This window comes from Leptonychotes weddellii, chromosome 4 (genome assembly GCF_054177405.1).
Source record: "Leptonychotes weddellii isolate Sample4059 chromosome 4, ASM5417740v2, whole genome shotgun sequence".
NCBI classification, from domain to species: Eukaryota; Metazoa; Chordata; class Mammalia; order Carnivora; family Phocidae; genus Leptonychotes; species Leptonychotes weddellii.
In genome coordinates this window covers 23,302,388-23,373,734 of record NC_138372.1, presented here as the reverse complement: position 1 = coordinate 23,373,734, position 71,347 = coordinate 23,302,388, and the positions used below count along the sequence as shown (strand labels likewise).

At 46.6% G+C, this 71,347-nt stretch overlaps 2 protein-coding genes across 6 annotated transcripts in view; one reads left to right on the top strand and one right to left on the bottom strand.

Annotated features, from left to right (window-relative positions):
• Positions 1-25,649, top strand: part of CSMD2 (CUB and Sushi multiple domains 2) — a 204,497-nt gene extending 178,848 nt beyond the window's left edge. The window contains exons 46-56 of the mRNA XM_081816844.1: positions 5,916-6,089; positions 6,366-6,439; positions 9,164-9,275; positions 9,842-10,021; positions 15,086-15,151; positions 15,847-16,008; positions 17,713-17,825; positions 19,012-19,099; positions 20,653-20,791; positions 21,025-21,237; positions 23,562-25,649. Coding sequence (XP_081672970.1) covers positions 5,916-6,089; positions 6,366-6,439; positions 9,164-9,275; positions 9,842-10,021; positions 15,086-15,151; positions 15,847-16,008; positions 17,713-17,825; positions 19,012-19,099; positions 20,653-20,791; positions 21,025-21,184 — 1,268 coding nt within the window. The 3' untranslated portion in view covers positions 21,185-21,237; positions 23,562-25,649. The remainder of the gene's footprint in view (positions 1-5,915; positions 6,090-6,365; positions 6,440-9,163; positions 9,276-9,841; positions 10,022-15,085; positions 15,152-15,846; positions 16,009-17,712; positions 17,826-19,011; positions 19,100-20,652; positions 20,792-21,024; positions 21,238-23,561) is intronic.
• Positions 25,650-44,378: 18,729 nt separating this feature from the next.
• ZSCAN20 (zinc finger and SCAN domain containing 20) lies at positions 44,379-65,401 on the bottom strand. 5 transcript variants are annotated; one of them, XM_031021541.2, is made up of 8 exons: positions 65,308-65,401; positions 58,758-59,284; positions 54,296-54,482; positions 53,762-53,838; positions 53,395-53,479; positions 51,345-52,031; positions 49,471-49,899; positions 44,379-48,895 (listed from the first exon to the last, which is right to left on the bottom strand). In XM_031021541.2, the coding sequence occupies exons 2-8, from the start codon at positions 59,172-59,174 to the stop codon at positions 47,640-47,642; spliced, it is 3,138 nt and encodes a 1,045-aa protein (XP_030877401.1). In that variant the 5' UTR covers positions 59,175-59,284; positions 65,308-65,401; the 3' UTR covers positions 44,379-47,639. The 5 variants fall into 5 exon arrangements, with proteins under 5 accessions (XP_030877401.1, XP_006750338.1, XP_030877402.1 ...); XM_006750275.3 differs by having other exon boundaries at positions 65,304-65,353; XM_031021542.2 differs by having other exon boundaries at positions 49,471-49,896; positions 65,304-65,353.
• Positions 65,402-71,347: the final 5,946 nt, after the last annotated feature.

Genomic DNA, 71,347 nt, shown 5'->3' with positions numbered 1-71,347 from the left:
GTGAGGTCATGTGATACATGTCTTTCTCTGTTTGACTCATTTCACTCAGCATAATACCCTCCAGTTCCATCCACATTGTTGCAAATGGCAAGATCTCATTCCTTTTGATGGCTGCATAATATTCCATTGTATATATATACCACATCTTCTTTATCCATTCATCTGTCGATGGACATCTTGGCTCTTTCCAGTTTGGCTATTGTGGACATTGCTGCTATAAACATCAGGGTGCACGTACCCTTTCAGATCCCTACCTTTGTATCTTTGGGGTAAATACCCAGTAGTGCAGTTGCTGGATTGTATGGTAGCTCTATCTTCAACTTTTTGAGGAACCTCCATACTGTTTTCCAGAGTGGCTGCACCAGCTTGCATTCCCACCAACAGTGTAGGAGGGTTCAAGGGAGGTGTTTCTTAACATGAAAGGTTGTTCACTAGATGGGATAGTTCCCAAAGATCTGGAAGGGCCCCATGCTGGAAATGTGCCTGTCTTTATGGAAAATAGCCTACAGAGAAAAGATTCCTGGAGCCTACATGATTTTTTGGTGAAAGACTTTATTTCTTACCCTCCTGGCCTAATTGTGTCCCCAAGAGCCCAATTCCATCCCAGAGCTCAGTTCCTCATTTATTCTTGTCACATAATTGGACTCTGGAAGATCTTCTCAGCACCCATGCTTTGGACAAATAGTAGACCTATTTTTTTTTTCTACTAGGCATTTATCTAATTCTGTAGAAAACCATCAACATACTCATGACATTGTTTGGATACCTCTGAAAACTTACTTCGATTTGGGAAATTTCAGCAGGAACTAGGACCAGCAGCTCAAAAGTGGATGCAGGAAAGGCAGCATCTGGTGCATGGTCAGCCCCTCAGGACTTCGCACACCCGCGAGGAAACATTAGGAAGGTAGCAATCTCAGCGTTGAGTCTGGGCTGAGAAACCCTACTTTTCTTCTTGAGAAATAGCTAAATTGCTTTTGAACAATGAATTATGGTCATCATAAAAAAATGTAAATGTATCTGAAAATACAAAGAAGAACATAACACTCTGGTTTCCCGAAAATAACCAGGGTTAAGCTCTTGACTGTGCTTCCACCCCGACCACAATGTTTTGGACATAGAGGTGTGCAATTTTCTGCAAACGGTATTAAATCATGCTGTGCAGACTAGTTTGTGACTTGTCTTCATTGATAGGCCATCACCACCTTTCTCCATCAATCCATACTGACCTACACATCATCATTTTTAATAGCTTAAAGAACTTCCTTACTGTAGCTACCGCAACTGGTTTAATCTTCTCCTACTGGTGAAGAATTTAGGTTTCTCCAGTTTAGTTACGTTAGAAGAAGTTCTGCAATAAATGTTCTTGAGGATAACATTTCTTTACTCTTCTAGGAAAGTCCTAGGAGAGAGAAAATGCTGAGCCAGTGGGCATGCACTCTATACATCTGAGACACGGTGCCAAACTGTCTTCTAGAAAGAGTCCCAACTCACACTCCCACCAACAGTTTATGAGAATATTTCTTGACTCACTTCCTCACTAACAATAGATTTTGCCAATATCTTTTAATATTTACCAGCCCAAGGGGCACCTGGGTGGCTCAGTTGGTTAAGCGACTGCCTTCGGCTCAGGTCATGATCCTGGAGTCCCGGGATCGAGTCCCGCATCGGACTCCCTGCTCGGCAGGGAGTCTGCTTCTCCCTCTGATCCTCCCCCCTCTCGTGCTCTCTCTCTCTCTCATTCTCTCTCTCAAATAAATAAATAAAATCTTTAAAATATATATATTTACCAGCCCAAGAAGTTTAAAAAGGTATCTCATTGTTTTAATTTGCATCATATTTCTTTTTCTTTTTTTTTAAAGATTTTATTTATTTATTTGAGAGAGAGAGAATGAGAGACAGAGAGCACGAGAGGAAGGAGGGTCAGAGGGAGAAGCAGACTCCCTGCCGAGCAGGAAGCCCGATGCGGGACTCGATCCCGGGACTCCAGGATCATGACCTGAGCCGAAGGCAGTCGCTTAACCAACTGAGCCACCCAGGCGCCCCGGCATCATATTTCTTATCAGCAAGATGGAGCTGCTCCTTCTTTGTCATCCATTTGTACTTCTTTTTCATGGAGCTGCCTCTTCCTAGATTTGGTGACTTCTGATCAAGTCAGCCTTTAACTGACTTCTGATTGGCTCGTCTAGACCCCCAGCTCCCATAGAGACTTCCACCAGCATAGGCTGCTGATCCTGCTTCCATTTTATTATTTTCTATTTCTTTAAGGGGCATCTTTTTTTTCAGACTTTTTAAAATTAGTTTCATAGGTAGAATTTAGTGATTCATCAGTCTTAGATTATACCCAGTGCTCATTACACCACATGCCGTCCTTAATGCCCATCACCCAGTTACCCCATCCTCCCACCCCCCCTCTAGCAACCCTCAGTTGTTTCCTATGATTAAAAGTCTCTTATGGTTTGCCTCCCTCTCAGTTCTCATCTTATTTTATTTTTCCTTCCCTTCCCCTATGTTCATCTGTTTTGTTTCTTAAATTCCACATATGGTATTTGTCTTTCTCTGACTGACTTATTTTGCTTAGCATAATACCCTCTAGTTCTATCCACATCATTGCAAATGGCAAGATTTCGTTTTTTGATGAATTCCATATATATGATGATGATTCCATTGTATATATATATACCACATCTTCTTATCCGTTCATTTGTTGCTGAACATCTGAGCTCTTTCCATAGTTTGGCCATTGTGGACATTTCTGCTAAAAACATTGGGGTGCATTTGTCTCTTCAAATTACTGTTTGTATCCTTTGGGTAAATACCTAGTAGTGCAATTGTTGGGTTATAGGCAGCTCTATTTTCAGCTTTTTGAGGAACCTCTATACTGTTTCCCAGAGTGGCTGCACCAACTTGCATTCCCACCAATAGGTTCCCCTTTTTCCGCATCCTCACCAACACCTGTTGTTTCCTGATGTTAATTTTAGGCATTCTGACCGGTGTGAGGTGGTATCTCACTGTGGTTTTGATTTGTATTTCCTTGATGCCGAGGGATATTGAGCATTTTTTCACGTGTCTGTTCTTTGGAGAAATGTCTGTTCATGTCTTCTGCCCATTTCCGGACTGGATTTTTTGTTTTCAGGTTTTGAGTCTGATAAGTTCTTTCTAGATTTTGGATACTAGCCTGCTTCCATTTTATTTTGTATATGATTATGAACCTCTTGGCTGTGTGCGCACACACACATTCACATCATAGCATGAAGGGTGTTCTTCATGCTTGAAGTGATGTCTTGGGGAACTATGACTCTGGTAGTCAGTTTCCTTGGAGCTTGCTGTAAAGAAGTCAAATATATTTATTTCTAACCAGCTGTGCTCCACAACATATTTTCCGTGGCCAAGCAGCTGACCACTTGAGATATGCAGTAACCTTTGGAATTCTTATCACTGTTTCCAAACTTTGCATCTGGGCCTTCCGCAGTTCTTGGTACTCCTGCTTCCCTCCTCCAGACTGCATCTCTTCCTCCATAGCCATGCTTCTCAGACCTAGTCACTTTCTTGCTGTATTACTGCAAACATATCCCTCATAACACCACTTCTTCCTCTTACATAACTCCCTAAACATGGGCAGGGATTTTGTCCCCACACAGTAGCACATCAGGATCAAGATCATTGTCAGCCTCACCCACTTCCTACATGCTTCCCCAGACCCACTCAGCCCTTTCCATGCCACCTCCCCATTTGGCTGGACAGCTCCCCTGTCTTCAGTAAAGAAGCTTCTGAAGTTGACTTCTCCCCACCGATCCCACCATTTCCGAATATACAACTTCTACTTCTTCTCCTGAGTCCCTGATGCACTTATGTACTTTCAGTAAATTTTGTTGATGCTCAAGCCATGTTATTTATCTGTATTTTTCACCTTTTATACCCTCCTGTGTTATCCAGCTTAGATTCTAAGATCTCAGAAGGCAGGGCTCATGTCTGCGGACTTATTCGGTGCCAGAAGCAGCAGAAAATCAGGAGCTGAAGATGTTTGTTAAATGCTGTTTGAAAATTAATGGAGAAGGAAGTGAATTTAATTCAAGGCAAAACGGATGTGAGGAAGAGGAGTCACACTGCGCCGTTAGCTTTGCTCTGATTACCCGCACGTGAACTCCTCCACTGGGAGGTCACAGAGTATCAGTCCATCCACAGAGATAACATTTTACATTTCACAGGCTTTGTGCTGCCTCCTCAGGGGATGTTTACACGCATGTCACATCTGATTCTCACAACGAGATATCCTGGGAGGCGGGCAGAAGTCCCTTCTCAGGTGGCTGGCAGGGAAGATGAGGCTCAGAAAAAGGACCTGACCTACTGTGTTAGTGACAAAGTCTAGTCTGAAAACAATCATTTCTCCAGACAATTTTCTCTAAAATTCTTACTCAAATTTACAGCCCGTGTTATCACCACTAGAACTTTTAAAATAGGAAAAAAGGATAGACATAAAATTTAATTTTGCATCTTAGAGTGCTTCAGTCAGTGGAACTCCAAAGCCACATATGATCGGCATGAGGCCCTTTCTCTTAGGTAGAGCACATTCACGGAGTGTGGGGGACCCATCCGGCTGCTCCCCACAGCAGCTAGTTTGTTCTGGGAGAACTGCTGCACAAGTGTTTATGGGAAATCAGTGCAAGCTCTGTGTGCTTTCCGACCAGCACAACCCAAGCATGCTGGTGGCCCTGTGGGCCTGCTCCTGCCACACCACACACCACTGGCTGTCTATTATGTGCCATCCCTGATCTTGAGATCTGTTTAAAAGTATATTGGTTCTAAGAATAAAAACACAGGTAGAATCCCTTTATGCTTATTTTCAAGGCATCAAAATCATATTTGCAGTCAGCCCCCTTAAAAACACAGACCTGTCTCTGCAATGTCCTAAGGAAGTAAACATTTTTAGTAAACCATGTGTGCAAACACTTAAGACACTGAGCAGAAGGGACAGAAGAGGGGCCTGTGTTTATTCTGTTTGCTGTCACATGATTTGAATTCAGTAATCATTCTTTAGGGAATCTCTCTGAGGATCTCAATGAAATGGGCACATTAATACCCACCGCAGTATAAATGCACACACTTTGGAAAGACATTTGGCTGTATACATCAAGAGCTGCAAACACGCTCAAACATACTAAGTCCACTCCTAGAGAATCCCTATAAGAAAACATTACCAAGGGCTGCCTGGGTGGCTCAGTCGTTAAGCGTCTGCCTTGGGCTCAGGTCATGATCCCAGGGTCCTGGGATCGAACCCCGCATCGGGCTCCCTGCTCAGCAGGAAGCCTGCTTCTCCCTCTCCCACTCCCCCTGTTTGTGTTCCCTCTCTCGTTGTCTCTCTCTCTGTCAAATAAATTAATAAAATCTTTAAAACAAAGAAAAAGAAAACATTACCAGGGAAAAAAGAGCCACATTTAATGGTATAATAATAGAAAATGCCTAATATAAAGTCTACGATAAACTGCAACTATGGTACAACCTCTCATGGCAAAATTATGTAGCCAGTAAATGATAATGGTGTCATAAACGTGGAAAATATTTACAGACTAGTAAGTGAACAAAGCAAGGTTTATAACACTGGGACATTGGGTTCACAGCCACACACAAGTTTACACACATGAAAATGGGGAAAAGTTTTGGGTAGTGAGTTGTAGTTTACTTTTTCTCAATTTAACTTCCTATAACGTTGCTTCATTACTTGGGTGATTATTAACAAGCATTTTGGAGTTGGGAAGGAGAGGACACACACAACAGCAGGTGTGTGAGGCGGGTATGACTATTGACCCAGGGCTGCCCCCGTTGGCAGAGTTCAAGTGGCACTGGGAAAGCCAGCCGGTGGTGGCCGATGGGGCTCTAGAAAGCAACTCGGACCTGCCTTCCTCCCTTCGTCTTCCCAGCCGTGTTCTGCGGAGATCCCGGCGTCCCAGCCCGCGGCAGGAGAGAGGACCGAGGCTTCTCCTACAGGTCGTCCGTCTCCTTCTCCTGCCAGCCCCCTCTGGTGCTGGTGGGCTCTCCACGGAGGTTTTGCCAGTCCGATGGGACGTGGAGTGGCACCCAGCCCAGCTGCATAGGTGAGAGGTGGTTTGGGGAAGAGCGTCCGAGCTGGTGGGCATCCTTCTTTCAGGCCCGAGCTTCTTAGAGCAGAGCATGAAATTGAAATAGCCAGAGTGAGCGTGCTGCCAGGAATCACATAGTCGGCCCAGGGGTATGACTCGGGTGGAGATATTAACAGGTCGGGGAGTAGGATGTGGCTTCCATTTTTCCCTCCTACACCTATCTCTCAGAGTGAGTGGAGGTGATGAAAGCTTCTCTGACCATGGGCTCTGTTTCTCTGTTTTGCAATCCAGACCCGACGCTGACCATGTGTGCAGACCCCGGCGTGCCACAGTTCGGGATACAGAACAGTTCCCAGGGATACCAGGTAATGAGGTCAGCCAGGATCAGGCCTTCCTGCCCCCTGTCCCTGTCTATCACTGTCAGCCTCAGAGGACTCAGGGCTCTTCCCAGGTACAGCACTGGGGGGAACAAGACCTTGGAAGCTGGAGACAGAAAGTGTTCTGCATCTTTGAACCACGCCACACTGGAGCACCTTGCAGAAACAGAGGCATGACAGCAAAATCCAAGAAACTGATGCGGAAGAGAGTCTCACGTAGTGACAGCAACACGCCCCAGCAGCCCCCTGTGGTTGGGGCGGGCAGTCGTGGAAAGACAGAAATGAGTGAGACAGGCAACCGTCTGTCCGCACGGCACCTACACGCTCCCTAGAGACCCAGGGTTCAAAGTGGCAGGCACGAGCAAGTGCCACACGGGAGGCAGGCTCCACGGACACATCTCAGAACGAACTTCAGAAAGAAGAAGGGATGCGGACAGCCTGGGATGGGACACTTGGAACAGAGAACAGGAAGCAGGAAAGTATGGGTGTGCTCAAGACAGGACAGTTAGCTGGAGCATGAGATGTGCCCAGGAGAAATGGCCCGTGGGGATCCAGCCAAAGAATGTGACTTATTCACTCCATCTGTATTCATGTAACAAATATTTACTGCCATAAACTTTCTAGGTGCTAGGAATGCAGTGGGAACAAGACAGGCTATGTGCCCACTCTTAAGAAGGTCTCCAGCTGGTGACAGTGAACAGGATAACTTCTGAGAGCAATAAGCCCTACCCACCATCTAGTACCAAGGGGTTGTGACAGGGTGGGCTGCTATTTTAGGAAGAGCCCTCCTGAAATTGAGCTGTGGCCTCCAGTTCAAAGGGGCACCAAGGCGGGGGAGCACTTAGCAGGTTGGAGGAGTGGAAAGCAGGGGGGCCAACGAGTCCAGAGCAGTGTGAGCCGAAGAGGAGATGTAGCCAGAGAGCTAGGCGAGGTTTGAAAACAACTGGGCACTGTCTTGTAAAGTTAAATATTCACACATTCTGCAACCCAAAAGCTCCATTCCTGGAAACGAACCCCAAAGATACCCTTGCACATGTTACCGAGATCTGAGAAAAATTTCAAAGTCACAGCAGTGAGAATGAATGCAGGACAGCTCTACACAATGTGGGTGAATCTTAGAAACATAGCATCAAATGATAAGGTGGGATGATGCTATTTCTATAAAGATTAAAACTAAGAAGGACATATGATTAGAGATATATGTGCATATGTGTGATAGAATTATCTTTTAACAAAGCAAGGAAATTAAAAAACACAAAATTCAAGATAGTGCTTACCACTGAGGAAGAGCCAAGGAAAGAGGAATGGGACAGGGGAGGAGGACGCAGAGAGTAACAATTGTGTTGCTAACATTCTAGCCCTGGAGTGCTGGGCTCAACTTAATGTGTCCAGTTTCTTTCCATATAGTCTTTTGCATGCATCAAATATTACATAATAATTTCTTAAAAGAGAAAGCCGTGGGCCAGGTCACCTAGGGCCCTTGAGGCCATGGTAAGCATTTTGGATTTTATTCTAAATGTCACAGGAAACCATTTGAAGGGGACTCTGATCCATCATTTGAACGCTGCAGAGAAAGTGAATAATGGGGGGTGAAGACGGAGGCACCCGGACAAGTAGGACACTGTTGTCATGGCTCGGGGGGAAGGGCGAGGTAGTGACAGTGACATGGAGAGAAGTGAAGGGGTCAAGATGGACTGTGGAGGCAGAACCAAGAGGACGCGCTGATGGATTGGAGGGAGGGGTTGAAGAAAAGGGAGGAATCAAGACTGGCTTGAAAGTTTTGATCTGCACACCTGGACGGACAGAGGGGCCGTTGCTGAATGAGAGGATGACATTCCAGACGAAGCAGAAGGGCCTGGAGGAAGGGAGTGGAAGTCAAGAGTTTCACTTGGTGTTGGAATTTTGCTTCCATAGGTAATAGGGACATGTGAGTGTTTTGAGCTGGGAAACAGGGACATCGGAGTTACAGCTTAGGAAGCTGCCATGCAGAGGGCGGAAGGAGAGATGGAGCTGGTGGTTGCAGGGGCGTCGCATGGGACAGTGAGGGCTGGTGGACGGCGGGCGGGGGAGACACAACTGAGCAGAGGCAGCGATGGCAGCAGGATAGTGATTCTGCCCAACAGATACTCATTAAGCAAGTGCCAGGTTCTATGGGGGAGCTGTCTATGAAGAAGACAAGTCTCCCTTCCTTAAGGAACCTGTAGACTCATAGAAGAGACACACCCAAGTAATACTTCTGTGTTGTGCAGTGCTTCCCGTTTTATAAAATGCTTTCAAATCCAGCACCGAGTTTGAGTGTCACGACACTGCACTGTAGGCGTGACCGGACTGGTGGTCCCACGCTCTGCACCAGAAGACTCAGGCGTCAAATTCCCGGCAGCCTGTCATTCCGTGAGCAAACGTCGAAGCCGGAACTCAGACCAGGGTCTTCTGATTCTGAGTCAGGCATCTGTCCCCCACAGCAGAGCGTACTACGTCCGAGAAGAGCATTGCTCTGGCCCCGGGGCTCGGGTAAGGGCTGAAGGAAGAGGCATAAGCCTGCCTCAAAGGGTAAATAATATTTAACCAGGCAGAGAAGTGGAAGAAGGATGTTGCAGGTGGAGGCAAGGGTGTGGGTAGGAACTGGGTGATGGGGAAGTAAGTAGTCAAGTAACAAGGTATGAAGCATCGCTGGATAGAAAGGGATGAAGGAAGCTTCTGTCCTCCCAACAGGTTGGAAGCACAGTGCTCTTCCGTTGTCAGAAAGGTTACCTGCTTCAGGGTTCCACCACCAGGACCTGCCTCCCCAACCTCACCTGGAGTGGAACCCCACCCGACTGTGTCCGTAAGTGCAGACTTCCCCTGCATCCCTAGACAGTTCCTCTTGGAAACACATTATCTCCCCCAGCTGGGCACCTGGGACATGCTCGAATGCTCTGACTGACAGGGAGCTCATGACTTCTCCCTGGGACCAATATCGCTTTCTTTGTAGTCCTTATCCCTTGGGGCCTCACAGAAGACATTTCCACACAAAAGCCTTGCTGATATTTGAAGGCAATTCCTATGCTTTAGCGAAAAAGAAAGAACTTTCCAGTGGCAGCCAAAACTCACAGCTACAAGGTCAGCCCTCAGGTTGAAAGATTTCAGGCTTTTGACCATAATTACTTCTCTTCCCCAGGAAGAGTGCTGCAGGCCCCCCAGGGGTGACTAAGCCTGGATCCACATCATCTCCATCGTGGCCATAGGTCTAGACATCAAGGCTGGGGTTAGAGGGGAGGTTTGGGGAGGGGATGCTGGACATGAAAGGGGCCTAGAAGGAAAGGGATGTTCCATGTAGGAACAGGAATAGTTAAAAGGCCTCCTGAAGACCCTATTCTCCCCAGGTCCAACACTGTCTTTCCTCTCACCCAGCCCACCACTGCAAGCAGCCAGAGACGCCATCCCATGCCAACGTTGGGGCCCTGGACTTGCCCTCCATGGGCTACACACTCCTCTACTCCTGCCAGGAGGGCTTCTCCCTCAAGGGTGGCTCCGAGCACCGCACCTGCAAAGCAGATGGCAGCTGGACAGGCAAACCACCCATCTGCCTGGGTGAGTGCGCCCACTCGGCGAACCTCTCCAGGGTGGGAGGCCAAAGGTGACAGCTGAGCTTGAGCAGAAGACAGCAAAAGAGAAGGAAGAAATAGGATTTCCAGGAGCTGGATCCTGCTTCTGAGTTTCTGAGGTATTGAGCCTCTAGGAGATGAAACCAGAGCAGTCCCAAGAGACACATAGTGAGGCCATCCCAAGTTTTATTTTGCTACCTTCTGCCTGGGCTTAAAGATTTATTTATTTGAGAGAGAGTGTGTGTGTTTGTGTGTGTGCATGGTCTCTCTCCCTCTCTCTCTCTAAAAAAAAAAAAAGGTAGACTTACCTTAAAAAAAGAATTGTTTTGTAGCCCATATGATCTGTCCTGGAGAATGTTCCACATGCTCTTGAGAAGAATGTGTACTCAGCTGCTGTCGGGTGGAATGTTCTGTAAGTGTCCATTAAGTCCGTCTGATCTACTGTGTAGGTTAGGCCCAGTGTTTCCTTATTGATTTGCTGTCTGGATGATCAATCTGTGGTTGAAAGGAAGGTATTGAAGTCCCCTGCTATTACTGTGTTGCTATTTCTCCACCCAGATCTGTTAATATTTGTTTTTATTTTCTTTTATTATATATTAAAATATATTTAGATGTGCTGATGTTGGGTGCATAAATACTTATAATTGTTATATCCTCGTGATGAATTAACTCCTTATCATTATCTAATGACCTTCTTTGTCTCTTGTTAACAGTTTTTGGCTTAAAGTCTATTTTGTCTGATGGAAATATAGCTTCCCCTGTTCTTGGTTGGTTTCCATTTTGCATAGAATATCTTTTCCCTTCACTTCGCCTTCAGCTCTGTGTCCTTGAAACTGAAGTCAGTCTCTTGTAGGCAGCATATCATTGGGTCTGGGGATTTTTTGTTTGTTTTTTGTTTTGTTTTGTCCATTCAGCTACTCTCTGTGTTTGGATTAGAGAATTTAGTCCATTTATATTTAAAGTAATTTTTTATAAGTATGGACTTCCTATTGCTGTTTTCTTAATTTTTTTTTTCTGGCTCCTTTGTAGTTCCTTTCTTCTTTCCTTATTCTCTTCCTTCGGGATTTGATAAGTTTCTGTAGTGGTATGTTTTGGTTCCTTTCTCTTTACCTTTTGTGTATTCACTGAAGTTTTTATTTTGTGTTTACTGTGAGGCTTACATAAAACATCTTATAGTTATGACAGCCTTTTTAAAGCCAATAACAACTTGGGTACCTGGGTGGCTCAGTCAGTTAAGCATCTGACTCTTGGTCTCAGCTCAGATCTTGCTCAGGTCTCGATCTCAGGGTCATGAGTTCAAGCCCCGCACTGGGCTCCACGCTGGGCATGAAGCCTACTTAAAAATAATAAATAATTAAATAAATAAATAAAGCAAATAACAACTTAACTTTGAGTGCATACAAAAGCTCTACATTTTTACACTCCCTTCCTATATTTTATGTTTTTGATGTCATAGTTGACATCTTTTTATACAATGTATTCATTAACAAATTACTGCATTCTAGTTTGGGTGGGTTTTTGTTGTTGTTTTTTTTTTTAGGCTCCACACCCAGCATGGAGCCCGATTCAAGGCTTGAACTCAAACCCTAAGTTCAAGACCTGAGCTGAGATCAAGAGTCAGATAGTTAACCAACTGAGCCACCCAGGTGCCCCTGCAGTTGTAGTTATTTTTAATACTTTTGTCTTTTAATCTTTATACTAGAGTTGTAACTGATTTACCCAGCACAGTTATAATATTAGAGTATTCTGAATTTAACCATCTATCTATATCAGTGAGTTTTATAGTTTCCTATGTTTTTATATTTAGATCCTTTCCTCTACTTGAACTCCTGCTGTTAAACCATGTGTAGCTGTACATTCAGTATGTCCATGACAGGAGGGAAATTCAGGAGCTTCCCATGTCACCATCTTGGTCCAGAGTCTCTTCGAGAGTTCTTCATATATCTAGAATATAAGACTCTTATCAGATACAAGATTTGCACATATTTTCTCCCATTTTATGGGTTGTCTTTCACTTTCTTTTTTTAAAATTTACAAGTACTTTCTCCTTTATTTCACTCATCACCTAAAATGAAGTTAGACTGTCACATTTCAAGCTCCATTTTAGTCCTGTGTTAAATTTTTTTCTTTTTTTTTTAAATGGAGTTTTTTTACAGCCTTATTGAGATATAATTGATATATAAAAATGCACATATTCAATGTATACAACTTGATGAGTTTGGACCTTTTCACCTTCTTTTGGTGTCCTTTTAAGCACAAAAGTCTTTAATTTTAATGAACTCCAATTTATCTATATTTTCTTTCTTCATGCTTCCATATCATACCTAAGAAACCATTGCCAAATCCTAGGTCATGAAAACTTATGTCTATGGTTTTTTCTAAGTTTTATAGTTCTAGCTCCCAAATTTAGGTCTTTTGTTCATTTTGTGGGGTTTTTTGTGGGGGGAGGTGGTCATTTGGGGTCCAAATTCATTCTTTTGCATGCGGATATCCAGTTGTCCCAGCTCCATTTGTTGGAAAGACTATTCTTCACTATTCTTCATTGAATTTTCTTGGCACCCTTGCCAAAGATCATTTGACCATAAATATGTGAGCTTATATCTGGATCCTCAGCTTTAGCCATTGATCTGTATAACTGCCTCTATGACATCACCACAGTTCTGATTACAATAGCTTTGTAATAAGTTTTGAAGTTGGGAAGTGTACATCATCCTTTTTGTTCTTTTTCAAGATTGTTTTAGCTCTTCTGGGCCCCTTATATTTCTATATGAACTTTAGGGTTGGATTGTGAAATTCTGCAAAACAGACAGCTGGGATTTTGACAGGGATTGCAGTAAATCTGTAGGTCAGTTTGCGGAATGTTGCCATCTGAACAGTAGTAAGTCTTCCAATCCATGAGCAGGGGATGTCTTTCCATTTATTTAGATCTTTAATTCCTTCTAAAACGATGGTTTGTCATTTTCACTATACACGTCTTGCACTTCTTGGTCACATTTAGTCTTAAGTATTTTACTGTTTTTGATGCTATTATGTACTTGTCTATAAAAGGACAAAATGCTTTAGATGCAGTTGAATTTCAATCCATCCCCTTACTGTGTGATCTTTGGCAAGCCTCTTCACTTCTCTGCCTCTTAACGAGTTTCTCTTCTATAAAATGGAGATAGTAATCTGTACCTCACAGTTTTGAGAGCAGGAGTAAATGAAATAATGTGAATAACATGGCCTAGCACAGCTCCTGGCCTATAAGCTTTCTCCCTCTTACATCCTTCATCTTATAAAACCTAAGACAATAAAGGCATTTTCTTCATAAAAGTACTTTGACTGAGACACTGTGGAAAATTTCTCCACAGCCTTCTGTACATAAACTGCCCTCCGGAGTCGGAATGATTGTGCTCAAAATCTAGCCTCCTCAAGGAGATAGAAGGGAGAGTCTGCCCTTCCTTGGTGATGAGGCAGATATTTCTGTTGTTTCTGTGCAAAAGAAGAAAAGACATTAACAATGGCTGACTGTGACCCTCATGTTCACAACCTCATTTATTCAGCGTAGACCTGTGAGGTATGTTTCAGTATTTTCCCATGTTTCCAGTGAGGAGATGGAGACTTTGAGGGGTAAAGGGACTGGTCCAGGTCACACATCACGAAGTAGCACTGCTGGGACCTGAACCTACACTGTCTGGCTTAGGCCCAGAGCTTGTGACTTTGCCTGTGAGGGCTTCTCAGTCTTTTGTACTCTCCACACACAAGTGCTTTATTGAGTTCAGCTGTAAACTGATGTGTATAGACACTGCTATGAGAGGGGTGAGAGCCTCAGACCATGGGCAGCTACTAGCAGCCTCCATAACATTTTATGGTCTCTGAAATTGCGTGGAGAATCATCAGCGAGCCAGTGGCAAAAGTAATGGTGAACGTAATGATCAGAAGGAGGCCCAAGACCAGGGCCCTGATGTTCAGTCACTTGGCAGCAGGGATGTAGGCCAGGACCCCAGTCACATAGCTTGCCATCTTCAGCTGCCTAGGCTTCACAGAGTAGGCGAAGGCCAGGAAGCCCAGACTGTGTTGAACAGGGACCGGATGATGTGAGCTTATATCTGGATCCTCAGCTTTATCCATTGATCTGTATAACTGCCTCTGTGACATCACCACGAGCTCTTGCTGTGGATATTGACCATGGCGGTCATCAGAGGAGCCAAGCCCTGGGCACCCCGAGTACATCCCCCTCATGCTCCTCCTTGAGCATCTCCTAGGTTGGGAGGGATGTCGGTGTGGACGCCAGAGAAAACGCGCTGGGAATTGTGGTTCATGGTGCGAGACAGAGCAGCTGTTGTGGGCTTCTCAGTCTTACTATCATCACTCCAAGGGAAGGGAGCACACCACTCAAACCCCCACCAGGCCTCAAGGAGTTCACTTTTGATTGTTGGAAGGTCCTCCATCGTGCCAGGCATCTGGGAGGAAAGCAGAGTCCGGGACAGGGCTTTTCAACCTAGGGTCATCAATAGGGGCATTCGGCAGATCTAGGTACAAGGGTGGCAGAAGAGACAGCTTTATTGTCCTTTACCTCTTGCTGAAATTTAACACTTCTTTTAATTTGAAATGTAGACAAAAACCCATAGTAGTGTTAACAATACCTATGACTTTGTCACCGGTAAAAATTACAGAGATTTTCATATTATATTACAGTTGTTATTGATATCATGAAATATTGCTTATGTTCCTGACTACTTCAAGGATATGGTAGTGACTGGACCTGCTATTAGATCCTGTTGTTTAATGCAGTAATAAAGAATCACATATCTACCTGCATCCTAATTCTTTGTTTAATATGTCAATGACTGTAATTGATAAAACGGATTTCCTTTCGACTCATTGTTTTATTATTCCAAGAGGGGTCCATAGCATCACCAGACAAAGTATCCACTCCCAATTTAAGAGGATAAGTCCAAAGCAGGATCTCAGAGAACCCATTGACCTAGTGTCAGAGAGGTGGCCATTATTTTTCCAATAGAGTGTAGACCAGAGTGTGAACCTGTGTTCTTCCATTCTCTTTCCCCAGCAGAGGTCCGGCCGAGTGGGAGACCAATCAACACTGCCCGGGAGCCACCACTCACCCAAGCTTCTGGTAGGTATGGTCCAGAGCTTCGGCTCAAGAAACTGGTGTTGATTCCTTCACCTAGTTACCCAGAGACATGCACATGACTTTCCGAGTACTCAGTGAAAGGGTGTGAAAACTGTCTACAGAGCCAAACAGATTCCTCCACCCACTACCCACCCCTGACAAACTTCAGGAGGAAGTGAACCTGAAGGAAACAGAAACCTCATCCAGAAGAGAGAGCCAAAGCCTTCCAGAAACACATCCAGATCTTCAAGCTCAGGAGCCATTGTTTACCACAACCCCCCCAGCACAGGACTGGCCAGTGTGTAGTCATACAGACACAGAGATCCAAGTCCTGCCCAGGGAGCTTCCTGGAAACGGTTACTTTTTTAACACAGGTATTATTTCTTTCAAAGTGCAATGTCCAGAACTGGGCACATAACTACATGTGTGGCCCGACCAATGCAAAATTATTGTGGACTATCGTATCCTTTTTTGAACTTTATACTTTTATTCATCACATTAGCATGTGTGTTATATAAGAAGGAAACTAGAGTTGGCATCATACTCAGTTCAAGTTCCATTTTGGATCACAGGAGGACCGGAGCACTCCACCATCCTCTCCCGAGTTAGGCTTTGGAGAAAGCAATCTCAGTGAGTGAATTGGGATCAGCCATCAGGTGGCCTCAGTCCCTCTCACATCTGTTTCTCACTTCCTCCAGTTCCTGGGGATGTTTTTGCCAAGAACTCCCTATGGAAAGGGGCCTATGAGTACCAGGGGAAGAAGCAGCCGGCCATGCTCAGAGTGACTGGCTTCCAGGTTGTCAACAGCAAGGTCAACGCCACCATGATTGACCACAGTGGCGTGGAGGTGCACTTGGCTGGTAAGGAGCAGGCCACCCCCGTGAAAGCCTGGGTGTGATAGGGGTGGGCGGGCACACGCCCTCTACAAGGACAAGTCTATTGTCATTGCATCCTCATGTCCTGGGGGGACTTGTCTGATGGGCAGAAGGAGGAGAAATTGTCTGTTCATCTTTGTTTGCATGATAAAATCACCAGGGTCTAAAAGGAAATGGTTAGATGACAAACAATAACTTGAGCTGAAAACAACTCTTAAATAAAGAGAAAAGAGACCGAAATCCCTAAAACTGAACCAAAAATAAGGACAGAATTCCCAGAAGCCAAAATACAGTCAGTCAATAAACAAAAGAAAAAATATTTTTCAGCAATAATCAAAAAACTAAAAGTAAACAGAAAATGTCATTTTCCAGTTATCCCACTAAGATTTTTTTTTTAAGTGATAAACGTTAGTGCTGTTCAAGGTCCAGTGAAGGCACTGAAGCAGTTGATGGTCAATAAAATAGTACAGTTCTAGAAAACAGTTTGGCAATTTGTGTTAAGCTCTTTGAAAATTATTGAACCCATTAATCATATTTCTAAGAATTTTTATCATAAAAAATAACTATGGAAGGAGTGAAACATTCCTGAATAAAAGATGTTGACATTACAGGGCTATTTGTATTACATAAAAACTGGAAAGAGAAAATTATCCAAAAATAACAAAATGGATATATTAATTATAATACATCTGATAGATAAAATAGTATGCCAGTTTGGAGGCAAATGGACCTACCATAGTGCATTTACAATGTGACTCCAGTTTTTAAAGGAAAAATTATATTCATTAGAAAGAAAATTGGGGGGTGCCTGGGTGGTTCAGTTGGTTAAGCATCTGACTTCAGCTCAGGTCATGATTCCAGGGTCCTGGGATGGAACCCTGCCCCTAACCCTAACCCTACTCAGTGGGGAGTCTGCTTCTCCTTCTCCCTCTGCAGCTCCCCCCCTCGTGCACTCTCTCTTGCTCTCTATGTGTCTCAAATAAATAAAATCTTTAAAAAAGAAAGAAAATTGGAAATAATTCCACCAAAAGTTTAACAGTGGCTATTTCTTAGTGATATCAGAAATGATTTCTTTTTTCTTCCTGCATCTCTGCCTTTCCCACAATTTCCCCAATTTTCAATCTTTTTATAATCAGAAAAACTAAATGTCTCAGAAAACAAACATTTCTGGAAGAGATGGACAGGTAAAGGACTGCATGAGTGAATGGATGTAGACATTAATACAAGGCCCACATACAATCATACCCGTTCATCCGTGCGAGCGCACACACGCACAACTGAACAGTCGGGTTCCCCATTCGCTCTAAGGCAGAGTAGTAAAGACATCACAGAAGCCCACGTACATGCGTCCTGCATTCCCGCACCCACGGAGTCGTAAAGCATACTCATGCGTTAACTGACACATTAATGTATGCAAAGTCATATTCACTTTATTCTGACGCGTGCATGCGTTAAAAGGGTCACAAACACAGGTCAGTGATCCAGTTGTCTGTAACACACATGCACACACTCTTGTGTATCCTCACACTCAACGCACACAATCTCATAGGCCAGACTACGCTTACCTACTGGCAGTCATGCATGCCATGTTTACATCAACATCGACACGTGAAATTCCACATACCCGCAAATTTGGGCCTGGAGATTTTTCCAGATCTTTAGTGTACTCTCTGAACTTCCTTTTCCCAGGAATTTACAAGAAAGAAGATTTCCATCTCCTGCTCCAGGTTTACCAGATTACAGGGCCTGTGGAGATCTTTGTGAACAAATTCAAAGACAATCACTGGGCTTTAGATGGGCATGTAAGTGCTGCAAAATCTCAGTCCTTGACCTCCCTGTGCCCTTGCCCTGTCCCTGATTCCCAGATCACAGGCAGGGAAGGGGGGAGAGAGAGTGGAGATGCATAGGATCAACATGGAAACTTGAGAGGTTTACTTGGGGGCCAGGACTGGGATCAAGGGAATCCTCATCTGCTAGTGAAATGGGTAAAGGAAAAGATAAAGGGGCCAGGAGGCGGAGTGTCCAGAGGGCCAGCACATCTGAGTGATATGGAGTAGGGTCTGATGTTCGAGCAGAAAGCAAGGAACCGGAACAGCTGTGTAAGAGTGAATTCAAGCAAGCTGGAGGTAATGGTGTTGTGCTGGGATATGGGAAAAGGTCCCAGGTGACTACTTCAAATATCACTCACAATTGAGGATGCAGATTACAGCTGATTTAGCACAGCTTGAGAGACCAAGACACAGGGGAGGAGATACGGCTTTCTTGCCTTCCCGTGTGGGAAAGCCTAACGACATTCTAGGGCATTCTTAAGGCAGAAGGCAGATCCACAGTGATGCTTCTCTGCCCGTACCTTCCAATTTCACAGGGGGGTGGGAATTGAGCATAGTGTCCCGTATCACACCTGTGGCTTCCCTGTCTCAGACTGTTGATGCTGGACATAGAAGTGTGGGAAGGAGGGAGAGGTGATGGTGGCCAGAGTAGCTGAGGAGTCAGGGTGCATCCGCAGGGACAAGACAGATGAGCCAAGAAGACTTACGTTCCCAACTACCTCCTCAAATTAGTAGCTATTGGAACTGTGATGAACCATCCAAAGTATGTTAAATCTGCTGGGTACACTTTAATCACGGCTCAGTGGTTCCAGGGGCTCTTGACGGTCGTTTTCATCACAGTGATAACGGCTGACAGTTCTCTAGGCCCGGAAGTGGTCTAAGTGCCTTCTCTGCGTGAGCTCGAGCAGGCCTCACCACCACCCTGCGAACAGGTACTGTTGTTAGACCTGCCTGGCAAATGGAAGGCCCACACAGATGAAGTGATGGGACCAGTAGACGATTAAGCACCTCCCCGCCTCCTAGGAGCACCCAGTGGGCCCGCCCCACCTCCAGCACCATAGTCCCAGGGTACACCAGAGACTGACAGCCCGCACCAGGAGGGTGTGCGGCTTCACCTGGCCATGCCCCCATCTCACTGCCTCTGCTCTCACTTTCGCAGGTCTCCTCAGAGTCCCCCGGAGGCACCTTCATCTATCAAGGCTCAGTCAAGGGCCAAGGCTTTGGGCAGTTCGGCTTTCAAAGACTTGGTAACTAGCATTTGTCCTCGGGAAGGGAGACACTTGTGTACAGGGGTGGGTGGGTAGAGGAGTGAAGTGCAACAGCCAAATCCAGGGGTTCTTAACCATTTGCGGGTCACAGCTGCCTTTGAGATTTTTTTTTTTTAAGATTTTATTTATTTATTTGATAGAGACACAGTGAGAGAGGGAACACAAGCAGGGGGAGTGGGAGAGGGAGAAGCAGGCTTCCCGCTGAGCAGGGAGCCCGGTGTGGGGCTCGATCCCAGGACCCTGGGACCATGACCCGAGCCAAAGGCAGACGCTTAACGACTGAGCCACCCAGGCACCCCGGCCTTTGAGATTCTGATAAAGGCTATGGAATATGTCCCCAGAAACAAGCACATACACATGACAGGCTCGACCTTTGCCAAACAGTTTCATGGCCAGGCCTGGAGTTGAGAGCCCTGGCGTAAGGGACGTTGGGTCTTGAATACGGCCCCCAGCAACACCAGCCAGCCAGCCCTTGGGCACCACCCAGACACCCTAAAGCATGCAGATGTGGGGTTCTTAGGGGTGCCTTTAACTCACATTGTCCTTCCCTCCCCGAGCAGTCCCAGAAGGTGGCTCTTCCCTGGCATCTTTACTCTGCCTGCTACAGTCATCGGCATCCAGTCTCCTCCCTTCAGAGACTGACCTTGACCCAGAGCCTCAGACCCTAGTCCAGGGAGGGCCCCTGGTTTCTCCGAGGCGGTGAGGGGAGACAGGAGGCAGTCCGGGGTGCTCAAGAGCCAGCTCTATGTACCCGGCTGCTGATTCCACCATGCCCAGGGGCTCTGCCTGCATTTTCTCGCAGCTCTGACCTTCAGGAAGCTTCTCCTTGTCTTAGCAAAAATCTGCTTCCCTGTCATTCCCACTCTCCTCCCCTAGGGGAGTTCTTAGCTCGCCCTTGTGAGGAGCATGGAGTAAGACCTCTCTCTTCCCGACAGCACCCCTTCAAGTACTTGAAGACAGTTCCCCTGGCCCCTCAGCCTGACACACCAGAGAGAACTCAGAAGCTGGAGTTCTCGATTCTGGCTTCTCAACTGACTCCCCATCCCCCCGGGGCAGACCTGTCCCCTCTTGGAGCCTCCACCCGGGTGCGGTGGGCAACTTGTCTCCCTGCGCTCCTCTGAGCGCCCGGCCCAGCCTGGTGCCAGGAGGACCACAGCGGAGGAGGAGGAGGGAGACCCCCGCCCCAGGCTGCTCACACTTCTTCTCCCACGCCCCCCGCCCCCAGCAGGCCCACCCTCACCTGTTTTGTATTTGGGCTTCCTCCTAAGGTTTTACCTGATAAAAGGCTTCTGTGGCCAAAAGAAGTTTCAAAACTTCTGAAGGCGGCACCCTCTGAAGACTTTAGCCTGTGACAGGTTTTAGGTTCTCCTGCAGATTGGCTCCCGGGGACTGGGGGCGGGGAAGGCAGCTGGCTCGGGGTCTGGGCTGCAGGAGATGACCTCCCTGCTCGAGGCCACACCGCCCCCCGGGGGGCTGTCCCCTCACATAGCTGGGTCTCTGTGACCTGAGGTTTCTGCTCTGCGACTTTGCAGACCTCAGGCTGCTGGAGTCCGACCCCGAGTCCATCGGCCGCCACTTTGCTTCCAACAGCAGCTCTGTGGCCGCCGCAATCCTGGTGCCTTTCATCGCGCTCATCATCGCGGGCTTTGTGCTCTATCTCTACAAGCACAGGTACGGGAGGGAGGGCGGCGGGGGAGAGCGGGGGGTAGGGGGGCGCCTGGAGGGGGTAGGGCCGCATCTCCGACCCCAGCCCACAGCCTTCCTGGGGCCTTCTGAGAGGAAGACACAACCTCCCGTTCCCTCCCTCTCCCCCTTCAGACCAAGTCAGCCTCTCTCTCTCTCAATCTCTCTCTCTCTCTCTCTCTCTCTCTCGCTCTCTCTGTCACTCGCTGTCTTACTCCCAGGAGAAGACCCAAAGTTCCGTTCAATGGCTATGCTGGCCATGAGAACACAAACGTCAGGGCCACATTCGAGAACCCAATGTACGACCGCAACATCCAGCCCACAGACATCATGGCCACCGAGGCGGAGTTCACAGTCAGCACAGTGTGTACAGCGGTATAGCCACCAGGCCTGGCTGCCACCGCCGCCCCCGAGAGCCCCGCCTCCGGCAGCCGGTGAGACGCGCGTGCGCGGGGGGGGGGGGGGGGGGGGGGGGGCAGCCCCGCCCACAGATGGGGACAGCCCCGCCCACAGGCGGGGGGGGCGGGGGACGGACCGAGCGCTGAGTACGGCTGTGCTCCAGGCGCTGAGCTAGGGACGGCCCCCCTGCGAGGTGGGTACTGTTGTTATCCCCATTCAGTGAGAAAACTGAGGTACAGGAAAAGAATGAACTCGACCAAGATCACACAGCTAGTAAGTAGCAGGGGCAGAATCCAGTCCCAGTTACAGGCAGGCTGACTCCAGAGACTATGCTCTTCTTAGCCCTTGGGCTTGGCAAAATATCCAAGTAGAATGTGGCAGTCAGGGCTCTCCGGAGAGAGGTGCATGTGTGTATACATAATACATACATAAAATACACATACCATGCATATATATCTACATCTCCGTATAGACATCTGCATATCTATGTCCATACAGGAAGATGTATGCATAAGTATATCTAGATATATAGAGAATACCCATCTAGAGAGATGGATATACATATGTATGTATTGTATATATACTTAGAGAGAGAGGTGGGGGGAGAGATTTAGTTTAAGGAATTGGTTCACATGATTGTGGTGCTGGAAAGTCTAAAGTCCACAGGGCAGGCCTGCAGGCTGGAAATTCCATCAGGGGTTGATTTCATCTTGATCCAAAGGCCATCTGGAGGCAGAATTCCTTCCTCCTCAGGGACCTTAATTTTTCTCCTCAGGCCTTCAACTGATTGGACGAGGCCCACCTCTATGGGGTGGGTAATCTGCTTTACTCAAAGTCTACTGATTTAAGTGTTAACACACCTAAGAAATCCCTTCACAGCAACATCTAGACCTGTGTTCGACCAAACAACTAGTGTCTGACCAGAGCCTTGTCGAGCTGATGTGTCAAATTAGCCATCACCTAGATCATGGGAGATGGTTGCCACAATCCCTGCCTGTCTCCAATTCTCCCCTCCCTCCTCTGCGTCCACTTTCTCCTCTAGATTATTTCTCTAGCTTAAGTCTAAGCTTAAAATTGTAGGCATTAAGATAATTTATACATAAAGAGATAAAAATTATTTTCAGAATATACAAAGGCAACCATTGAACAGAAATAATTAACTTATTGAGTTTTTCCATATCCTTTGACATCCGTCTGAAACAAACATTTAAAGAAGGAGGAGAAATTATTCCAGAATTCCATACTTAGTTCTGAGGTTTCGTCTTTATGATCCCTCTGTACTTTTTCTTACTCAGAACTCGTACAAATAGAAAGCAAAAAAGAAAAAGGAAAATCCCCTCTGATGACATAAGTCAGGCCTTACAGGTGATCAGTAATGACTCTGAACTTCGAGTTGCTGAATTACTGAACAGTATAAGAGAGGAACCAGAATGCCCCCTGATCTGCATCACGCCCCTCCCCAACCCCTGCTGCCATCTCGGGCTCCATTGGGTCCCCACACCTGTGCGCATATGTGTCACCTCCAGGTCACGTGCAGTTGGGGTCTCCAAGTCTAAGAGCCCCCAGCATTGTCTGTCATCAGCATTCAGGGCTTCAGAATATTCCACCCAGGCCACAGCCATCCAGCAAGGCTCCCCTGGAGAGGCGCCCACTGTGCCCTGCCCAGAGCAGGAGCGCAGAGGAAACACAGAGAAAGCGTTGTTGACTCAGGGAGGGGATGTATGAAGAACTACCCTGAACACACACACATAGGATTAAAATGAATAATTAGGTGATGAATTCAAATGATGCCTAACAAGAACAGCTGAAATTAAAATAAGAACCCGAAATAGGAAAATCATGGAGGCCTGTGGGGTCAGTGAGTCAGGGAGCAGGGCTGTGGTATGGCTCTCGTGGGCCTTTTCCTCCATTAAAAAAAAATATTAAACATGATAGTTGACAACTATGTTGTTATAAAGATGAATATAACCCAGTCTGGACACATTATTGTATGCCCATTATTGTCATATTCATATTTTTTCCTTCCGATTTTGAAAGAAATTAAGTTAAACCATTTTCCTGCACCCCTAAAAGTGTGGTGGCCCCTAAGCATTGGGTCTCTTGTGCCTAATGGATAAGTTGATACTGCCAGAAAAAAAAAGACAATATGGGAGAATGTGTGTCCTGCTGTGTGTGTTCCCCCACCTACACCCCATCCTCAGTTGGGGAAGATCAAAGATCAAGGCTACTAATTTACTTCTTTCCCTTTTATCCCTCTTTGCTTTGCCTCTTTTCTCTCACCGGCTCCTGCTCCCTGCCCCACCCCACCCCACCCCGCCTCTCTTGTTTACAATCTCTGGTGCCATCTGTCTGTCCCTAGTTCTCCGGGGACAGGCCGAGAGCCCCCTGAGCACAGCGCCCGGTGCCCATCTTCGTCTGTCTCTCTGCCTGTGTCTGCTACTGCTGGGACTTGGGCCCTCGCCCCGCCACCATCTGCACCCGCCACCCCAGAGAAGACGCCCACTGGGCCCCGACTTTGGACAGTAAAGGAAGAGGGGGCTGCAGATGGATGAAGGAAGCTTACAGATTTAAAATAGCAAAGCATCTTGTGGATGTGCCCGTGTGTGTATGGGCCTGAGCACACATAAACGCACACGCCTCTCCTTCATTTGAGTCTATGGAAGAGACCACAGAAGCTTAAGAAAGAAAGAGAGCTGTGTGTGAAAGATGCCCCATGCCCTGCTCCCCCCCCACACACAGAAGAGGTGAAGAGGAGGACACACTGAAACCAACACGCCCCGTCTGCCCCGTGTGTGAGGACACGGTGACTGTGTCAGCAGGTGGCCAACGTGCAGAAAGCAGCTGTCTGCCAATGGACGTCCTCATCTGCAGGGTGACAGCAAGGAGTACCCCAAGGGCAGAAAAACATCTGAAGAAGTACTGTAGAAAGCAGTTTATTTTTCCCAACAGAATTTTATTGAGTTCTAAGCGCAGTAAGTTAAAAAAGTCATTCCGGGTCCCGGGCAGCACTGGGAAAGAAGGGTGAGTTGGGGGGAGGGACAACAGGAATCGGGCCTTGAGTCCAAGGTCAAGTCTGGCTGTCAACTGACAGGAGAAAAGAAGCAAGTCAGTGGCCCAGACAGAGGTGGCCAAGGCTGCAGGCATCGGGAAGGGGCTGGTACAGGAGGGCAAGTCTAGCCCAGTGTCCAAAAAGTAATGGCTGCCATGTGCTGAGTTTCTTCTCTGTGCCTGACACTTTCGGTGTATCATTTCTAGACCTTACAACACCCAAAATATAGGAATTATTGTTCTTGTCTTATAAACGAGAAAACAGAAGCCCGGAAAGGTTGAAGAGACATAAGCCACACAGTAAGTGTGCAGTCAGGACGCTAACCCAGATGGGTCTGGCTCCAAAGTCCACAACACCAGCTGCCAGACACCCAGGTCTAACGGGGCACCAAATACGGGGGGGAGTAGGTGCAGAGCTGTGGCCAAGGCTGGTGGGCCAGGCAGGGGACCTGTGTGTCCCAGCTGGGCTCTGTTCTCTCCACTTGGCAGCGTCAGGGAAAGGACCCAGTGCCCAGGCCCCCGGGAGCCGGCGCTGGCCCCTTGGCTCTCAGCAGCCCCTCGCTACAGCAGACAGACAACCTGAGCATTCCTGAATCAAAAGAATGGAGTGAATGAAAGTCACATTCTCTCCAGTTCCTTGCAAATCGGCTTGATTCATTTTGAGTTCCATCGTCCCTGGGTCATTATTGAATTCCGTATACGTATTGTTGGAACACTAACAAGTTGAGGGATCAAACGGTGGCATTTAGAGCTGTTTTCTCTGTCCTCGGGAAGGTCCCCCTGGGCTTAAGACCTGTGCACATGTGACATGCTGTCCTGAGGTGTTCAATTCACATAATTGAAATAACAAATAGAAATGTAAGGGAATGGAATGGCAGGGACACCCGGTTCTTAAGCAAATGAAGCGAGCTGCCTAACGTTAAGACGGGCTGAGAGGTGGTCAGTTTCCAGCACACGGGACTGGGACCGCAATGGCAGGAGCCCACAGCCGCCCACACCTGCTCTGGGCCACCACACCCCTGGCTTGGCGGGAGAGGACCAACCCAAACACACACACTCACGTGCTCATCCCTCTCCTTCCCTGGAAACAAATGCAGGAAGTTCTTTGGCTGCATCCTTTCCCTGTTCTTCACTCCTCTCAGACCACGCAGTGGACTCCTTCTCCAGCCCTGCCTCCGCCCCTCCCCTGTGTCCCCTTTGAAGTCCCAGGAGACGCCAGTGGGGCACCCAGCACTCTGCTGTGCATCACCCATGCCCACCTCTGGCATTTTCACACCACCTCCAGAGGCTTGGAAGGAACCGGGGCAGACTAGGCCTTTCACTCACCATCCACACCATACACCCACCGCCATCCCATGAGGAAAAAAAAAAAAAAGTAAAACAAAAACAACAAAAAAAATCTTTTGTACAGAGATATATTTTTATTATACAAAGTTTGTACAGTACCAAAAAAGAAAGAAAAAAAGGTGTAAATTTTTTTTTCATTATTGTAGGTAAACGGTAGTGGAAGCCTTTTTTGTAAATGTAATAAAATGTATAAATATGGTTTTCAGAAAACATCAAGTACTGTAAATATGTAATCTACACACCTTCTTGGCTTGTCTGTGGTATACACATTTAATTTATCTGTCTCTGTATATGAGGCTTCCCCTGGGGTCCTGCATTATGGTACTTTCCTGAATTTGAAAGCAATTTTAAATTTTTTGAATTCAAATAAAATATAAATTTTTGCATTGGTTTCTTACATTTTAATGGCCTTTTCCGTGGCTAGGGGCAAGTGTTTCTTGGGGAAGGGGAGGAAAGACATATTTTGGGCCAGAAGCCAAGAGTGGAAATGTGGAAATCTACCATAGACCAAAATTAACACAAAAGGGGGTACATACCTAAACATAAGACCTAAAATATAAAAATCTTACAAGAAAGCATAGGGGAAAACTTCATGACATTGGATTTGGTGATGATTTCTGGGCTAGGACCCCAAGAGCACAGGCAACAAAAGAAAAAACAGATAAATTGCACTCCATCAAATCCAAAAACTGCATCAAAGGACACAGTCAACAGAGTGAAAAGGCAACCTAAGGGATGGGAGGAAATATTTGCAAATTGTATACTGTTAAGGGATCAACATCCAAAAAAATGTAAGGAATTCCTACAATTCAACAACAACAAAGCCTGATTTTATTTTTTTAAAGATTTTATTCATTTGAGAGAGCGAGAAAAAGGACGAGGGAGGGAGGAGCAGAGGGAGAGCAACAAGCAGACTCCGAGCTGAGCGTGGAGCCCAATGGAGGGCTCAATCCCACGACCCTGAGATCACAACCCGAGCCAAAATCAAGAGTCAGATGCTTAACCTACTGAGCCACCCAGGCGCCCCTCAAAACCCAATTTTAAAACAGGCAAAGCGCTTGAAGAGACATTTCTCCAAAGAAGACACACAGGTGACCAACAAGCACAGGAAAAATTGCAAAACATCACTCATCATTAGGGACATGCAATCAAAACCACAGTGAGATGCCACCTCACATCTGTTAGGATAGGTTCTGTGAAAAACACAGAAAATACCAAGAGTTGGCGAGGATGTAGAGAAACTGGAATCCTTGTGTGTGTGAAATAGTAAAACCGCTGTGGAAAATGGTATGGAGGTTCCTCAGAAAACGGGCTGCTGTATGATCCAGCCATTCTTCTTCTGAGTATATATCCAAAAGAATGGAAAGCAGAGTCACAAAGAGATATATGTGTGCCCATGTTCATAGCAGCATCATTGGCGATAGCTTAGGGGTAGAAGAGCCCAAATGTCAACTGACAGATGAATGGATACGCAAGATGTGCTACATGGAATAGTAGCCTTAAAGAGGAGAGAGACTTTGACACATGCTGCCACGTAGAGGAAGCTTGAGAACATTATGCTAAGTGAAACAAACCCATTACAGGACAAATACAGCACGATTCTGCTTTTATAAGGTGTCAGATTCATAGAAATAAAGTAGAATGGTGGTTGCCAGGGGCTGGAGGGAGGGGGGAGTGGGAGCTGCTTAATGGGTACGGAGTTTCCATTTTACAAGATGAAAAAAATCCTGGAGATTGCACAACAATGTGAATATATTTGATAATACCTGTACCCTTAAAAATGGTTAAGATGGTAAATTTTATGCAATGTGTATTTCATCACATTTTTTTATTTAAAAAATTAAGTTATAATAAAGCCCAGCTCAGCTCAGGATAGGAACCTGGGGACAGAAAAGTTATTCTCCTTCAGGGATGGGGTTTGGCCTGGACTGAAGAGGTCAGGTTCTAAGGATGGCAGCCTAAAGGGCAGGTGGCTTAGGCAGCAGGAAATCTATAGCAGACAAAGGCCAAACTAAGGAGGATCATCCAGGCAAGACGGCCACTGCAGGAGAGGGAAAGAAGGAAGAACTGGCAAGAGCTGGGGGTCTCCTCTAGGGAACCCTTGTGCACTGTGGGTGGGAAGGCAAACTGGCGCAGCCACTGTGGAAAACAGTACGGAGATTCCTCCAAAAATTAAAAATAGAACTACCATATGATCCACCTCTGGCAATTCCACTTCTGGGTATATATCCAGAGGAAACAAAATCACTATCTTAGAGATAACTGTATCCCCATGTTCATTGCAGCATTGTTTACAATAGCCAAGACATGGAAGCAACCTAAGTGTCCATCGATGGACGAATGGATAAAGAAGACACACACACACACACGCACACACACATGTAATAGTATTAAGCCATAAAGAGAAGAGAGAGAAGGAAATCCCAACATTTGCAACCACATGGATGGATCTTGAGGACATTATACTAAGTGAAATAAGTCACGCAGAGAAACAAATACTGTATATTCTCACTTATATGTGGAATCTTACAAAACAGAACTCACAAATACAGAGAATAGATTGGTGGTTGCCAAAGGCAAGGATGGTGCACAGGAGAAATGGGTGAAGGTGGTCAAAAGACACAAACTTCAAGTTGTAAGAGAACCAAGTTCTAGAGATTTAATGCACAGCATGGTGACTATAGTTCACAATACTGTATTGTATATTTGAAAGTTGCTAAGAGAATAGATCTTAAAAGTTCTCATCACACAAAAAAAGAGTGTAACTATGTGAGGTAATAGATGTCAACTAAACCTACGTGGTAATCATGTCACAATGTATACATACAGCAAATCAGTGTGTTGTATGCTTTAAATTAATACAATGTTATGTATCAATTATATCTCAATAAAACTAGAGGGAAAACAGCATAAAACAGAAAATAAGTAGTAAAATATTTAGCTAATGAAAATACTCCCCCCAAAAAATATAAGCAAAAGAGAGGGAAAAAAATTTTTTTAGAGGACAAGAAAACATTCTCTGGGCCTCCAGGTTAAAAATTAAGTCCATTGCAAGAAAAGAAAATCAGGTTGTCATCAGGCAAAACACACAAAGCAACACAAGCAACACACAAAGCAAAACAAGAGTGAAGCAACATTTTTCAACAAACTGAAGGGAAAATATAAGCCAACTATTATATATGCAGTAATTTTTAAGCATCAAGACTAGGAAACACAGTATTAAATATTCAAGAACTCAGGAATATTTTACTCAGGAACCCCTCCTGAAAAATCTACTACTAATGAGAGGACAGGTTTTATCCAACCCATTGGGAACTTCAGCAAAAAGACTGGTATTGAGAATGGATTATATTGAAATCTAAGATGAAGAATGGAAGATGGAAGAATAGTATATAATAAATAGTATAAAGATGGAAGAATAGTATATAAATGTCATGTGCCTGACAAAGAGGAAATATTTTTTTTAATGGGAAGAGAAAGGAGAGGAAAGGGGAAAGTAAAATGAACCCATTTTTGGCCACAGAGAGAATAGGTGGGAGTCAAAAGATCACCTAAAGAAAGATTTCTCAAACTCAGCACCACTGACATTGGGGGCTGGATACTTTTTGCTGTTGCATTTGGCTGTACTGTGCATTATAGAATGTTTAGAAGCATCCCTGGCTTCTACCCACTAGATGCCAGTAGCACTCCTCCTCCAGTAGTAACAACCAAAAATGTTTTCAGATATTGCCACATGTCTTCTGGGAAACAAAACTGATACACACACGCCCTCCCTCCCCTCCATTGAGAACCGCTAATATAAAGCTAATAAAATAATAAGAACCTAAGTAGTGAAAAGGAGGAGTAAGGGCATTCCATAAATGTATTAGTATAAAGGAAATCATTAGAATAAAAATACAAATTTTGCTAAATATTAATACACATTTTTTAATAAACATTTTAAAAGGACCCAAAATATCACATTGTGAGAGAACCAGTAAATATGACAAATACACAAAGCAAATACAACATAAAATATTATGACAGATCTGAAAACAAACATGGCCATTGTATCACTAAATGTAATTAGGTTTAATTCACTTGTTAAAAGGTTTCAGATTAGTTCACAAGGTAAAACTCAACTCTGTGCTATAACAAGAGGCATACCTAAAATAAAGTAAATCAAAACAGCTAAAACCAAAGGAATAGGCATATGTTCTGCATGGTTCAAGACAATTATATATTCTGTAAGCTGGACTTTTAGTAGGGCAGGGGAGAGGGATGAGCTCTCATAGCCACACTGGGGGTCAGATATGGGTATGCTGGGGGTCCTAGAGCACATGGATGCATGGCTTGGAGCTAAAGTAAAGAAACATAGTTGCTACAGTTTTTACTGTTAGTGTTTCAAAGGGGGAATCAGGAAAAACAACAAAGGAATGAACAAAGGAGCAGCAGACATATGCAAATAAGAACCCAGGGACCTCTGTCTTGGCATCAGATAAGTCAGAATTCAGGCCCAAAGGCATCAAACAAGACCAAGAAGCTCATTTTACAATGCTAAAGGACACAATTCACAATGAAGATGTAACATATGTTAACTACTCACCCTATAAGAAGCAGCCACTTTCATACAGCAGAAACTAAGAAATGCAAAGAGAAATAGAAATACACCAATAATAGGAGCTGTAAGTCACTACCATGAGGCCAAAAAAATTGAGGTAACAAAAAAAAGGAAAGTTGCAGAAGACCTAAACAAAATAATCGTAAGGAATTTTTTATGAATTTTATGAAAAAAGAACTGCAAGAAAATGAACTATTTTCAAAAATCATGGTGGTAATAATGTTGGTATTTTATTTGGATACTGTTTTGTGAGTTATGGGAAAAAATGAATAATTTTGTTGGTGTAGTTTTTTACAGGGTTTTTCTTAGGGAAGAAAGGAGATTCATATGTTAGATAAAGGATGTTAAGTAAAACCCAGTAGTCCTGAATTTAATTGGAAATATCACCATGATTTTACTTTATCGTTAAAATGCATGTATGTATGTATGTATTTCCTACCTCTGTCTGCTGAAAAGGCCTAAAGACAATGTACAATCCATTTGCAATGAGCATGCTTAACCCTCAGTGTGTGGTCTCTAAATATTATTTTCCAATAAAAGGAACCAGAGCTCTTTGGAGAAAGAGCTGATTCCAGGTCCAGAGCAGGAAATTTACAAGATGAACATGGAAAATCTTGTCATCCCAGAAAAACAAGAACTACCAAAGACCACTCATGTCAAGGGGACTCAAGAGCCAACTTTGAAAGGCTCCCATTCCACAAATACAGGACAATTTGAACATTGCTACCACTAATAATAGCAATGGACGGAAACATAGTAAATATGTGTTAATCCATGAGTTCATAATAACATTTTTTAAACTCATTTAGATACCTTATGAAAAATGCCAAGGAATCAACTCATTATTTTGATAACCAGTAAATACAAGAGAAAAAAAAGCAAGCATTTAGCCTGCTTTTCTTGTATGAAATGTATTTCAGGATAACCAAATATTTACGGAGGGGAAACATGATATAAAGTTTCTCTTTAGAAAAGTATTCTGGCTAATAAATGAAGAAGGATAGAACTTAAGTATCACATTTTGAAACCCCTCTTAAAATAAATCCCGGTGATGATCATCAGTAGTTAATGTGACAGAAAAAGAGGCAACCAGACATTATGTTTTCTGATGGAGTACACAACACCATGTATGAAGAATTCTTGGATGGGCATCTGGCTGGCTCAGTTGGTAAAGCATGCAACTCTTGATCTTAGGGTTGTGAGTTCAAGCCCCATGTTGGGGTAGAGATTACTTAAAAATAAAATCTTTAAAAAAAAAAAAAGAATTCTTGGGAAAAAGTTTAAAGTCAAATTTAAATCTGATCAAATCTCTAGGTCTCAGTACTAGTTCACAGATGATATAGATGACAGAGAAACAAGTTCAATGACACAATAAGGATGCAACTGACAATATACAGAGTCTGGAAAACTCCTCAGTAAAAATGATCTAACTCTAAATTGAGTTGCAAGGTATGATCTTATCTGAATCCTGATTCAAACAAGCTATTCTTAAAATTTGTGAGACAATCCATGAAATGTGAACACTAATTTAATATTTTTATTATATTAATAAATAATTTTTAACTTTTAGGTGTGATGAGGGTTTTATGCATATGTTTATTGTTAAAGGCATCATTATCTTCTGGAGATACATACTCAAATATTTATGGATGGACTGATATGACATCTGGGATTTACTTCCAAGTAATCTTTGGAGGGAAAGGGTAACAACATACATAAACAAGAGTAGCCATGAGCTGATAATTATTGAAGCTGGACATTCATTATGCTTTCTACTTTTATAGATGTTTACAATTTTTCTATAATAAAATGTCTCTTTTAGAAAACAAAAGAAGGGCAAGTAATAATTTGTTTATGTATACTATACCTATCATGTCATCTATAAATTATTATATTATATGTAATATATATACAACATAGTATATATATAATTTGCTTTTCTTGCCAAAAAATGCAGGACAGATTAACCATCATTACCTATAGAGGATAGGTGGTAATGGGGTGAAAATCTAGGAATGGGGAAAAAAAAACTTTGAGTACATCTCAATAGTTTTAAATTGTATACCAAGTAAATATACATATTTAAATATTTTTTAAAAATTTTTTTAAGATTTTATTTATTTATTTGACAGAGAGAGGGAGAGAGCGAGAGCAGGAACACAGCAGGGGGAGTGGAAGAGGGAGAAGCAGGCTTCCCGCTGAGCAGGGAGCCCAATGCGGGGCTCGATCCCAGGACCCTGGGATCATGACCTGAGCCAAAGGCAGATGCTTAACGACTGAGCCACCCAGGCACCCCTAAATATTTTAAAATTAAAACAGAGACAAACAACATAAAATGAAATTGGTATCATAATCACAGAGAGAAAATGGTTATTTTAAATCACTTTTGAACACAGAACTCTGACTTACTGATATATACTCTAAGGATCAGAAGGATTGCAAAGAAATCTTCAGCATGACTTAGCTTATTGTTAATAGTGACATTGGTATCACAGTTTTGAAATAATTTTATGAATATATATGATTAAGCAAATAATATATTAATGTTAATTAGCACCAAGATGTAATCTGTAAAGGAGATATAAACAACAAAATAGCTGAATAAAAATCATGTAATATTAAATTTGAATTAGATTATTAGCAGGAGGGCTCCTGGGTGGCTCAGTTGGTTAAGCGACTACCTTTGGCTCAGGTCATGATCCCAGGATCCTGGGATCGAGTCCCGCGTCAGGCTCCCTGCTCAGTGCGGAGCCTGCTTCTCCCTCTGACCCTCCCCCATCTCATGCTCTCTCTCTCACTCTCTCTCTCTCAAATAAAAAAATAAAATCTTTTTTAAAAAAAGAATATTAACAGGAATTAGTGAAATTTAAAATACATATGTATTTACTAACTCTGTCCCTTGAAAGTGTCCAGAAGCAATAACAACACATTAGGAGCAATGAGCACACTGAACACCCAGCTCTTGGGGTTTTTTCTCTTTTTTTTTCTTTGTTGTTGTTTTTCCCCCCCTTAGGTACAGGAATATGACCCTAAGTAACTTTTTTTTCTTTTACTTTTTAAAAATTGAGGTATAATTGACATACATACACATTATATTAGTTTCTGGGGTACAACATAATGATTCAATGTTTGTATATATAGTGACATGATCACCACAATAAGTCTAGTTAACATCCATCACCACACATAGTTCCAAAATTTTTTTCTTTTGATGAGAACTTTTAAAATCTACTCTCTTAGCAACTTTCAAATATATAATACAGTATTATTAACTATAGTCACTATGCTGTACAGTACCTCCCAGGACTTATTTATTTTACAACTGGAAGCCAGCCACAACTGGAAGCCATCTCGTGGTTTCCAAATACCATTTCTCACTAAAAGAAACCAGGGCTCCTTTGAGAAATGATTGACCCCACGTCTGGAGCAAGTTAAACCCAAGCTGGGGCATCTAGTTATAATGAAAAGCAAGGAAGCACTCAAAGACTATAGGTCAATTATTAGATGATATCATGCTCAAAGCCATATGTTAACTGTTAGAAATCTTTCAAAATACAAAGTTGGGGGAAAAAAACAGGCCTACACTATTTTACAGAAGAATTTCACCAGACCTTCAAAGAATATATAATCTTCAAAGAATATATAATTATACAAATTATTCCAGAGAACAGAAAAAGAAGGAAACTCTTTCAAACCCTTAATTATGAAAAACATAAAGAAATCCTCAACATCAAAAACCAAATGAAGTAAATGAATCTAACAATATATAAAACCTGGTAAGTAATTATTTCAGATTACTGTCACACGATACCCTGTCTGTGCATCTCTGATGGGATTTATCCTAAGAACAAAATTGGGGCAGGATGGACTTTAGAAGCCCGACAAATACCCTAGGCCATCTCTGGTCCTTGCTTTTATCTCATGGAAGTGTAAATAACTTAAAATTTCATGGTAAATTAATACTGAACATTGTATAAAAATCACAAAAGAACACCAATAAGTCTATAATTCCAGCACCCTGAGATTACCATGGTAACATTTTGCTATAGATCTTTTCAGAGTGTTTTTGTGCCTACACCCACTTTTGTAATATTGTTGTTAACAGTTCATTGTGGACATTTTTACATGCAGTTGTGTATGTGTATTTTTTGTCACATTTTAAATGACTGCTCAGTTTTCTATTGCCTGCTGGTATAATAATTTGTATCATATTCCCCTTTATTGGACATTTTGATTATAAAATGTTTTGCCATCAAATTGCTACCATGAACAACCTCATAGGATGATTATTGGGCTTGTTTAGGACCTAATTGACCATGAATTTATTGTGGCACCAATCTTTCTGATAATGCTTTTATTTTCTTACAGAAAAAGTTAATAGCATGAATGCAGGTAATAGAGAGGTTGCATTGTTGGATTCTTAAATGATTGAGATTATGCCAGGCAGATGTAATAGAAGATGGCAGTAAGAGTGCAAAGGTATTGGTAAGAATGGCTGAAATTCCGAATATGGCATCTAAACTGGGTAGAGAGGGATATGAAGACAGGAAGGAGGTGATAGAGAGGAGAGGGGAGCCTAGAGACTAAAGATCCTTGGGTGCATTTCTCTCCACCTCAGAAAGGGGAAACCCAGCTCAAACTAACCTAACAATAAAATACATTGGCTCGGGGCGCCTGGGTGGCTCAGTTGGTTAAGCAGCTGCCTTCGGCTCAGGTCGTGATCCCAGGGTCCTGGGATCGAGCCCCGCATCGGGCTCCCTGCTCGGCAGGGAGCCTGCTTCTCCCTCTCCCTCTGCCTGCCTCTCTGCCTACTTGTTCTCTCTCTCTATCTCTCTGTCAAATAAATAAATAAAATCTTTAAAAAAAAAAAAATACATTGGCTCATGTGACAAAGTCCAGCAGCTGAGTGGGCTTTGGCTTAGCTAGCATCTCTAGCTCCATTTCTCTGGGATTCCCTTGGCTCTGTGCTTGTGACTCCAGGCAGGCCTTCTCAAGGCAGTAAAGGTTAGAAACCAATTTTCCAGTCCCACCCCTCCAGCTGCTATTTCATTGGCACAAATTGAGTCACACATTTCTGATTATCCAATCCCTGTTATCATGGGAATGTCATCACTGCCTAGCTACTTGTGTTCTTAGATGGAGAACAGGCCAAGGAGAATGGGATTATCCTCAGACAAAGCAAGCCCTGTCTGGAACCTGGAGTAGGGGAAGCCCTGAGGCATGTGGGCCTCATAGAAGGAAAAGTTACCTAAAAAAAACTGCAGTACTTCTAAGAAGGAGGGAAGCAAACAGCAGTGTCCACACAGACACTAAGAAATAAACGTGTAATAATAGACTGGGATAAATGTTATGAGGGAAAGTGGGGTAGGAGTTTGTGGCTTTTAAACTGAGACCTGAGGGGGCGCCTGGGTGCTCAGTGGGTTAAGCGTCTGCCTTCGACTCAGGTCATGATCCCGGGGTCCTGGAATCGAGCCCCGCATTGGGCTCCCTGCTCAGCGGGAAGCCTGCTTCTCCCTCTCCCACTCCCCCTGCTTCTGTTCCCTCTCACACTGTGTCTCTCTCTGTCAAATAAAATAAATAAATAAATAAATAAAAGACCTGAGAGAGGACTTCCAGGGAAGATGGTGGAGTAGGAGGATCCTGGGTTCACCTCATCCCATGGATACAACTAGAAAACACATCAGTGTAAATAACCCAAAAAATGACCCAAAGACTGGCAGAACAGACTCTCTACAGCTAAATGTAGAGAAGAGGCCACATCAAAGAGGATAGGAAGGGTGGATATGCAGTCAGAAGCTAAAAAGACCCCAGGGACTGTCCAGGGGAGGGAGGGACCTGCAGGCATAGAGAGGGGAAAGGACCACGCAATCACACTAGGGAGACCACACAGGGAAGATGAATCCCCATAACATTTGTCTTTGAAAACCAGAGGGGCCAAATTTAACAAGTTCTTACAATCAGCAGGACTTAAAATCGGGAACTTTAAAAATCTCTGGGAAAGCCAGGAGGGTGAGAGAAAACTGAGTCCCTCCCCTTAAAGAGACTGCACAACAAACGGCCCATAAAGATACAGCATAGAAGCAGCAGTTTGACAAACTCCTGGGACATATGAGAAGGAGATTTGTTTACTAATCTCAGAGTGTGTCTCAGAGGGACAGTGATCACTGGAAGACTCTTCCAGGAACAAAGGAGCTGCTGAATGCCATTTCTTTCCCTCATCCCACAACATAAACACACAGCCACCTGTGGGAACCAGTACAGGACCAATTCTCACTACCTATCTTGCTAACAGCATGCCCCACCACCACATGCTCCCACAGTCATGCTCCTCCAGCCAAGCCTCTCCTTCAGGTCCTCTCACACAGCAGATGCATGCAAACTTTGCTAACACCATGTGGTCCCACCCCAGTGTCCTTCGGCAGACCCTCCCCCCACCAACCCAGCCTGCCTTGGTCCTAGGTGGCTGCAGCACCCTCCTGCAGCAGGCCAGTGGGGATCTTGCTGGGACCATGCACCCCATGTTCTCCAGCCAGTCCTCCCCCTTCCAGTACGCCCTTGGCTGGAACCCATCCCAAGCATTGCCACAAACTTGGCAGTGTGTAAGCAGCTCCAACAGGAGCCAGCACCACTCCAAAGTGACTCCTGCCCTGGAAAGACAGGAAGATAACCACACACACCAGTCCAACTTTGGTGCCAACAGTGGGCTGGAGGGAGATATCTGGTCTAACTGCAGGCCCTGCCCGCCAGTGAAAGTTTCTCAGAGGACAACACAGGGAAAGTGCCTTGCAGTTCAATACTGCATCCCTGGCAAACGCCTCATCTAACTCAACTCAAGTCCAATGTGTCCCCAAACTGCCCACTAACAACACAAGGACCAAACCCTGCCTGCAAGGGGAAAAGCAAACCATTGCAGACAACTGGACTGAAGGAAAAATTGGCTTAGTCACAATAGCAGGGTACAGGCAACACACGTAGGAGACACCCCTGAAGCATCAGATTCTGGTGAACAGGAGACACTGCACTGCAGGGCACTACAAGACCTCTTCTTCATAAGGCCACTACTTTCAAGACTGGGGGGTGTAGCTGACTTTCCTAACACAGAGAAACAGACACAGAGAGGTAGACAAAATGAGGAGATAAAGGAATATGTCCCAAAGGAAAGAACAGGACAGAGGCACCTGGTTGGTTCAGTCAGTTAAGCATCTGACTCAATCTCAGCTCAGGTCTTGATCTCAAGGTCATGAGTTCAAGCCCCACACTGGGCTCCATGCTGGGTGTGGAGCCTACTTTAAAAAAAAATTTTTTTAATTAAAAAAAAAAGAAAGAACAGGACAAAATCACAGCAAGAGAGCTAAACTCTTAAAGATAAGTAATGGAGATAAGTAATATACATGATAAAGAATTTAAAGTAATGGTCATAAAGACACTCACTAAACTTCAGAAGAGAGTGGAAGACCTCAGTGAGACTCTTAACAATGAGAAAACATTAAAAAAAAATCAGAGATAAAGAACCCAAATGAAATTAAAAACACACTAGATGGAATAAACAGACTAAAAGAAGTGGAAGAACATATATCAGCAAACTGGAGGGCAAAGTAATGAAAAGCAATCAAGCTGAATATGAGGGAGAAAAAAATAATAATAAATGAAAATAGACTTAGAGAACTCAGTGACACCATCAAGTGTAATAACATTCACATTATAGGAGTCCCAGAAGGAGAAGAGAGAGAAAAGGGGGCAGAGAATTTATTTGAAGAAATAATAGCTGAAAACTTCCTTAATCTGGGGAAGTAAACAGACATCCAAGGAGACACAGAGAGCCCCAAACAAAATCAACCCACGGAGGTCCACACCAACACACATAGTAATTAAAATGGCAAAAAGTAGTGATAAAAGATAATTTTTAAAAGCAGCAAGAGAAAAGAAAAAGAGTTACATACAAGGGAAATGGCTATCAACTGATTTTTCAACAGAAACTTTGCAGGCCAAAAGAGAGTGGCATGATGTATTCAAAATGCTGAAAGAAAAAAACCTGTAGCCATGAATACTCTATCCAGCAAGGCTATCATTTAGAATAGAAGAAGAGATAAAGAGTTTCCCAGACAAACAAAATTTAAAGAAATTCATGACCACTAAACCAGCCCTGCAAGAAATGTTACAGGGGACTCTGAGTGGAAAGGAAAGACCATAAGTTGGAGTAAGAAAAGTAGGAAGCACAAAACCAGTAAAATTAAGTATATCTATAAAAATCAGTCAAGGTATTCACAAAATAAAAGGATGTATTTACCTAAAACATAGCGGGGAGAGGAGTAAAGAATGGGTCCAAACTTAAGTAACCATCAATATAATATAGACCATTATATGCGTAAGATGTTATATGCAAACCTAAAAGTAACCACAAATCAAAAACCAGTAATAGATATGCAAAAATAAAGAGAAAGAAATTCAAGTATATCACTAAGAAAGCCAGCCAACTGTGAGAAAAGAGAGCAAGAGAAGAAAGAAACAAAGAACTACAAAAAAACCATAAAACAAGAAATAAAATGGCAATACGTATATACTTATAAATAATTACTTCGATTGTAAATGGACTAAATGCTCCAATTAAAAGACATAGGGTGACAGAATGGATAAAATGCAAGACCCATCTATATGTTGCCTACAAGAGACTCATTTCATAACTGAAGACACATATAGATGGACAATGAAGGGATAGAAAAGTATTTATCATGCAAATGGAAGTGAAAAGAGACCCAGGGTAGCAATACTTATATCAGACAAAATAGACTTTAAAACAAAGACTGTAACAAGAGACAAAAAAGGACACTATATAATTATAAACTGAACAATCCAACAGGAAGCTATAACAATTGTAAATATTTATGCACCCAACATGGAAGCACCCAAATACATAAAGCAGCTAATAACAAACACAAAGGAAGTAACCAATAGTAATACAATATAGTAGGGGACTTTAACATCCCCCTTACATCAATGGATAGATCATCCAAACAGAAAATCAACAAGGAAACTATGGCTATGAATGACACATTGGACCAGGTGGATCTAACAGATGTATTCAGAACATTCCATCCTAAAACAGCAGAATACACATTCTTTTCAAGTTCACATGGAACATTCTCCAGAATAGATCACATATTAGGCCACAAAACAAGTCTCAACAAATTCAAAAACATTGAAGTCATACCAAGCATATTTTCCAACCACCACGCTGTGAAACTAGAGATCGACCACAAGAAAACATCTGGAAAGAACACAAATACATGGAGGTTAAATAACATGCTACATAAACAATGAATAGGTCAACCAAGAAATCAAAGAGGAAATCGAGAATACATCGAGACAAATGAAAATGAAAATACAATGGTCCCAAATCTTTGTAGCAAAAGTGGTTCTAAGAGGGAAGTTTATAGCAATGTAGGTCTACCACAAGAAGCAAGAAAAATCTCAAATAAATTGAGACCTGAAAGATGAGTGGGCATTAGCCAGGGGATGAAGGCAGGGAAGAGGAATCCATGAAGTGGGAAATACTCACCTGTGTTGGAGGAATAGAAAGGGGGCCACCATGGCTGAAGTGTGGTAAATTAGGGGAACAGTGTGTGACAGAAGGCAAGTGTAAAATCATACACCTGGGGTGGGAAGCCAAGTGACATAGCCTGATGTATGTTGTAAGAAAATAACGTGCAACTATTGGGACTCAGGTTGAAGAAGGCCAAAAGTAGAAGTAGGAATGCTCCTTAGGAGGTGGCTGCCGTTGACCAGGCGGGGTGATGGTAGCCAGGACAAAGGAAGTAGCCATGGGAATGGAGAGCAATGGGTGGATTCAAGATGTCTTTTGGAGATTCGTTCCACATGATTTGGTGATTGGATGTAGAGGCAAGGGAGGGAGAACATTCAGAGGTGACTCTAATGTCTGACGAGCAACTTGGATGGATGACACTATCTTTACTGGGATGAAAAAGGAAGAGGTTAGAGGGCTAGGAGCAAGCTCACGGGGAATCTGTGTAGACCTGCTGAGTCCCAGAGGAGATGCCAAGTAACTAGTTGTGCAGATCTGAGCTCAGAAGAGAGATTAGTGGCCGGACTAGTTGCATTAAGGATATCAGAGGTGGTGGGTTCAAGGACAAATGTGGCTGAGCTGGAGTGGTCAGAGACTGCATGGCCATCCTGTGGTCGCCCGAGCCACCCCGGGTGATGACAAGACTGCCTGCCAGCCAGGGGAGGAGGTCCTCAGTGATTGCAGGGGCACGTCCAGGAGGTGGGGGTTGTTGCAGGCAGGGAGGGACTATGGGAAGATACAGGTGAATGGCTCGAGCACCACAGGAACGGGCCTTCAAAAGACCTACTAGTGGAGCATGGCCAAGAGTGCAAGCCCTGGAGCCAAACTGCCGGCCTGGAATCTGGGCTTTCCCATGGAACTAGTGGTGTAGCCTGGGATGGGTCCTGACCCTGAACCCAGGTTGTAACTGACATTTGTAACTGACCTCTGGGCTCTGCTAATAGCAAGAGCACAGCAATGAGATGTCTGTGCCCTCTGTCCTGTCTTCCAGGAAGACCAGCCCCGTGGATCTGGTCACTGTCGGAGCAACTGCCAGGAAGAAGTCACATGAAAACATGTCAACAAGACCTAGAACTTCTCTTCCAGGGAGACAATGACTAATTCTCTCCCAGATCTCGTCTTTGTCCCAAAATGTGCAGAATATCAGTGCATCCCAGCCACTACTACAGCCTAACACTTCCTGCAGGAAGAAACGGTTTCCAGTGGGTTCTGATCGAAGCCATGTCAAACTCTGAAATACCACTCTCTCTCCCCCTCTACCAGCTTACAACCAGCATTCGAGGACAGCAGAGTCGAAAAGGCGAAGTTGCCTATGCCCCACTCAATAAAAATACAGAGTGTAAGTTGACTAAGGAATTTCAATCTTGAGCCACGAAGTCTCCTGGACATTACCGGAAGAGGTGGGTGGAGGAAGGAGGGGGAAAATCCCCATAAAGACCCTCCAGCTCTTGCCTCCTTGAGTACCAAGTGTGTCAGCTCTGTTCCTGAACCAGGAGGCAAATCAGAGGAGCCAGGTAAAATTCAGCCCTCTGGGAAACCTTCCTTTCTTTCCATCCATAATCATCCTTGTGTTATTTGGGCCCCAGATTCCTCAGATTTCCTAGCACAGAGATCCCAGGAGAAAATCAAAGCAGGTGTATGGAGAAGGCCAGCAGACCAATGAGCCACCTGTTATGGACAAAAGGCAATGGCTCACGAGTTTGTACATCCACCCATGTGTGAAGGACCATGGAGAACAGTGAAAGAAAGATGTCAGTCCAGCACAAGGGGCATGAGATCGTACAGCCTCATTGTGTACCCCTGATTCCCCCTCGCCCTTTCCTCCGTGCTTTGAGGGTCATGAAAGAGATGCCAGGAGAGCTCAAAACAAGTTTGTTTTTTCTTTCAGTTTAATCAGTATAATTTATTAATTTATCAGGCCACTTTGTCCCAAAATAGGATTTAACTAGCCAAAATATGAAAATAATGAAATGAAAAATGAAAATAATAGAGGATAAGGAAGTGAAAACAAAGCCAGGCAAAATGAAGTCAGGGACTGGTGAGCAAATTGCGAACCAAAAAGGGCCTGCTCGGTTTTTAGAATTGGATCTTGAACCTCTGAGCCTCCTGGTGGCCAAACTTCATTCCATTTTCATTTCAGAGTCCCTAAGATCAATCACAAGTGTCTGGTCTTCGTAAGATATTAGTTGCTCAAAGAGAGTCCCTGGAGATCACATGCCCAGAATGTGCCAGAAGGGCTTAGCGTGACCTCCGGCCTGGCTAGGCCCACCTCCTCCCATCGATTTCTGGGCAACTTCAGGAGTGGGGTTGGGTTGGGGGCCACATGGGTATGGTCATGAACAAGCCTTTCCTTAGCAGGTGCTGTCTGGGGTGGGGGCATTCTCCTGCCCTGCCCACCCCCTTCCCAGTGAAGTGTGCATGAGGGTTTCAGAGTAGCAGCTCACCACCACCACCATCCCCGGGCCCACCCTTGACCCTCATGCTCATCTCCACTCCTCTAAATATACAGAAGCTGCTCCATGCCCTGTGAATTCCCCAAAGTACTGAAGCCAAGACACATTGTACATGGGAGGAAGAAGAGGAGTCTCTTCCCCTGTGTGTCACAACTGTCACCTGGTACCACTCTTCAGAGGTGACAATGGCTCCATCAGCCGCTGTCCGTGGCTCCTGTCCTGCTTGGGCTCATGTGATCCAGAACCAGCCTTACAGGCCCGTGTGTTTCCTTACCCTTCCCTCCTGAGGCCCTCCCCCTCTAGGTGGCACAATTATGGGGCATTCTCCAACAATGAAAATGTGAAAAACAAATGTGACTTCAGAAAGCATTATATGATGTCAGATGGCAGACAGGCTCAGAATGATCCGCACATACCAAGAGAATCCCTCACCGGACCGTGATTAGAAAATCGATGTCTGTGGGCGTCTGTATTCTGCCCATTCAGTGTGTTTAGGCAAAATTGTTTAACCGGATCCTGCCCTTGACCGGTCTGATGCTCTTGACTTAACTAAGTGGCTCTTAGACCAAAGCAGCGCTCAGCCTTGAGATGTGGGAGGACAGACCCACACTGAGAAGAGGGGCCTCTTAAGCTCTCTGCCTCTTCCTCCAGGCAGCCCACCGAGCTCAGGCTCCATCTAGGCTTCCTTCAGGGACAGGTGAGAGGGGCGCCACAGGGCAACGAGGCCCCCAGCCTGGGGCGGGGAAGTACAGTGAGGGCCACCACAAGTACATTTGGAGGTAATTCCAGATTTGCCTAGAGTCAGAGTGAGGGGAAAAAAGGTGCTACAGAGACGGTCGTGTTGATACGGATGTCGGGAGAGAGGCAGCAAACAGGAGCTGTGGGAAGACGTGGCTGCACCCCGAACTCCTAGGAGCCACCTGAACCCCACTGTCCGGCCAGGCCTTCCCTGACCTCCTGCCACCTGTCACTGACCTCTAGGGGCGGCCAGGGGCCGGGGCTCAGCCTCAGTGTCTGCTAAGAAGTGGGGGCGCTAAGGGACATCGAAAGGAGAGGTGGGATAAGGGGAGATAAGCGGCTGCTTCCGGTGACTGGAGGTGACTGCAGGCAGGGGCCCCCGTCAGAAGGCTCCTGGTGCAGCCCACCGGACAATGCCCTTCCGAGGGAGACTGTGGCTGGGGCACTGAGTCTGCAGGAGGCGGGACAGGCGCGCCTCGCTGGAGCTTTGGGAAGGAGGCCTGTTTGCGGGCCAGAGCGGGTCCGCGACGTGTGTGCCCCATGGGGGCGCTGAGGCCGAAGACGGCTGCAGAGGGTCCTGGCGGGGGAGGTGGGGTTGGAGGAGCCAGGAGTCACTCAGGGAGGGCGGGCGGGCAGGAGACCGGCTCCGGGAAGGAGAGCCCAGGCCAGGAGACAGTCCTAAAGTCCTGGCCAAGTACACGGCACTGCAAATGCAAATGGAACAGTGAGGGGGGCCGATGCGTCAGCAGCCCTGGGCCAGGAGCGCGGACGGCAGCCTGGGGAGGGGGGCCTGCACCACGGCCGCACCCACTCCAGACACCGCCGCGCTCAGCGCTTCGAAGCTTCGGCCCCCCCCCGTCCACACAGGGTGCCACCCTTCTCCCCAAAGCGACTGAACACAAGTCCCTTTTCGCAGCCTGGAGGCGGAGAGCTATCCCCCACCGGGGGCCCAGAACAGGATGAGGCAGGGGGAAGCCAGGGCCCCCAGAGGTCCTGACTGCCACATTTCTCAGCATGTGAGGACCCAAGCCGCCTTACACCCCTCCTCGCAGGAGGCTGAGGCGGCCATGACGGTGAGATCCCTGCTGGAGCCCAGGCCTAAAGAAGGTGGGTATCTAAATGCAGCCACAGCCCCTGTTCCCGGCGCTGACCCTCGGGCCTGCTGCCTCCGTGGAGTGAGAATCCTCTGAGTGTCTTCCGGTCACCCCAGAGGAGCCGATGCCCTTCTTGAGGGAGGGTACACAAGTCAAGTAAGGGGACACAGCTCACATGCGACACCCTGCCAGGGTCACATTCGCCGCTTCGGTTTCCCATCACCAGGGGCTGAGCAGTGCACACACAGGCTGAGGCCCAGGCTGCAGAGTGGATCTGCTTCCCAAGGGCAGACCCGCGTTAATGAAGCTCAGAATGTGCCAGACCCAGGCATCCATTTATTGGAGCAGCGAAGACCTGCTGGAGGATGTCTGCGTGCCCCCGCAAAGCAATGGGGCAGGACCCAGACACAGAAGCCAAGTGAACAAGAACTTCCTACAAAGGAAGGGTCGGTTATGCAGGGAGGAGGGTCCACCTGGGCCCCGTCTTCCCTCCTGGCCCACCCTGCCTGTGTTCTCAGGCTGAACCTGCTGTTGCAACAAAGCATCGAGGGGCAATGAACACCCAACTATTCACTGGAAGCGTGAGACACCAGCACACCTCCAAGAAGCGGGGTGCCGGTGACACGGGGGAGCGGGCTCAACTTGGCTTCCACAGTGAAGGTTCCAGAAGACTTGGGACTATACTGAGAATTCAGGCATCGGCAGCTACGGAGAGTGTCCAAAAGATGACAGGAGTGTGCGGGGGGTGGTGGGAGTGGGGAGTGGTCTAGAGCTCCTTTGAGGAGAGTCTCACTCTCCCTTTGGTGCTTCTCAAGTTCTGCCCTAGGCCCAGTATTTCTAGGACTTGAACATACTCCCTTTCCTGTGGTTTAACTCCCATGCACACAGGTGACTCGCTAGTCCTGAGCTGTCCCCTAGCTTCAAGCCACACATCCAAACGCCTGCTGCAGTGCCACTCAGATGTCCCTCAGGCACCCGAGGTTCAAAATGTCCCGAACTAACCTTGTCATCTTCTGCCCTCCTGCATCTCCTCGTGTTCCCAGCTCTGGTGACATGCTCAGTCCGTCACCCAAGGCATTCTAGCTTTCCTCTGCTGTCCCCAGTGCTGCTTCTGAAACCTCTCAAATCCATCTGTTCCCCTCCAAGGTACCCACTGCTCCAGTCCAGACCCTCACATTTAACTGGAATATTGCAGTAGCGTCCCTACTGCAGCATAGCCAAGCTCCGCTCAGACAATGCGCGTCCACGCCGCCCGCGGCCTGACGTCCAAGCTCCACTCCGCCATGAATGAGGTCGGGAAGCTGCCCCAGCACCCTGCCATCTCAGCTCTCACCACTGCTCACCTCTCCGTTTACACCCCAACAGTCCTAAGCTGCTCTGGCGCCCGCCCGCACCCTAAGCCATGCTCTCACACCACCATGCCTCTGCCTGGGACTCCCTTCCCCTCAGCTCGCATGGCGCCCCGTGCCTCCTCTTGTTCCTGCAGATCTGCTGGTGCCAACCCAAGGCTCACCCCAACCCCGCCCCTCAGAGACCATGTGAGCCAGGAGAGGTAAACGGGGAAGGAGCTGACAGGCAGTGGCCCTGGGGATGCTGGTTATCGGGGAGCAGAGGAAGGGGTGGAGGACGGCTCTCACTCTGTGGGACTGCAGAGCACGCCACTGACTCCCTTGTGTGTGAGGAGAAACTGCCACGCTTCCCGTCACATCCACCATCTGATAGGTACTTCCCAAGCCCATGAAATAACCGGGGCCTGAGGGCCTCGCGGTATCACGGGCAGAGATGTCAGGACAGGGATTTTCCTTTAAGATCCTCTAGAAACCAAAGTCCGTGGTCAGTATTTTTAAACCCTCCTAAGGAGAAACTCTTGGAAGGCCAAAGTATGCACATCAGCAAGCCATCCTGGTGAGCCCTTCCGATTGGTGTGGAAGCACTGGGCAGGCCTGGCATGAGCTGGCTCCGGATAAAATTGTGCCATGCACCTGGGATGCAGGGCAGTGTTCAAAGTCCTCTCAGTAGGGACGCGCCAAGTCCTCCCGCCTCCCCTCTGCTCAGCTATTGCATGGCCATCAGGAACAAAGCTTCCACCAAGAGGAAAAGGGCCGGGGAGGCAAAAACACAGGCCCGGATTTCTGTAAGGTTTAACATTCAATCCAGCCCAGTCTAACTCGAGGAGGACTGACTCCTTGAGAAAAGGGAAATTCTTAAACCCTACTTCCTTCGTGGAAGTGGTATCCCGTGGGAAGAGGTACAATGTGGCTGGCTGAGTGTTCTCCCCAGTCTCGACCCCCTGTACCTCTCACCCATATTGTTGCAAAGAAGGAAATCCACATCAAGTACTTTAATACTAGCTCAGCCTTGCTCCAAGCGTTGTCAATTAGGGTCATTCAGACCCTTTCATATTTAGGGATTCTCAATTGCCGTACTTGCTAAAAGGAGAATTCATAAAGGAATTTTAGTAGGAAACCTGGGCCACAGAGTGCTTTGGGGTCCCCGCACCTGAGTTGCCAGCGGAAGGGGATTCAGTACCATAGTTAGGAACACCTCAGGCTCCAGAGACAGACAGATCCGGTTAAAGTCTGCCTCTGCCACTTTCAGACATGCCACCCAAGCACATTACTTAGCTTTTCCAAGCCTCAGTTTTCTCCTCTGGGAAATGCGGAGATTAGTACCTTCTTCCCAGGGCTGCCGTGAGGAGTGAGAGGATGTGTACAAAGCGCCTAGCACAGAGCCTGCCAAAGAGCAAATGCTCAATAAATACTGGCTACATTTGCTATTATTAATATTTAGCAATGACGTCACTGATGTTCCTCCTCTTTGCTGAGGTCACGGTGGTCTGCTTCAAGCCAGATTCCCAGTTATGCCCTCTCTCCCCCATCTCAAAAGTTCTTCTGTATGGACACGCCCCAGCTGAAACCTGCCATCCTGAGAATTTGCCGCCGTGTGCCAACGGACCGCGTGGACCCGGTGACAGTGTAAAGGCAGAGTGAGGCCTGGAATCACTGCCTGGGGCTTTGGATTTACCTCTAGTCCCCCACGTTATCAGTCCGGCTCAAACATTGATAAAGTCCTCCCATGACAGCAAATGTAAAGACAGCCTGAGGACCACATGGGGGACTTTTATAGGAGAAAAACAAATGACACTTAAGAAAAGTGCCTTTAAACCATAAGAGACAAACTGAGGGTTGCCGGAGGGGAGGTGGGGGATGGGGGATGGGGTAACTGGGTGATGGGCGGGAAGGAGGGCACTTGATGGAATGAGCACTGGGTGTTATACGCAACTGATGAATCACTAAATTCCACCCCTGAAACAAACAATACGGCATATGTTAACTAAATTGAATTTAAGTTAAAAATTAAAAAATTAAAAATTTTTAAAATTGAAAAAAAGTGCCTTCATATCTGGATCCTTAGCATTTGTAATTCACTTCCAAATAACCTGGATTATACCAAGATAGCTTCCCTGGGTATACACCAAGCTTAAAAACTGGGTAAGTTTCTAGCATACATCTTACGATCGGAGATTTAAATATACATTTTTCTCTTTTGCTGTTGTGGCGGTGGGGGGGGGCATCTCCTATGATGCCTTCCCTCCCGCATGAGTTCTCCGGTGGGCACTGAAGTGGGAGCTATTGTTGAAGTCTTTCCCACACTCCATGCACTTGTAGGGTTTCTCCCCAGTGTGGATTCTCTGGTGAATAATCAGACTAGAGCTCTGGTTAAAACACTTCCCACACTCTCTGCACTTATAAGGCTTCTCTCCCGTGTGAATCCGCTGGTGAGTGATGAGGTTGGAACGATCACGGAAGAACTTCCCACACTCAAGGCATTTGTAGGGCTTCTCTCCCGTGTGCACTCTCTGGTGTGTGACAAGCTTAGAGCGCTCACTGAAGCTCTTCCCACAGTCCACACACTTGTACGGCTTCTCCCCCGTGTGGGTTCGCTGGTGGTTAGCCAGCGTGGAGCTCTTACTGAAGCTTTTCCCACATTCAGCACATTCATATGGTTTCTCTCCCGTATGGATTCTTTGGTGGCTAATGAGGGCAGAGCTCTTAGAGAAGGTTCTTCCACAGTCAGAACACTGGTAAAGCTTTTCCCCTGAGTTGATGCTGTGTGGGCCAGAATTCAAGTTCTTACTGGCACTCTGAGGTTGTTCAAGAGATGTCTCTTCTGTAGAGTTCCTGCAGTGAGCACTGAAGGATGGGCTTGGGCCCAAGTTTTCCCTAGGCTCACTGCAATGGTCAGGATTGCCTCCCAAGTGGATTCTCTGATGTTTCAGGAGGTTTGAGCTCTGGTTGAAACTTTTCCAACATTCCCCACATTTATAGGGCTTTTCCCCTGTGTGGATTCTCTGGTGGGTGACAAGATTGGAGTGATCACTAAAGCTTTTCCCACATTCAAGGCATTTGTAGGGCTTCTCTCCAGTGTGGATTCTCTGATGGGTATTGAGGTTGGAGCGGTCACTAAAGCTTTTCCCACATTCAAGGCATTTGTAGGGCTTCTCACCTGTGTGGATCCGCTGGTGGGCGTTGAAGTGGGAGCTCCGATTGAAGCTCTTCACACATGTATCACACTTGTAGGGTTTCTCTGCCAAGTACAGGCCTTGATGGTCGATAAGTTTTTCTAAGTCCTCTTCAGAAGAACATTCTTCCCACTGCTCCTGGGGGGTGTTTCCCCAGTGCCCTTCACCTTCACCTTCATTTTCACGGTCTTGCCCCCAGTCAGGAGGGTGGCAAACATCCTCTCTAGTACAATTTGATAAAGCTCCAGGCAAATCCTCAAAAATATCCTGCTCCAAAATCTGGTCTTCATCCTTATGCCTCATCTCAAACCCTAAAATAGACAGAAATGCAGTTTTTCTTCATTCATTAGTTAACATCTATTTATGGACTTTGTGTCTTGTGAATTTAACATGAATTTATATCACATATTTTCTGTTCACATCTTGTAATATGACTAACATGAAACTGATCAACTTTTGGTGCATATGTAAATTTCTGACCTGCAAAGCAGAAAGCGGAGCCTAGAACATGGTGACCTCACCAATGGAGTCATGAGGCCCAGGCCACACAGCCAGCTCATCAGTCTCTGGCCAACTCCCCCATCCCTCTACTCAATACTGAACACTTCCTTCTTCTAGCACATTCCAAATAGCCTGTGTCATGGGAAATTGAATAAACTCTATAATTTCCCAGATAAATCCCAGTAAAATCAAGATCTTGATACTGCTTATCTCATTTGGGGGATTACACAAAGCTAGAGACTGAATTATCTAAGCAAATCACAATGCTTTTCCTTTTCACTTCCATTCTCCCTTATAGTTCAGAAACAAACAAGAAATGAGCTGGCCCCCTTGCTCTCCCTGCATGCTTCTGGATTTTGTGGGCATCAAATTACTCCCAGCTTACCGGTGTCTGGGGTATTAGGACGTGGGACTGGAGATTTGATGGCATCTTCATCTGCCATCTCATCCCAGGCCTGCTGGTCATCAGCCTCGGTACTGCTCTGCCCGGACCTAGGGAGAACTGCTGCCTCCCTGAGGGGTCCCATGGCTCTGACGGCCGTCCGTGCCCTCATCAGGGAGTCCAGCTCCTCATAGAAGGGGCACGTCCCTGGCGGGTGGCTGCTCTTGGCTTTCCGGTAGCTTCGAAGGAGGTTTTTGAATCTGTAGCGACACTGCTCCAGGGTCCGCAGGAAGCCCTGTGCACAGAGCCGCTCCGCGATGGCCCGGTACACCTGGCTGTTCTGGTGACAGGTGCGAAGCTTTTCAGAGAAAGGAGACTCACTGAGAATGGTCAGGAAGGCCTTGGTCTCCTCGTAGCCCCAGTGCACACCTGCTGTCAGGAGTGAAGAGTTCAGAACTGTGAGGCATAATGAGACGTGCCTTGGTCATCAGGGTTCAGGGTCCCCTGCCCCACCAAATGCCTAGAACACAGGCCCCTCAGAAATTTTCCTGGCACCCGGGGCCCCAGCAAAGACTATTCCCTTGCTTCTCAGAGGTATGCCACGGCCTCCCACCGCGCCCCCTTCTAAGAGTTTCCATTAATTCTTGAGTCTTAGCTGAAGAGGACTCAGGTGGCCACATTATACCAGGTGACCCCACTCCTCTGGCTTCAACTGACTGGTGTGGGTTAAGGCCTCAAGCTGGGATCCAAGAGACTTTATGTCCATGCCATACACATCCTCTATTATTTTATGAACTTTTCTCTTAACAAACATGGTAACTGAGAATCCCTAGACATAAATGGACTTCAAACAATCTTGCTATAGCATCCACGTGAGGATGCCCTTTCCTTTTGTGGAGGAATGAAAAGGAGGTGGTCTGTTCTCAGGTCCTCTGCAGGTAAATGATGCAGCCCAGGTGGGAAGCATGGTGGAGGGGAAAACCACATAAAACTGGAGGCAGAAGATCTGGGCTCTGATCCTGACTCTGCGCCTACCTCACTGCGTATCTTTAGACAAGACACTTCATCTCTTGGGCTTCTGTGTTTCCACTTGTACGGTGATTGGGTGTTTCCCAAATGTCACGTGTTCAACTCTATACCACCATGATTTCTGTTACATATTAAATATCTCACTCAGTATCTTTCTTTACCTAAATTTACTGTCTGTGAAATCACCGGTTGATGTGCTCATTACACATTAAAATTAAAAGTTCACTCGTAACACAATAACCATCCCCATACTCTTAGTGACACACTCTGGCAAATACAGCTAACCCTTGAACAACGTGGGTTTGAACTGCACGGATCCACTAATACACAGATTTGGGTTTTTATATACAGTACAGTGCTGTAAATGTATTTTCTCTTCCTTATGATTTTAATAACATTTTTTCTCTAGCTTACTTTATTGTAAGAATACAGTATATAATACATATAGAAAGTAAGTGTTATTTACGGTGCTGGTAAGGCTTGTGGTCCACAATATGCACTATTAGTAGTTAAATTTGGGGGGAGTCAAAAGTTATACATATATTTTCGACTGAGCAGAGGATCAGTATCCTAACCCTGCATTGTTCAAGGCTCACCTGATACTGAATTAGCTCTTTAAGGTTCCTTAAGGTTTTAAAAGTTTGCTTTTATAGCTAAAAAAACTCATTTTAGGAAACTGATCATAGGAGGCAAGAGTAGGAGTTTGGGGACAACCAAAGGAACTTAACACCTTACTCCAGTGGCATCGATCTAGACTTGCAATCCAGTCTATGCTCTGAAATCAGGGAGCAGAGGTTTGGCTGGCAGGAGAGTTGGAATCTGGATCCACGACACCCCCTTGTTCTTACCAATACGACTCTGGAACAGAGTTGGGCCCCCTGGAATCCTGGGCTCCTGGGCAGATTCATCAGTGGCCAGGTCATCACCATTACAGTCTTCTGCCGTTTCCTCAGGCCCCCAGCCTCCTTCCTCCTGCTCGTCCATCTCTGCATCGCTATCCCCCAGCCTGGGGAGTGCCATCGCCTCTCCTGGGCCATCTGCGGTTCTGATGGCCGTCCGGGCCCTCACCAGGGCCTCCAGCTCCTCATAGAAGGGGCACGTCCCTGGTGGGTGGCTGCTCTTGGCTTTCCGGTAATTCCGTAAGAGGTTTTTGACCCTGTAGCGACACTGCTCCAGGGTCCGCAGGAAGCCCCGAGCCCTCAGCCGCTCCGCGATGGCCCGGTACACCTGGCGGTTCTGGTGACAAGTCCGGAGCTTTTCAGAGAAAGGAGCCTCACTCAAAATTGCCAGGAAAGCCTTGGTCTCCTCGTAGCCCCAGTGCACACCCGACACCTTCATGTCCTCCGTGTCCCACTGGTATGGCTCCTCCCAGGCCTTTGAGTCTCTCCAGGCCAATGACTGAGCTGGTCTTATTGGCTCATTACCTGGGTTGTAATCTGCACTGTTCCTTTTGCCAGAATTTATAAAGCCTGGACGCCAAAATTCTGGTCCTTGCTCTCGCTGGCAGTTGATACTTGGTTTTGAAACTGGGGGAACTCAAACAAAAGAAAGAAGAGAAATGATTAAGTAGAAATGATACACTGAGCAGAGCATTTGTCCAAAATGCCCCTGAAAGAGATCATTTCCCTGCATGAGGCTAATGAGAAATTCCCATGCCAATTCCCCATGTTAACTGACCTGTTTGCTTTCTTCACTTGCTTTCTTTGTTGTAGTTATGAGATATAACACAAAGAGTGAGTGTTACTGGTCCACAGATGGGCACCTGGCCTAAACTGGCCCAACCAGAATGAATTTAATGGTTGGAGAAAAGGTTTTCCTCTCTCTCACTCATTTGCTCTGTGTGTGTGCTTGTGTGTGTCTCTTGCTAGGAAACTTGTGAGCTCAACTGACATTGGCATCTATCTTTTGATTATGACACATGACACTCCAGTGGGAAGCAGACACTGAGGATGGCAGAGCAGAGAGAAAGAGCCTAGGTCCACCATGACACTGCTCAGTCACTTTGCACTGTGGTTGGAGCATGCCTTCCGCTGGACTTCCAAAAACGTGACAAAATACATTTCCTTATTTTTTAAAACGCTTAGCAGCTATGTGTAAAGGACTGCTGTCCCAACAGCTCCTAGCCCTAACAAAACAGGAAGCCTTTAATTAAAATAAATATTTGAAGAAAACTGTATCAGAAGTAGCTGAGAGCTACAAGAAACTTTAGGCTTACTTGGTTCAGCATTTCCCAAAGTTTGCTGTGAACACTATCTTACCCAGATATCATGGTTTATGTAAAAAAGGAGTTCTACTGTCAGGAAAGGTGCCAACAAGCTTCCCGTGTCTCCCCTTAGCTCCCCTGAGGAGGCACACCTAGCACTGTCTTCCACTTTATCCCCTTCTCACGTCTAACCCCTCACACTGACCCCAGGCTCTGCAGGGAAATGGTTCGTTTTTGTTTGGCTCCCTGGAGATGCGCTACAGAGACAGGTGCAGGCCATGTGGGCTTCAAGTGCTTCGAGCCCTATGATGCTTACTTCTCACTGTGGTTTAGTACATCAGTCTCATGGGTTCAGGTCACTGGAGTCTGCCCCTGAGAGATGGACCCTGTTTGCTGCAGAAAGGACTGGGTTTCTGAGACAGCCTAGGACCGCCGTGGTCAATGTACTGAGGAAATGAGCCCCAAGAGGGCAGGCTCTTGGAAGCCAACCGCCAGCCTCTCTATGCAGGCAGACCCCACGCCCCCCACTCCATCCCTGCCACCAGTGCTGGCCACAGAGAGCATATCTTCTTCCTGTGTCTCAAGTGCCAGACTTCCTAGAGCCACAAGTCTTAAGGGAGCGACGAGACAATCTTCAGGAACTGAGTGTACCAGAAACCAGACAAGATCTTCCTGAGAGGGAACTATTTCCTTACCTAGGGGCACACCGTTCCCACACCCGTCTCCTGGGGGGTCCTTGCAGAACTCCTTCTCGGCGTGTTTGCCAGGGCCCAGGGCTTCCTGCGAGATGTACAAGACAAGGACGGCAATTGAAAACAGCCTGGGAACCCTAGCAGGCCCCAGGAAAGGTCACGGACACAGGGAGACCATGTGTGAGACCAGCATCGTAAGGAGCAGCATGACTGAGGAGAGGCCCAGCAGACCGGGGGCCGGGGGGCAGCGGCTAACGCCCTCCAACACATGCCCTTCTGCTGAGGGCAGGCCACAGAGAGAGGGGAGGGACGCAGGGGCACGGGCCCAGGAGAAGTCAGGATAGGAAAGAAAGGACAAACAGCAGCTTACCTGGGACTCGGCTGTCACCTCCCAATCTCCAACACTCCCCATCTTCGGGAGAGTAGGGACTCGGGGAGTGAGGACAGCTGAGGAGAAGAAAAAGTCTCTGAAACCCAAGCTCTGGTTCCCAAAAACCATCCCCTCCCAGGTCCAGGTTTCCAAGGGCCACGCTTGCATCAAGCTGAGACTGCCTGGCTAGCCAGGGCAGATTTCCCCCTTTTACTTCCCTTCTGGAGTGTCTGGTTCCGAAGCAGGCCTGAGAGAGGGCCGTGTGTAAGATGCCAGCTCAAACCGCTATGATCACCACCTGGCCCCAAGCCGACCTGAATGTGCTGCGTGACTCAGCTCAGTGGGGCGTGCCAGCATCACTCGGAGCTTCCTCTTCTTACACGATGCTCACCTGCCTTACCTCGCAGCGTGGCCATCAGACACTATTCTACCCCTCGCCTTGAATTCCTCACATCCCTCCTCCCCGTGCGCCCTTCCTTACCCACTCTAACCGTCTCCTCTCTTCCCTCCTTTTCCCTGATCCTTGGTACTCACCACTCTCTTTCAAGGGCTGTGGCACCATCTTGGTGTCTAGATGCTTGGGAAGGTCAGGGCATGAATTCTTCACCCACTGCTTCTGGCACTGTGCCTCGGGCCAGTGATTCGCTGGCTGCAGCTGACAACGCTGAGATTCTTGCATTGCCTTTAAGGACCTGGTCTCTTCTGCACACAAGTCCAGTTCCTACACACAGACAGTCAAAATTCCCAATCATCAGTTCAGTAAGACCAATTTTGCTAGGGCAGGGAATTCTCTTTTGAGTACAGCTGTGGTCCAGAAGTTCACAGGCCCATTTTAAGATCCAAATGACTCAAAGTGTGACAACAAAGCCATGAGACCAACGTGAGTAAAGAGACCAGCACTGATATCACCAAATGGCTACTGTTTTGTTCAACAAAGGGAGGCTAAGCAAGTGTCTCAACGAGGCTGCTACTGTTCCAGACATTTTTGAATCATAAAGAGATAAATCATGTAACATGATTTTATGACATTAAAACATAATCTCTAGACATCACAAACAGACCGTTTCATTTTTAAGGTATCAAAAAAAGATAAAAGTTAACCAGATATCTGTCAAAAGATAAAAACAGATATAACAATAACTTTAAATATAATTGCTCTAAATATTCCTGCTGCGAGGCAAGGAAAATTCAAAAATAAATATAAGAGAAAGGAGAGGCAAACAACTACAGATGGAATTTTAAAATGGAATAAAAGTATGTGCTGTTTGAGAGAGGTCCATCTACTCTTAAAACAGAAGGAGAAGCAGAGAGGAGGCACTGTAATTCAAAAGGAAAACAGAAGTGGTAATTTCGACTTCAATGCAGAAGTTCAGGCAGAAAAGCCCTCAGAGACAGAGAGCACATATATAAAATAAGAAGGAATAATCAGTTAAGAGAGGACAGTACCCAACTCAGCATTATCAGTCATAAAGCTCATTTCTTATCCGTCTGTTGGTTCCAAATTCAGAGATGGAGGTGTAGATGTTATTTCCCCGCCCTAAAACCCCAACAATGTAACAACCTCATTGCCTTACAGAAACTTTTAAAAATGTGTTTCAATGTTTTCCCTCGGTATTTTCAATACTCAGGTGGTTTCAAAAATAGAAACTATGAAGGTCTAGTTAGTGAAAACAGCCCATCCCATCTGCCCAGTGTCTTCCTTCTCCCCACTCCTCCCCACAGGAAACCACTGTTCTGCATCCTCTCGGTTTCTGTATATATAAGCATCTATGAATACAGACTCTTACTTCTTCCCTATTTTTATATAAAACATAGCAATTATATACATTGCTCTGAACCTTATTTTTTGATTCAAAATAATAACATCCACCTTCATCGACTTACAGAGTTTGTGAAACCTATAACTCCAAAAATCTTTTGGCTGATCTGAAAACTCCAATCTTCTCCCCAAAACGGGGATGTTTATCCTTAAGATATATAGGAATGGGCCATAAGCATAAAAAGCCATTCCAAATGAAGCCATCCACCAGTGTCCTGTGTGGTTCACAGGGAGAAAACATCTGCTTCCAACCTTCTTCCATGGTTGTTTAAGGAAAAAACAAATCAACCTCTCTTTGTTATAGCTATAATCTTACCATCCGCAGAGAAATTGTGTGACTAGACTCCATAACAATCCTCACTCCCAGCCCGAGCTCCTCCAACTACTGCCACACCTAAGCAAAGATTCTGATTCCACGGATGGCAATTGTAGACACAGAAAGGAGATTCAACAAGGAGAAGGAAAGAATCAACAGAATACTAGATGAATAAAGAATCCACCAAAAATGCCTGTGCACCACACAAAAGCCTACACATGGATGTTTACACAAAAGTCTACACATGGATGTTTATAGCAGTTTTACTCCTAATTGCCAAAACTTGGAAGCACCCAAGATGTCCTTCAGTGGGTGAATAAACTGCAGTACATCCAGATGATGGAATATTACTGTGCTAAAAAGAAATGAGTTATCAGGCCATGAAGACACATGGAGGAACTTTAAATGCATTACTCAGTGAAAGAAGCCAATCTGAAAAGGCCACATACATCCTGTATGATTCCAACTATGTGACACCTTGGAAGAGGCAAAACTATGAAGACAGTAAAAAGATCAGTGGTTGCTAGGGGTTTGGGGAAGGGAAGGATAAATATGCAGAGCACAGAGGATTTTTAGGACAGTGAAACTACCTTGTATAATACTATAATGGTGGATACATGTTGTTATACATTTGTCAAAATCCACACAATGTACAACCCCAAGAGTGACATCCAATGTAAACTAGGGACTTTGGGTGATAATGACAAGTCCATGTAAGTTTACCGATCATGACAGGTGCGCCACTCTGGTGGGGAATGATGTGCATGTGGGCTGGGGGGGGACAGGGGGCATATGAGAAATCTGGGCACTTTCTGCTCAGTTTGGCTGTGAACCTAAAACTGCTCTAAGAAATAAAGTCTATTTTTTTTTTAAATGCCTATGCACCTGATGGGGAGAGAGGTTCCGGAAGAGGTGACGACAGAATCAACAAGCCAAAACCCACCCAATAGCAGAGCTGAAAGATCTCTTTAAGGAAAACATCTTGGACATTTAGCCCAGCAGCACCGCCTTTTCCAGGCAGTTCTCTCTGAGGAATCTAGTTAGCTGGTTAAGTCTTGGAAAATTTTCACTTGCAGAAAATGTAACCGAGTCAGGTATCCTGCAATGTAATCACAAGCTGTAACATCTGTGGGGGCAGGGAGCTCCTTTGCTACTTATCCATTTGCTTGGCCATTTGTGAGCACTCAAGAGCAGGAAGAAAGTTAAAAAATAAAAATAAAAGTCACAGAAGATAATACATCATAGAGAACGTTCCATTACTTTACCTTTTTTTTTTTTTTTTTTCCTAATTTTAGAAGCAGTTCAACCTCGCCTCAGCTCATAGGGATATAACTTGAGAATTCTTGGTCTAATCCAACCCTCTCATTTTACAGATAAAGAGTCATAAAGACCCTAATTTAAATTGATTCTCATCTCTGAGTCTCAAGGTCTTCATCTTCCAGCTCTGAAGTCCTAAGACTCCCATTTGTTTTTTCACTGCTATTTAAGATGAATAGCTGCTTTCTATACAAGAAATAATATGGGAGGGTGGGCTGGCATATTCAAATAAGGTACACTCTCTCATACTTAGTTCTGTAACTTCAAATAGGACACTTGCTGTGTCTTCAGTTTGTAAAGGAATCCAAAAAGCCAACCCACAGACCACAAACCTTTCTTCCCCTGATCTCACATCTGTCCAGAGCTTTACCTTTTACAGAAAACCCCTGCCATTTGCAAGGGATGTTCTCAAACCTATAATTTCCCCCAACAAAATGTGATTAACTATAACATCAAAAAACTACTGACCACATAACAAGGGGAAGCAACAGGGTTATGCTGAGGTGAAGGTTCTGGGCGGCTGGCTCACCCCAGAGCCAGCTCAAGGACTTTGCTCTACATATGCCAGCTCCAAAAGCAGGATTCAAAAAAAAAAAATGGTGCCACAGAAAAATTATCAATGACATCATGGGCCTTCAGTCTCTTGCAAACTGTTGAAACTGTGAATGTTAAATCCACGATGCCTTCACTTCCCTTATCTCGGCTCTACCACTTACTTAAATAAATCTAGACAAGTTCCTTACCTCTTTGAGCCTCTACTCACACAGCTGAAAAATGGTGGCAGAACAGCACCTACCTTCTTGGGCTGCTGTGTTGATGAGATGAGCAATACATGGAGAAAGCTGAGAATGGTGTCTGACACACAGTGAGTGTTCAGGAAATGTCAGTTACTAACCCATTTGAGCCTCATACCTCAGAGGTATTTTAGTTCCCATGGTTTGGCAGATGAGGCATCTGTCATGTCGTAGAAAGAACATCGAACTTGGAACCTGAGCATCTACGTTTAGGCTCTGGTTCTTACTGAGCTCTGCAAGCCACCTGAGTTTGGGGGCCTTAGTTTAATCTGCACAATGAGGATGATGATGCTACGTCTGTCCACCCAGATTTCTGCTATAAGCACCCAAAGATTTCATCACATGTGAATCATAATACAAATCATGCACACTGTGAACACAGTCCCGGGAGGCAATCTGGGCAGTGGTTCTGAACGTGGCCTTCAGCATCAGGCTGCCTGAACATGCTCTGTTGTCTGGGGCTGTGTGACCTCAAGCCGACCACCTAGCTGTCCTCTGCCTCAGTTTCCTCATCGGTAAAATCAGGGTAACAGTACTGATCTCATTAAACCTTTGATAGGATCAGATGAGTTAATACATGGAAAGCACTGAGAACAGTATCAGGTTTACAGCAGTGCTCAGTGAATGTCAGCCGGTCAATAATAACAACAATCACGATTATTACCGCTGTGGTTTCGGCAATTATTAAGCTAGTCACAGCCCCGCCGCCCTGCCTGACCCGCTCCTTGAAGGACAGACTGTTTGCCTCACCCTCTGGCCTGCAGCCCGGACTTCTCGGTGCCAATCCTCCACCAGGGCCACTGCCTCCTCGCCACTCTCAGGGTGGCGTGCCTGCACCCAGGCCTGGACCTCCCTGGGTAAGATAGTCAGGAACTGCTCCAGCACCAGCAGCTCCAGGATCTGCTCTTTGAGGCGGATCTCCGGCCGCAGCCAGTGACAGCAGAGAGCCCAGAGCTGGCTGAAGGCTTCATGCGGTCCCGCCGCATCCCTGTACCGGAACTGCCTGAAGCGCTGGCGGGAGGCCTCGGGGCCAGGGACGGGGTCACGGTTCTCCTCCTGGAGTTTGGATTCTGATCTCCACGAGTCCCCCTCCAATTTCACAATCAGGAGTTCTTCAGGCTCCGGTCGGGGAGAGGCCTGGGTCTGGGGTTCTAGGGCCACGGCCATGGTTGGTCCTGGATACCTCGCTTCAGCTGGACTGTTCTTGTTTAACGTCTTCCTGCATCTAAGGCGTGTCCTTCAAGGGGCTCCTAGGAGAGGCAACGCTCCCCAAGGCTCTGAAGGCAGAGAAACAAGGGACAGTGTAAGAGGACCCCCGTACCTTCCACTGCCTTTGCCTGGGGCAGGGGTGCTAAGAGACGAATATGCATAAGCGGGCACCCACGCCAGCAGGCAGCATGCCTTGGAGGACAGCACAGTACGAAGTCCTCTGGGATGTGCCAGAACACTGTATTCTGGCATCAAGGCTTTCATCATTAAGCATGCCTGCCTTCCTCTACGCATGCCCAAAGTCTGACCTTTCCTCAAGGTGGGTTCCAAATGTCACCCCCTCCATAAGGCCTTGTTTCCCAGGCTTCAACTTTCCCCTAAGGGTGCTCTCCTCACAAAATCCTTTCACTCCATACCCCCTCTTGGTCAACCCATCCATTTGGCATTTTTCACCATCTCAAAACTGATGACTCCCAAAACTCCCACCAGGACCTGCCACCAGACCTCCAGACCCCAAATCCAGCCATCTACAGGACATTTCCACTTGACTGTCTACTAGGCACCTCAAACTCAGTGGGCCACAAACTAAATTCATCTTTTTCTCCCACAAACCTGTCCTTCTGGAGCTCTCCACCCCGCCAAGGCACCACCTTCTTTTTTTTCTTTTAAGATTTTCTTTGTTTATTTGAGAGAGAGAACACACGAGCAGGGGGGAAGGGGAGAGAGAGGAGGAGAAGCAGGCTCCCCACTGAGCAGGGAACCCAATGAGGGGCTCGATCCCAGGGCTCTAGGATCATGACCTGGACCAAAGACAGACACCCAACCGACTGAGCCACCCAGGCGCCCCAAGGCACCACCTTCTATCAAGTTACCCACACCAGAAACCTGGTCATCATCTCTCTCCAACATCCCCCACATCCAATTCATCACCAAGCTGTGCCCTCCTGGCCTTCTAGGAATCTACACCCCCAATGCCACCACTTCGAGCCAGTGAGTAGCCATGCTTTTCACTGCATCAGCCTTCTAACTCAGGTCCCTGCCTGCTCTCCCCTCACCCCAACCCGGGGTTCTTCACACAACAACCAGACTAGCTCCAAGTCTGACCAGGTCACTTCCTGCTAAACACCCTCGGGTGACCTCCCACATTCCTCAGGATCAAGCGCGAACCTTGCCCACGTCCCCACCTCATCTCTTTGCCACACTCCCGCTGGTCAGGGCGTTCCAGCCGCACACCCTCTGGACCCTCCCACGGGCTGCCGGCAGTCTCCTTTGGGAAGTGTTCTCCCTTTCTTCACCTAGCTAGGTCTCAGCTTCAATTATACTTTTTGCAAGAGGCCCTCCCTGTGCCCTGAAACAAGATTCAGTCCTTCCTGTGCCACCAGCTTCCATGCCACCTACATTTGCTCCGTTGTTCTCTTACCCACGAGATCATAAGCTTCCTAGCACAGTGCTCAGCACACGCAGGAAGCGCTCAATAAACAGACAATGGTCAGCTCACGATGGTGACGTGTCATGAAGCAAGGGTTATAATTAATCCCCTGCTGCACACACTAGATTTTTTTTTTTTAATGACCTTCTTGCTCATGCCAGAAGGAATTCTCTTCTCTTTACTTCCATCAATGTCACACAGGCCACATTCTATGTTGTGTTACAGGGGTGTGTGTATGTGTGGCCCCAGATGGATGACAGCCAGAGGGCAGGACTATAGTTTGCCCCTTCCCTCCCCCACCCCCGAAATAAGCATGGCACACGATGCACAGGAGGCTCTCAGTAAATGCTTGCGGAGTGGACATCTGGGGTTGCTTCTTTTACACAATGAAGACTGACGACACTCATGCTGGCTTATCTGGAAAAATGAGCTCTTTGTGTCATTCCCAACAAATCCAGATGACATAAAAAACACCCATTCAAAGGAGGCTATTAGCTACCCCCAAGTGGGAATGACACAGCTGAACTGAGAAGGGAGGGGGTTAGTATTTAGATTTTAGGCCATCTGACTGGACTGCCCAGAAACAAGGCAAGGGCGGTGCAAAATAAAGCCTCATCCTGAAGACCTCCACATACACAAGGAGGCTAGGAACAAAACTCATGAGCACCTGGCAACCTCCTCTTTGTCCTTCAGCTACCAGGTCATGCCCTTGTCATGCCCTGCCCCCATCCCTGCTCTCCCAGAATCACCGCCCCACGACCATGTTCCCAAAGCAGTTGGCACATGCCTCTAACATAGGTGTCCTTCTACACCATTGTAGTTCCCTGTTCTGACCTCTGACAGCCCCACTGCATTGCATTATCAGGGCCAGGACTCTATTTTACCCATTTCTGTATCCACAGTGCCTAATAAATAGCAGGGCCATTGGCAGTTTTGTTGCCTTTTATGAAAATGGTAAATCTGGTACATCAAAAGCCTACTGGGCTACGGAAGGTCCATCATATATACTAAGCTAAAGAATTAACTCTTCATGAAATTTCTTTTTTAACCACAGCCTTAATCATGCACTAGTCCAAAACCATCTGTGGCGCTCTCTCGCACAAGTCATTCACCACCAGTCATTTACAGAGTCCCACTGTGCACCCACACTGTACTGGTAGCTGGAGAGCCACCAGTAACTGGGACAGACGGTCTCTACCTTCATGAGTTACACTCTCATGAGAGAGACAGTCAATAAGCAAGCAGAGAAGTCTGTGCTCCTGCACCGAGAGAATATTACAACAAAATAGGCAATTAGTAGTTTTGCCAGGCCCAAAGCCCAGGGTCTCAGGTAATAGGTATTTTCTTCTGGGAAGACTTGAAAGTCCCAAAGGTTAGTTTCAAATAAAAATCTGAAAGCTTTTTCTGCTACTCTCTTAGACAGGTAATGAATAGTGGCCTATCCACAGAGGGAGGTCAATAAAGTCAGCAAATAGCAGGGTGACTTTACAGAGAGCTGACGGAAAAAAACAGACAAGGGCATTCAACAGTCCTAAGATGACCAGGAGTATCCGGGCCACTCGAGGATCGGCAATCTCAAAGAGGACCCATCTACTGAGTGCCCATGAGGCGCCAGCCTGCTGCTAATAATCTCACTGAATCCTCCGGGCAAGCAAGCGAGGTGTCATTGGTGTGGAGCTGTACTACACTGATCTGTAACTTACACGTGTGAAACTGCACGCGAACACCGGAAAGAGAAAGAAAGCACGTAGTTTAAACAGCGCAGTCAGTTCCATTCACTAGGTGTCTGTTCCAGAATGAGCATGACTTTCCTGGTCCCCAGGGTGGTCTGAGTTCCCTCAAGCCTTCCTTTCCAGGGTGTGAGCAAAGTATGTTTCATACGGCCGGTCCCGAAACACAGGCCAACTCTTTCATCTGACATTCAAACAAGGAAACCCAGCTGCGCTGGTTAGCTTATTGAAAGACAGTGTGTTGGTTTCTAAATGGCTCCTCGCCAAAGGATTTTCTAGTGATTTTTGGCTAAATGTGATTTCCACCTTCTGTGCTGACTTTAGAATATAATTATCCTGTAACGTATGAGTCCACATCCTCAATTTACATATAGGGAACTGAGCTTCTACGAAAAGGCTCACTTAAAGTCACACAACTAGCAAGCAGCAGAGTTGGGACTCAGCCAAGATTCACTCTTTCACTCGTTTTTCTTAACTGCACCCTACAGCTTCCCCTAGGTGTGCCCATCATCCAAACTCCTGACAAGATGGTATGAGAGTGGAAAGAACATTAAGGCAGGAGGGAGCAAATCAGGGTTCCAGTTCCACTCATGCCATTATCAGCTGTGTGACTTTGGACAGGTCGTGTGGCCTCTGCAGCTTACAGCTTGACCCTACTCAGCGCTTGCCCCAGATTCCCCAATTAGCATGATGGGAGCAGAGCAAAGGGACAGGAAGACTAGAATCAGTGGCTACACATTTAAATGGCTACAGGGGCCAGGGAATGTAAATGGGTACATGAGTGGAGTGGGGGCTGTGACTAACTATGGAGCACTAGAGAGAACACTGGCCCAGTTCCCAGGCCTTCTATTTTTTCCAAGAGAAGCTAACTCTGGATTTTTAAATATTGGCAACCGACTCAAAATTGTTTCAAACACCAGGACTAAATAGAGGATGATGACAGGCTTCTTTCAGCATGGGCTGTCATCACTTTACCATCTTTCAGCTAAATGATCTCAAAGGTCTCTTCCAATATCCCAGAAGACCTAGAAAGGGTACAGATTCCCCCTAAGCAATGAGGGATCGGTGTTGACTGGGTCAGGATCCCTTTACAAACACAGGGAAGCTGAGGGGTATCCTGGCTCCTGGGGTATTAAGTGTGGATGTGGACATAAGGAGCCCACCCACTGAACAGTGAGTTGGTAAGAGATCTGCCCCAATCCCATGGCAAAAGCCAAGACTGGTCTGTGACTTCCAAAGAAGAAACTAGGAGTCCCCAAAGGCTGTCAAGCTTACTGGGCTGATGGTCCAGGCTACTGCTTAAAGTAACTTGACCTCACATTTAATGGGATTAAACCAGGGAGAGCAAATGGGCTTCACATAAAGCACCAACTTCAGTCAATTGCACTAAGGACTCTGAAACCCGTGTCAGTATGTGTTGTCACCAATTAGCTAAAACCACCAGACACAGGAAGGAGAAGCGGCAGCACACATTCTATATATTTGCCACCCCTGGCTTAAACTCCCATAGGTAACGAATCAGCACCCAGCAAAGACAGCCCTGACAGGCAGGAGAAGACTAAAAGCTCATGCCCCTGGAAATCCACCGGAAGTAGCAGCCTTCAAGAGTGGTATAGCAAAGCTCACCCTAGATTGTCATTATTCACACATGCATCAAGTATTCAAGTGTTTACTGATTTACTTGATTTACATCAAGTATTTACAACCCTGGGCTGGAAATGGAGGTGACTAGGAAACTGTCCCTGTCCTGGAGATGCTTATGGTCAAGTGGAGGAAACCAAAAAAAAAAAAAAAAAAAAAAATCACAGATAATCATGATCAAATGTGGTAAATGCAGTAAAAGAGGTCTGTGGGAACTGGGGTTGGGGGGTGACTCAATCTGCTTAAGGGAACTGAACAAAGTAACATTCGAGTTGGTTCTTGGAAGAATGGTTCTCTTGGCAGACAATGGGGCGAGAAAGTGTACTCTAAGCTGAGAGAACAGCATACATAACAGTGGAAAACTAAACAGCCTCCCCAAGAGATGGGGAAAACCAAACAGTCCTGGAGCATGGGGTGCACAGGATTAGGCTGCAGAGAGAGTTTATGAAGAGTCTTGACCGTCAGGCTAAGGTGTCTGGACTTAATTCTACAGGCGATGGGAGCCAAGGTTTTTAAGCAGAGGGCACAGTCAGATTTGTGGGTTAAATAGATGACGCTAGCTACAATGTGTCTGTCCAGGCTGGGGAGGTGAATAGGTGGGAGGCTTCAGCAAAAACCCCGACCAGAAAGGGGCTGGCTGATTCAGGACACATTAAGGAAACAGAGGGATCTGAAGATCCCGGATGTGGAAGAATGCAAGAGGAATCAGAGGGTGCCTGGCTAAAGTGGACGACGGTGCCATTCACTTCCATCAGGCAGAAGGAAAGGGGACACTGGTTTGGGGCCGAACACAATAGCCAGTCCCACCTACTGGGTTCCAGAGGTCACAACCATTAGGGGAAGTGTAAGGGGGTATCAAATCTGCTATGTTTGTCGAGGCGGTCAGGTAGAGGCTGGAACACTATTTTTAAGGTCGGGCTTCAAGCTCAGGCCCTTTTCTCTTCACTTCTTGCCAGGGCCCGAGAACCCTCTATCCTTCCATCTGTGGTCTCCAGACCCTTCTAGGACTCTCCCGCCTCCAGAACTTCTCTCGGTCTCCTCACCTACAGACCTTTCTACGACCCTCCTCACTCCCAGGGTGTTCTATCTCCCCGTTCATTCCCGACCCCTCTATGACCCTTCCCATCTCCGGACGCTTCATCCTCTGGCCGCCCTCACCCCCACCCCCACAGAAAAGCTTCTTTCTCCCCTCTCACCTTCCCTGCCCTCCCTGGGACACCACCACCTCCTAAGCCTCCAGCCCAGAGCCTGAGTCTCAGCTGCCCCCGCCCCGCCACCCGGACTCACCCACCGAGACACCCACTTCACCAACAGGGCGGAAGTGCTCCGGGGTTCGCGCAGGGAATGCTGGGACGCGGAGTCCGCACCGCGCCACCCCGGGAATGGAGCCTTTGAGACTACAACTCCCAGAAGGCACCGCGCGAGCGCTGGTGGGCGGCCCCCTCCGTTTGCTGCCTGTCAGATGTCGTCAGCCAATAGATGTGTCACCTTCTCCCGGTCGCGGGCACCGGAACAAATCGGAAAAAGGGTCTATCCGTGGGGGCGGAGCCTGTCACGACCCCGGTCCTTCTACAGGCTCCGAGATTATGGCACCGCCCAGTGGGCGAGCACTCAAGCCGAAGGGGCGGGGCGTGCTGCAGGAAAGAGCTGGGAGCGGTGGGCCGCGAGAGGGCACAGCAGAAACTGGAAGAAATAGAGAGGGTGACTGGTGGACCGGAGAGAGTTGGGCAGTTGTAGGTTCAATTTCCAGCTCACAGTTAAGCACGTGATTTTGGATCGATGGTGAACCTCGCGTTCTTCACCTGTAAAGTGAGGATAATAATAGCATCTGTTCGCCGGGTTTTTGTGAGGCTTCAATGAGATAATACACCTAATAACGATTAAATCTGGGCCTGGGTCCTAATAATACACAGCGAATGCTAGCCATTATTATGTAAATCAGTTAGTACAGAGCTTGGCACTTCGTGGGTGTTGGAAAAATGTTAATCATTATTTGAATAATAATCAGAATAATTTCAATATAAATGCAGTTGCTTTGTACCATTATGAATACTTCGTGATATGAGCAATCTAATATGGGGTTGAGCATGTGGGTTTTGCAGTCAGGCATGGATCCAAATCCCAGCCCAACCACTCCTCTAGCTGTGCGGCCTCAAATGTGTTACTGCATCTCTTTTGTGTTAGGTTTTTGCATCTGTAAAATGCAGGTGATATAATAGAACCTACATTGCAGGGTGTTGTGAAGATGAAATGAGGTAATGCAGGTAAAGCATGGTCTCTGGAATCAAGCTGCTTGTGTCTGAAGCGTCTTTCAAATGCAGGATGTAGGCTTTGCCACTCACTAGTTCTAAAACCTCGGGCAAATCACTTAACTTCTTTGTGCCTCAGTTTCCTTATCTGTAAAATGGGAATTATCATAATGGCATCTACCTAATAGGGTTTGTGAGAGGAATAAATGGGGAAAAGTTTTTAAAGGACTTGGCACAGGCCGGGCAGAAGGAGTTTAATAATCATTAGCTATTATTATTTTTACTAATGGGTATGAGACTTTGGGGAAAGTAGTAGTACCTAGCAATATAGCAAGTGCTCAATACATGTTGGCTCTTGTTAAAAATTAGGGGAATTCTATATTTTAGTTTTAAAGGCCCAGTTCCTCCTCATGTTCAAAGTGAAACATGTTCCAACTTATAGAACTCATGTGAGTGTGCTCAGTGAACATAATAGTGACCTGTATACCACTCCTTGCTATTTAAGTCTTTCAACAGCCCCATGAGGCTGGTATTATTACCTCCAATTTACAGGGAGGAAATGGGGGCTTACACGGATGAAGTGACCTGCTCAAGATCACGTGGTAAGTGTCAGACTGGAATTTGAACTGCGGGGGGTGACTCCAAAGGTTTCTTCTGGGCTCCACACTGATAGGGAAAAGATCACGGTTGGAGAAGGGTGGGGGTTGAGTAGTGAGAGAGACCTTGTGTCAGACATTTGAGAGAGTGTCAGGATCTGAAGCTGGAAAGGCAGGATTTGCCAGGCAAAGGATGGCCAGCCACTTCAGGATCACGTGTTGGAAAGACCTGTGGTGAGGTTGTACAGAGAGAGAAAAACACCATTACAACACAAGAGGGCGCCCCTCACCCTAAATCCAGCCTGGAATTGTTTGATGGTTTCCCTTAGCTTTTTTCTGGTTAAAGCCTGGCATTTTACAGAAGAGGAACACTAAGTCCCTAAGAGGCCACGTGCCCTGCCCAATGTCACATGAAAATAATCAATAGCCTGAACCAGACCCCAGTTCGCTGCATCACTATCCACCAAGATTTTTTTCTCACCACAGTTGTCTACAAGAATCCCCTTTGTGCTGGGCCAGCACTAGGCTCTAAAGATGCAGAGATGAATCAAACTGGCCCCGTCCCCAAACTTTCCAGATCAAATTTCCCCAAGATCTCCAAACTTTCCAGATCAAATTTCCTATTAGTAAATTAGTAATGCTTCCTATTAGTAAAATAGTTTTGAACACACACTCCCAACATATGTGTATTTATTTACTTATAAATGATATACATACACGTAGTACATATGTAATGACACAGAAAGCTAACTTTTATTGAACATTTATAATGCATCACTAGGTCCTGCTCTCAGTGCTTTATACATATTAATTCACTTAATCCTCACAAAACCCTCTGAGCAAGAGTCTAATACTATCCCATATTACAGAAGAGGAAACTGAGGTACAGAGGTTAAGTAACATAAAACCATATGGCTAAAAAGCGGGCAATCTAGCTTCAGAATAAAATGAGATCGGAAAATAGAAATATTAAGTCTTAACATTTTTTTTCTAAACCCCTGTGAGTCATCTTGTGCACATCTCTTTGGAGACCAGTGCTTCAGGGGCCCCCAGACCTGTGCTGGTGAGTACAATGTGACCAGTACTTTGAGAAAGGGAAGTGCAGGAAGCTATGGGACCCAGGGGCAGCAGCTTACCTAGCCTGGGAGGTCAGGAAGGGCTTCTGGAGAGAGTGATGGCTAAGCTAAATCTGAAAAGATATGTAGTAGTTCCCCCAGAGGAGAGAAATTGGGGGAAAGTGTGTTTCTGGACGAAGGAGCAGCACATGCAAAGGCCCAGGGGCAAGAGCACATGGTGTTCTGGGAGCTCCAAGTGGTTTAGCATGGCTGGACACTGAGTGCCAAGGGATTGGATTTCTCCTCCCAGTGTTGTTATGAGGCTCATACAAGACCATAGGTATGACCATGCCTTTGTGTCTTTGCTGAGGGAACAGGCAATCAGTCTGCTGCCTCCTGGGCAGCATCCCAGCTTTTCCGTCCTCAGCTGCCAATTCCTCTATAACCCAGATGGCAAAAAGGGCCCCTCTGCCCCTTGAAGATCTGATTGAACTTGGCCTGGACTCCATTCCACAGCTGAGGACTGCTCACAGCCCTCCCTCTTTCCCCAAAGCCTCCATGCATTTCCAGCTTTATTTCCTCTGAGCTACAGTTTCCATGACCCAGCCCCTTCACCTCCTGCCTCGTGTGGATTTCCATCGAAAACAGAAAGTCCAATTAAGCCAAGCATTTCATGGATTTAGTAAATTTACTAAGGATTTGGAGATCTTGAGATCACATCACATACTGCATGGCCACCTGCCATCTCCCAATTTTCTCATTCAGAGGCTCATCCAGAGCCTTCCCAAAGCCTGTGTTCCCAAAATCAGCTGATCCTCCTGACACATGCAGCACCCCCACCTCCCACCAGAAGCTGGGTTCAGTCTCGTGCACCCACACGTACCCACTATCTCCCTGCCAGGCTGGCTGCTTTTCCTATTCCCAACCTCCAACATGCACACACCCACTCTAGCCCAACCCAGGCTGCCCTACTCTGCTCCCCAGCCAAGCCCAGAAGCCTTCCTTTCTTTCATTTCCCCTGGGCCACACACAAAAGTCCCCTCTGCAGAGCAGCCAGGCCCGTCCACGGTAGCCTGGGAGGTGGTGGTAGGAGACAGGCTCCAGGAAGACCAGCAGCAGCACTGGAGGATGGGGGAGCTGCCAGCCTGAAGAAGGTAGCCAGGTGGAGCTCCAAGAGGCTGTGTGGGCTGTGCGGAAGCTGGTGACTCAGCACGCAGTGTGACCCGGCTGCTTGCCATGCTATCTGCCACATTGGCAGCCGCATCCTTGCCTGCCTCGCAATCCTGCTTGGAGAGGCAGAGGCACGGCCCCTGGCCAGCAGGAAGGCCACTCTCCAGAGTGGACAGCAGCTCCTGCACCACCCAGCCCTGGTCTTGCCTGAGGTGGGACGCAAATACATCATAGAGGAACCTCTTACCCTCAGCCTCCCAACCCCTCAGACCCCGCAGCCAGGCCCTGAACAAGGCTGGAGATGGAGAATCCAGGAGTTTCTGGCTTCGTGTAGGAGGAGCTAGGAGATCAGCAGAAGCTGCAGGCAGAGCGACCCCGAAAGAGTTCCAACCCCAAAGTTTTGGGACAGCGGCTCCAGAGAAAGGAGAAAAGGGGATTCTTGGGGGTGGCCCCCAGCTTCTGGCCAGCACAGCTGGTGTGATACGATGTGCATCTATGTTCTGGGGGATCCACTCAAGCCAAGGCCCCACCCGGGCCCTGGCACTCTGGCAGGCCAAGGAAGCACCCAGAATACACATGTGCTGTGTACATACTGTGCTCGAGAAGCTGCCATCCAGCACGAGGCCTGTCTCCCAGCCTAGCACCAAGACCTGGAGACTGCCCCGGGCTCTGGAAAGCAGCAGTGTCTCCAACCCCGCTTTGACCAGATGCCGCAGCTCGAGCCTGGGTCGCTTGCCTACCCGTTCCTCAAGCCCCCCTGGGCAGGCCCAGGCTCAGGACCACAGGGCTGGCAGCTTCAGCTCCCGTAGATTGTGCAGCTCCATGATGCAGCAGGCCCCGGGCTATACCCATCCACCCAGATCGCAGATACTGGAGCCTGGCGAGCCGCCAGACGAAGAAATTAGAGGCACCCTGGGAGCACAGGGCCTCCAAGTATGGCCAAGCAGGGAGAGTTGGCCAAGGGCGGGGAAGATCTTGGCGACTCTCTGGGTCCCCAGCTGCAGTGCCTCATCTTCGAGAGTCAGGGTTTGCAAGACTGACAAGACAATTGAGAAGCCAGCTTCGAGAACTTCCTATCTGAGACGGCACAAAGCTCCAAGGTGGTCAGCCTCTTGGGCAGGGACGGCTCTACCCAAGAAGGACCAGAGGGAAACTACAGTCTCAAGCTATGTAGACTCTCTGGGCCCTGGAAGTCCAAAGCCAAGCTCAGCACCGTGGGCATCCAGCAGGGTTAGGGGGGTCAGGGCGGGCAGAGGAGCCAACCAGCCCTGGCCTGGGGCTGCCGGTGAATTCCTGCCAAGTCCAATATCTCCAGCCTTCTTAGGCCCTGGAATACCTGGCCCCCCAGACAAACCAGCTGGTTTCCCTGAAGTAGCAGCTCCCCAGGAGAAAGTGGCTAGGGGTAGGGAATGCACCCCGTTGTTGGACAGAGCCGGGGCCTACGGTCCTGACACAGCCCCTGTTTCATTTGTGCACAGCATGGCACCCTGCCATTGGTAACCACTCGAGTTCAGTCTCTGGGCGTGGCAGCCAGGAAACCTGGTTTGACCCTGTTAAACCCGGTTAAACCACTGTTAAGACCCAAACCTTTCAGGCTGTGGCAGGAAGCCAGGGCCTCCGGAGCTATGTGCCCCATGAGAGTGGATCCCAAATTCAGCTCCTGCAGCTCAACATGGGCAGCTGCCTGGCGGGCAGCCCGGCCGTGTTGGTGTTTATCACAGAGCGGCTATCCCGTCTCTGCAGCCCCAGTCCTACGACCGCAAGCTGCCTCCATCTTTGTGTGGTCCAGACACAGAGTCCCCAGCTGGAGGCCCCAAAGGGCCCCAGGACTGGCCATCTTCAGCCAGTTGGTGAATGACAGGTCCAACATGTCCAGGGTCCAGGCATCACCAGAGGAGGGGCCAAGTACCAGGTCTGGGAAGATGTCGGCCAGCTCCGCCCCATTCTGAAAGCAATTATACTTGGCAGCCAGCTGCGTAGACTGGAAGGCAACTGAACTCCCAAGTTCCCATCTAGGCAGGGGCCTAAGAAAACAAGATCCCGGAGGAAGCTCAAGTTGCCAAAAGTGTCGGGGCTAGAAAGAGGTAGTAAGTTCGGGGGGACCAGTGAAAAGGCTGTTGCATAGCCAAACTGTGGAAAGAGCCAAGATGTCCATCAATAGATGAATGGATAAAGAAGATGTGGTATATATACACAATGGAATATTATGCAGCCATCAAAAGGAATGAGATCTTGCCATTTGCAACGACGTAGATGGAACT

What these genes read in the sequence shown, in the direction of transcription:
- ZSCAN20 (XM_031021541.2), bottom strand. Translation starts at nt 59,174, where the DNA reads ATGGCCGTGGCCCTAGAACCCCAGACCCAGGCCTCTCCCCGACCGGAG. An exon ending in TCCGGGCTGCAGGCCAGAGG is followed by an intron (nt 54,483 to 58,757) that starts GTGAGGCAAACA and finishes GTCTGTGTGTAG; the next exon opens with GAACTGGACTTGTGTGCAGA. An exon ending in TCTGTTCCAGAGTCGTATTG is followed by an intron (nt 49,900 to 51,344) that starts GTAAGAACAAGG and finishes CACTCCTGACAG; the next exon opens with CAGGTGTGCACTGGGGCTAC.